Raw genomic sequence first — 58,887 nt, forward strand, 5'->3', positions numbered from 1 at the left:
TCAGCTTCAAGCGTGTAGATTTTCGTTTAACTCCAGGAAATAGTATGAATGACGATTTCTCTGCTGATAGTGATAGTCCAAGCGTTGCCAAGTGGCCTTGAATGGCATTTACTGCTCCCTGGGCTATTCGTGCGAGGCGCCGATGCTGGTAGCCGGAGACCCATATGCAGATATCATCGGCATATATAGACATCTTCACTGGTGTTCGATGGTTTAGTACTCTTGGGAGGCTAGCCATGGCGATGTTAAACAATAAGGGAGATAAAACACTTCCCTGTGGCACGCCGCGAAATATACCTATTTCATCGCTCAAAGTGTTACCAAGACGGAGTGTAGCTTGATCATTTGTTGCGCTGTGACACACGGAGTTAGTGGGAACTAAAACACATCAGTGAAGTGCAAACTCTCAGCCGAGTTTAATGAATAAGGATTTGTACTCATTGAGCTGCATCTAGCTAGCAGACCACAGGCCGCGGAAGGACACATTTAAAATATGCTCGCGCTCCTTATTGGTCGAAAAGACTTGTACCTTCGACAGTGCTGCACGGAACAGAGTATAGGACGCAGCCGAGAGCTTGCGCGGACAAGGAACGCGCGGATAAAAACACTAAAGGGTGATGGCAGAAGTCAAAGTCATGAGCATGACTCAGCAAAAATGACAATGACTCAGCAAAAAAAATTGAACTCGAGAACCACTGAAATGGGTTCAGACGTGGGTACTAAGTGAAGGAAACACTACAGGATGCTGGTAGAAGTAATAGTCATCAGCATAACTCAGCAAAAATGACAAAGACTCAGCGAAAAAATATTAACACTCAAAAACCAATGGAATGGGTTCGGATGTGGTCCTAAGTGAAGGAAAAGGCTAAATATTGATTGTTGAAGTCATAGTCATGAGCATGACTATGGCTCTCGCCTTAGGCATAGTTCTCTTAGGCATAGCTAAAGGGACTCCTGAGAACTCATAATATGAATGTCATGACATGCTTCTCATGTAGGTCATGAAACAGCCACCCAACTCTTGGTGCTCTCATGGTAGTTTCGTTAACTTGGTAGGCTTCCCGCACACTGCTTCGCATAACATCGATTCCCACAGGGCGTGGGATCTGCCGTCTTTTTTTGATCAGGTCGTATCAATCTCTTCCCTGCATTTTTTTCACTAGTACTCTAATCGTCTCTTGCTTATCTCTACGACTGATCTGTTTATGTTTCCTTCCACTTTAAACCCAAGCGCTTCTGGGAGTTGCACGTTACCTACGGTTCTCGCTGGGTGGATCCCGTCGCATTCCATTAGGGTGTGCTGAGTGGTCTCCGGATCTTTACTGCAGCATACACATGCAGTCAGGCCTCATCTAGTTCCGAATATTTTCTCCAGAATGTTTTGGTCCTTAGGCAACCGGCTCGAGCCTCAAGTAGCACGGCACTGCCCTTTGTGTTATCGTACGAATTTTCCTCTTAATTTCTTTCTTCTCATTCTTGTAAATCTCCATGGTCCTTTTTGTTTCGATTCTTTGCATCCAATTCACTGTCTCTATTTCTCTCACTTTCTTCCTGATGACTCCTGGTTGTCTATTTACAGTTTCGATTATCCTGTACTTGGTTGCCAACTCCCTTGACCTCTCCCTCCATTCTGTGTCGATGCTTTTCAGGTACAGATACTTGTGCACTTAAGCCGCCCATTTATTTCCATCCATGGTCCTGAGTCTTTCTTCAAAACTAATTTTGCTCTGTGCTTCGGTAACTTGAAAAGAGGCCCAATCCATGTCACCCTGCACTGCCTGACTTGTGGTTTTACCGTGGGCTCCCAAAGCCAACCGGCCGACTGATGTTTGGTTAACTTCCAACCCCGACAAGATATCCGACTTTAAGCTTAGAATGGCATTTGAGAAACGTTAGCGTTGGCACCATTACTCTTTTCCAGATTCCACGCACCACCTCATACTTATTGTGGCCCCACAGTGCTCTGTAATTCATTATTACTGCATTCTGCTTCCCCTTTATTTTCAGATTATCTTGGTGGTTGCTTGAGCAATTCTTTCGTTCGTTTATGTATTCGCCGAGGTACTTATAATGCTTGACGATGGGTATGACTTGCTGTTGAATTGACACCACGTAATTACTCGTCTCTTCATTAAAGATCATAATTCCCGATTTCTCTGTGCCAAACGTAAGGCCTAGATTTGTCACTGCGTTGCCGCAGATATTCGCAAGTATCTGTAAATATTTCTTATTGTCTGCTAGTAGCACTATCTTGGCCTGAAGATAGTGCTACTATCTTCAGGCCTATATATATATATATATATATATATATATATATATATATATGGTAGGCCGCTCGCAACTGGATAGTTGGTCAACCGAAGAAACTTGTACATTCGAATATCGATTATTTTCTCCCGAAGACATCATAAATTTTGTGTAGAGTTCATTCGGTAAAGTAATGAAAGTTATGTACATTTTTTGGCGCTGTGTATTCGCTCAGGTGAGGAGCCTTGTAAGTCAAGAAGTACTGCTTACAGTTATCACGTGCACCTTGACAATGCACTTAATGAAACAAGTCACCAGATGCATGCAGGTGCAGATGCCGTCACCAGATGGAGAACGAACGTTGTGTTCGTTGACGGAGATAAGTGTGATATTAGAGAATCACAGCATAATGTTTTAAATGGATGCGAGCACGCCGAGATTAGCCTAATAATAAATCGAGACAGCAAATTCGTATATAGAGGCCGCTGAAAAGCGAGGCATTACTTTCGGACGACTGGAAATTACTGAGCAGAAGTTATCTGTCCCGTGCGTTCGGCTCAGGAACGGGTGTCTCTGCGCAGCCGTTCCAAATGATTCTGCCCAAGGAAAGATTCGGATCCGATCACTCGGAACACTCGAACAGAAACGAACACGCGTCAATTTCGAATGGTAAATTCTGCGAATCGAATAGCCAGGATTGTTCGCTTCTGTCTTGGACATCTTGGGATACTTGCACGTCCGTACTTCAGTTTACATTATTTTTTAAGCCGCGAGCTTGTAGCAGCGATTTACTGACAGTTATTCTGAAAAAAAAAAAAAGATGCGACTAAAAAGAAGTAAACAGAGAAATTAAACCGCCGCCTCGAAAGTAAAGCCGAGAGTTCTCAGTCAGCTCAGCTTTTTTCGTGAGTTTGTGTATATACGCGTTAAACACACTCTGTTCGACACACATACCGACGACACGAGATGTCGTCTGCTGGCGAGCGAGCAGACGCGAGTCGCGTGTCCGTATCTGCTTTTTCGGAAGCCAGTTACTTTCCGCCCCAGCGTCCGGCCTCAATGCAACGCATTGACTCGACAACGTGTGTAATCGCGCTTTCGCTGAACGGCGCACTCTACTCGAAGCTTATACGCGGTGTCGAGAGTCCAGCAGCTGCCGCTGGCGAAGGACAGCTCGGGCGAGGATTCACCGCTGACTCTCCCATATCCTGCCGCCTTCGCAAGCAGCGGAGAGAGAACGCCGTCAGCGGTGGTTGTGACTCAAGGTGTGCCCCTCACCTTATCTCGCCGAGCGGGAACCAACGCCTACGCTACATGACAGAGAATTGTTATTATTCTTTTTTTTTTTTTTTTTCATTATCTTGCGACAGCGCTCGTTCCGAGGGTGCGCCATTCCTACCTCCTCGCAAAAACGCGCATACCAAGTCTTCTGCTAACGTCCTCTCCGTAGCAGACGGATTCTCTCTCTCTCTCACCCGTTTCGCACAGCAGACGACGGCGCGCTCGTTCGCGTGGCAGACGATAATTGCTAATTCTGTCCGCGGGCAGGCGATAGCGATTTACTACGTGTGTTCATCTCTCGTCTTCCCGACTCACTCTCATTCGCTACTGACCTCTTTCCTGGATTTTTTCCGAGTAGACACACGAGTATTACGCACGCCGTTTACTCACACGTTCACCTCCTCTCGCAGTCGATTCACCCTCGTTCGGTGGGAGCTTTTTATTTAAAGTACCCGAGCGCGCCTGTTCTTTCATCTGCCAGAGTCTTTCGGTCTGCTCGACTGAGGAGTTCGCGCACGCCTGTTCTCGAACAGAAGATAGTGTTCTTCTGCTATATACCGTGGTTTCTATATCGTCCCGTTGCTGTGGGGTGCCGAATTCGTGTGGTATCATGAAGACCCTCGTGTGTTCCCGCCTTCTCGGACTTGCGGTGCTGGCCGGCGTAGTTCTTACAACGGCGGCGGAGATCTCTGCGTACACTGACTGTAAGTTTCCTATGTTTGTTTCTGTGGTCGAATGCCAGAAAAGATATACCGTCTGTCCAAAGTCGCATCGCCATCTGCTGTGCTTTGTGCTATCGTCTGCTGTCGAAATCCTGACTGCAGAGGCATCCGTATACTCTACCATATTTGATCGCTTCGCCTCCATTTTCCTTTGAACCTCTGTCTTTGATGGCAGATTGAGATAGATTGAAACATAACATGCTGTTTTTATGGCCACGGCGTCTGGCTATGACTGCATATAACTTCCTGCGACGGTTGTCTTTTGTTTTAAATATAAACTTGCTCGAGGTGTTCCCGTGAGCGGTTCGAGGAACCCTTGACGACTGAAAAGTTTTAAAGAGAGTGGTGTGTCTGAGGTCATATGTCATACATCTGCGCATGACATTTTTTTATGGCATATATTCACGAGTTCCAACAATTCCAGCTAGCCGGAATACGAACAAGTAATAATAGTTCCTTCACGAAACACGCTGAGGAATCAAGGCAAGGTTCACCGGCAAGGTTACGGCAAGGTTATGGAGTTAATGTTCGCCCATGCCGATCGGGACCTATAATTCACTCGCGGGCGAAGTTCAACTCCGGAGCCGAACGGGAAGTTTTCTCTGTTTTTGGTCCCGCGAAACGCACCGCGCCATTCGACTTCCCGAAGCCGAACACTATGGGAAGCAAGGGACACAATTATCTAACAAGTGACGAGATGAACTAATTCTCGTGCCCTAATTATCCACGCCGTCGGGTGGCGCTAGCACTGGAACATTTGCAATATAGAGACAGGCGCTTTATCGAATGGAAAGAATATAAAGCAGACATAGGCAAAATGATAGACTGCAATAGGTATAGTGAAACCTGAGCAGCTCAGACATACGCTAGGTGGCTATTTGTCGGCGCTTCCTTTCAAAGGGGAGGCCACTGGAAGCCATCATCACTAACATAATCATCATCACGATCGCGCCATCTCTCATCACAACTACGCAAAAAAATGACGGCATCTCCCACCATCGCGTGTGTGTCATGCGGAAGTGTGTTTTAAATTGAAGCTTGGAATGCGTTGCGTACTGAAGACCGCTAACCTAACCTAATCAAACCTTGAAATCATCATCGCCGTCATCGCATCATCTCTCTTTACAACTGCGGAACTACGTCATCAAGTGTTACGCGGGCGAGGGGGGAGGGGGGGGGGGAGATGTCTGAATGGGCTGAATGGAGGCTTTGGGTGGCGTTTCGTGTACTGAAGAACGCTAACCTAGCCTAACCTAACCTTGCCTAAGCTAAGCCTAACTCCTTCGTCAACGGTCTTTCGTGCCGTGCAGACTACATGGAGGACCACTGCTCGCCGTCCAACACGCCGGACCGGTACCGGGCTCGCACCGAGACGCAGTCCATCTCGTTCCGGCTCAAGTCTCCGCTGCAGGAACGTCTGGACGAGCGCGGATGCCGGTCTGGACTCAGTTTCACCACGGTGAACGAGACGTACGGATTCCTCGTCACCCCCGTCGCCATCGACATCCCGCGTGGACCCACGAACTCCTGCGTCAACTTCATCTGGGTGAGCACAACACGTGTACTATTACGTCTTACTGTTATAGCGGGGAGTTCACTTTTAAGTTTTGCGGAATTTTTAGAAACCGCCTGTGGCAGGCAGCCTAATTCTTATCATTGAGCTGGGTTATTCGGTGAGGTTAGGTTGGGTTATTCGGTGAGGACATCAGTAGCGCGATAAATCGAAACTCTCATTCAACTGATTAACGAAAACTAACTAATTAACTTCTTAGTTAACTACTTTATGACACATTGCAATTTACCAATTGTAGCCGGTGAGTTTGCAAGACGCATCCACTTGGAATGAATTTCCAGGATGACACCAGTTTGGAGATATGCGTCATCAAACTCGCCGTAAAAATGCACTGTTATTCCACTTATTTCTTTAGCAAAATGCTGTTTATACACTGAAGCATAAAAGTAACTGAAACACTCATGTATTTCGTCCCACACTATCTCGAAACTTGTGTCATCCTGGAAATTCATTTCAAGTGCAAGCTCACCGGCTAGAATTCGTAAATTGCATTACGTGCCGTAAAGTAATTAACTAACAAGTTCATCAGTCAATTTTTGTTAATTAGTTGAATAGGTGTTTCGATTTCTCGTGCTACTAATGTCCGCCTCTTCGAATAACCCAGCTCAACGATAAGAATTATGCTCCTGCCACAGGCGATTTTTTTTTTATTCCGTAAAGCAATTACGAACACCCGGTAAAGTGGGGTGTTTGACAAATACTCGCCTCCTCAGTTTTGTAATGCGTGTGATCGCGGTCGCTGAATAAGTAAAGCTTCCTTGTTCTGGCTACCAACATTCTTGTCCACTGGGATGCAGTCAGTCAGTCAGTCAGTCAGTCAGTCAGTCAGTCAGTCAGTCAGTCAGTCAGTCGATATCAGTCGGTCACATATATGCAAAGCGCCGAACGACATATCCGTCGAGTGAATTAACATACCACGCGCTTTAACCTAGTAGCTTACACGTGCTACAACGCTTTCGCCGTCTTAACCGTGACGCAGTTTGACGGTCTGGCCGAGGTCGAGCTGAACGGCAAGCGCCTGTGCGGCGACACTTTTCCCAAGACCAGAGCGGTACCCACCAACGGAGACCGCTTCACCATCTGGTGGTCCTCCGAACCCAGCAAGGACGCTGACCGCAAGGCTTCCTTCAACGTCGTCATCGCCTCCTACGTCAACCGATGTGAGTGTTGCCCACAATACCCTCTTTTCTTTTTTTCTTATTTAATGACAAAACGATAGATAGATAGATAGATAGATAGATAGATAGATAGATAGATAGATAGATAGATAGATAGATAGATAGATAGATAGATAGATAGATAGATAGATAGATAGATAGATAGATAGATAGATAGATAGATAGATATCGACCTGAGATTGGTGCCTCTATCCTGCTACACCATGCTGTGAGAAAGCGAAAGCGAGAGTTCAGAACTTTTAGGCAGATAACGGCATGCTCATCGCTCTGTGCAAGATAAACTTGCCGACGCTATGATAATATCCTGTGTAGTTCCATGTATAGCTTCATGCATGTAGTTGGCGCTCAAGGCAGTTGGCGCAAACAAAGGATGCCGCGTGTTTCATGTCGGCGCAACTACACGACTCCCGCATAGCCGTATTTCATGCTGCGCCAAAGTCGAACTGTCCAAAGGTTAAAACGTGAGTCACCGCGTGACACTTGGCAAAACACACACAAAAAGAGCGTGTCATCGGTTACGAACGTGCGCGCGCGTCCCAACCAAGCACGCACACAAGCCCTGAGCCTTGCACCTCGAAATGCATGCGTAGGCGAAGCGAGCGTATACCCAAGGCGCTGTTCAAGGTCCCGCGTTCTGGAAGCAATAAGGCATCACGCCCAGCTTGTAAACACGACCGAAAAAGAAAAAAAACGTGATGATATAAAGAACGAAAATACGTACCACACTCGCACGCGTGCCTGGTGGTTCAACAGGGATGCCGGGCACGACCTTGCAACAACGAGAAAGCAAGCAGAGTGACGGCATGCAGAGATGGGTGACTGAGCGCTTTTTTTTTTCGTCACGTTCCGACCATGACAGCAGCGGTCGAAACTGCACGAATAGGTGTGACGTCAAGGCCGAGGAATGTGGTACATGTGCGTCAGCGGCGAGGTATAAAATGTAACTTTGTAGCGATGCCTTTCTGGGGATAATGCCTTTTCGCGCATATCGCGCGTTGTCAGTGGTCAGAGTGACGGTCCGCTCGCGTTATCAACTGGGTCAGCCGGCCGTGAGCGATGGATGATAAGACTAGTGTAGAATAAGTCATAAGGCATCGCTACAAAATACCGGCCCTGCCGCAGAAGCTCAGTCGCTCAGTTGATATATGCCGTTCTGCTGCGGAGCGCGAGGTCGCGGGTTCGTTTTCCGTCGACCGCGGCCGTATTCCGATGGGGAATGATGCAAACACGCGCGCATACTTGGATTTAGGCACACGTCAAAGAATCATGCGAGGTCAGAATTAATCGCGACTCCTCCTCATTAGCGTCTACCGAAGCCCAATATTGACTCGCGACATCAAACTCAATCAATCAATCATTCAATGTAATGTAATGTACCATCGGTGTTAAAAACGCCGCGCAATGTCTTTTTGAAGGCAATAATTACCCTAATCGTCATCTTCATCGAAGTTTGTTTCTGTGTTTGCGACAGTTAAACAAAAGAAAGGAAGAAAGAACACGGGTATAAAGTACGTTAATTCCGTACGTGTTTTCGGACGCACATTGCTTTCGCGGGTGACGTAAGCGTCGAAAACCTATGACGTCGGCGTTCAACTGCACAGTTTACTGGAAACTGCGATCATTAAGCCCCTACGTGAATGTTGTGGGAAGCGCTGCTTCCGCAAGATGCCTCGTCATGCCCACTTTGTGCGATGCCCACAGGCTCCACGTGTTGTAAACACGTCATAGTTCCTTGATTGCAGTTGTCACACGTAGATGCCAAACATAGAGGCCAGTGGCTCAGTAGCCGTATCGTTCTGTTAAGGCTGATTCGCACTACGCTGACACGGAGAACGATTTTTGGTCTGCCGACAGCTGATGACGCGAGCAGTTTACAGGACGGAAAACGCTGTGGCCAACGGTTTACAGGAAGGAAAACGCTGTCGCCAACAGTCGGCAGTCCGAAATCGGTGCCGTGTCGGCCTAGTGTGAATCAGCCTTTACTGAGCGTTAGGTAGCTGGTTCGAATCCCGCTTGCGGCGACCGTGCATGTGGATGCGGGAGGCTACAACTCTTCTGCATTCTTGGCTTCAGCTATAGGCACACGTTAAGTAACCCTAAGTTGGCCAAAACTAATCCGCAGCGTCCTACAATATGGGTTCACTCGCATATATCGAACAGTAAAAATTAGACAGAAACGGTTAACGGCGCAAAGTAAAACACCCTCTTATAACATCCCGACTTAACCGGCACGCTCATTCTACACCTTATTAGAGACTAAGGGGTGTTGAGTAAAGAAATACCCTCAGCCAAAGGTTCTTTGGGGAAAACAGAGATGTCTCTGTGAATATAAAGTGGATATTCGCCATTTCTGCATCTAAATCGGTGTAACTATGTTGTTTTCTGCGTAGACTATCGATTACCCCCTGACACCACGTAAACGATAAATCACTCGCTCAATGAGTCAGCCAAGATTGTCATGTAATCTGGCAACTGGTTATAGGCCTTAGCTACGCAGCATGCCAGCCGTAAACGAAGAAAAATGCTCTAGCTGACTACTACTATTACTACTACTAACTACTACACTACTACTACTACTAATTCAATCAAGCAAAAACACGCAAGAACAAGCCCAGCCGCACCGATCCGTATCTGCCATCAGTCATAGAATATTTAGCATCTTCAGCCACCGCCTGTATAGCAAGCATATAGTAGCAGCGACCTCCACGTTCCCTCTTAAAGAAAAAAAAAAAAAAAAAAAAAAAAAAAAAAAGTGGCTCCCGCGGCGTCGTCTGCTTCTGCAACCTCCGAACCAGACGACATCCCAAAGTACCTTCGTCGTGCCTCGTGCAGAACGCTGGCGCTAGGCCAAACGGGCACGCCTGCTTCGAAAGCAGCTTATAAGAAGTCAAGGCGCAGCTGCCAATTCTACATACACGTGTGCGCGCGTATATGATGGCCGGTAAAAATTAAGCGCTCGGCTGGTTCCCGCATCACGGCACCCACAAGCCTTGCCTCTGCATATATACGTGTTTGTGCGTAGCACGCACTTACGCGAATGTCTTTTTTTTTTTTTTTTGCGCAACGGCTACAGGAGCGGCATGCGCGCGTGTATTCTCAGAGACGCGGTACATCCCGACGTTGCGCAGCGAAATGAATCATAAGATGACGAGATTGGTCGTGGGCGTTTTCTTCGCAACTGTATAGGTACATAGTGCTTGTGTGTGAGTGAGTGTCTGTACGGCTTCGCTTGAGTAGCTATGCAGGCGGAGTAGAGGAGTATGTGTTTGCCTTACAACGTGTATAGCTCTCGACGTTCGGATTCCACCCAGTCGCTTTGCAAGCCACGACGATGACGCGAGTCTATATATAAAAGCGAACGAGATGGCACGAACACGCTTCGCGACCCGAGATGAGGTCAACCGCATTGAATCTACCGGTCAGCGGAGAGAATATCGTAAGGCTGCGCGACGTCCTTTGATAACGTGACGAGTTGGCCGCGCAATCATTAATTATAAGATTTAAGGAACCTCTACATTTTCAACCCTCGCGAAAGTGGTTATAGAAGCTCTCTTGTGTTTGTATTGACTTTTGCTACATTCAATATACTTGCTGTTGAAAATCAATTGAATGGTATACGAGATTTTCATGAGGGAAGCGACAATAAAAATCATGTATGCGTTGGTGATATAGAGACAGTTCTCCCTGTTTGACATTATCTTTGCTTTATTTCTTTTGAGTTTACTGAAACAAGCTTCCGTGGAATGTCGGACTCAATTTGCCTAATGAAGCACGTTTGGCGATGGCAGGTTTCATTTAAGGCAAGCAATTAATCGAACCTCGCAGCTCGCGAAAAACCAAATTAGCTCGCACCTGACCCGCTTGCCTATGTCTCCCTGCCGGTATAGCCCGACGCAGCGAATACAGCTGCGATGCCGCAAGCATTACGTTGCGAGAGCGTCCCTAGGCAACATTGCTCAAATAATCGGTAAACATTGAAGAAGTGTCATTTACGTAATGCGAAAAATGGGATGTCCGCTGATCCGTTACTTCCGTTTGGCAAATGGTGCGTGTTATGTACTTCCCTGCTGTAAATTAAAAAATATATATATCTTCGTTCTCAAGCCCACTATCTTCTATAACCATTAGCAAAGCAGTGGTTTTAGCATGGGCGTGCGCAAATTCCGGGAACGTATACACGGAGGTATGTGGTGACTCAACTGGGTGCGGGACCGCGGCGCACGTATGCAATCACGTCACCAGCGGCACATGACTGTCATTGCCCACAATTGCGTGACGGTTTTGCGTAAGATTATAAGAAAGTCCCCTTAAGCGTAGAACATCTACTAGTTGCTTCTTGTTTTGGTTTTTCTTGTTAGAGAAAGAGAAATGGGTGTAAAATTTTTATTACTAGTGAGTGTAGGTTAGCATATATACAGCGAGGCGCTTGGCATGCTATTCGATGTGTTCAGTGCGTATGTATGTATGTATGTATGTATGTATGTATGTATGTATGTATGTATGTATGTATGTATGTATGTATGTATGTATGTATGTATGTGTGTGTGTGTATGTATGTATGTATGTATGTATGTATGTGTGTGTGTATGTGTATGTGTGTGTATTGTATGTATGTATGTATGTATGTATGTATGTATGTAGTATGTATGTATGTATGTATGTATGTATGTATGTATGTATGTATTCGACCCATAGTGTGGTGCTCTTTTGCTGCTTAGCTTGATGTCCACGGATCGAATCCAGGATCGAACGAAAAAGGGAAAAAAAAAACTACCCGCCCTTAACGACGTTGTGAATGTGAGTGTACAGTGTGTGTATATATATATATATATATATATATATATATATATAACTCGTATTACCAACGATGTTGTCGAATTCGACGTCTTGTCAGTCCTGATTCTCCCACGGCGCGACTATATAAACACGCCCTCTCCGGGTGGCTTAAAAACGAAACCATGTCGGAATTTGAGTATTTCATGCTGGGCTAAACAGGCGCTACACAGACACGGGCCGACAAGAGAGCTAAGGAGGTGACGAACAGCACTTCCTTAGCGCTCTTGTTGTCCGTGTCTGTGGTGTGGCGCCCTGTTTACACCCCTCAATGAAGCTACACCAATTCGTCACCAGATGTCGTCAGTGTTGTTATAACTTGAGAGTGTCTGTGTGAGCAGCCCCTTGGACTGTCTGAAAGCTGTGCTCGACCAACGCGTAACCTCCTCTCCCCCTCCCTTGCGTATAACAGCGTCCGAAGCCGAGTGTCCGGAGTCGTGGCGTCGATGCGACAACGGTGCCTGCCTCGAACCCCGGGTCTGGTGCGACGGCATCGACAACTGCGGTGACGGTAGCGACGAGACGGAAGCCAACTGTGGTGAGTGCGCTTATACCGCGCGCTTACCGTATGCCGCACAATACTGAACGAAAATTAACTGTCACGAGCGACAAGTGAGAAACGTTTACACGTGAATAACCGATCAGATTACACACGAAACAGCGCTTCTCGATCGTCAGCATCTACTGGGATTGGAACGCGGACGAAAGAGTATATATAACGTGTATTATACGACTGTTACGAGGGATAAACTCGGACGGTGATGGGTTACGTTACGTTAGGTTGGGTTCGTGTTTCATGCGTGCAGGTTTTATAGGTGTCACGAACAGACACTTCAGAACTTTTGTTCGCGGGAATTCACTGTTGCTATAATAATTGCGGGCTCTCTACGTTAATTTATGAGCTCACATGTGATGATGTTCTCATTGGACATATATATCCCTTGGAATGATGTTAAGTAAGCGTGAACAGAAGACAGTCCTTACAAAAATCCCACATGTCATTCAATTACATTTCAACAGGAAGCCTACTTTGTGCAGCATAGATATTAATTAAAACGCAATAGAATTCCTATACGATTTTTTTAATAGAGGGAGGAGTCCTCAAAATTGCGATATGCTAAGAGAAAACTAGAAACACGCCCATTAGCAGAGTTTCTCGAGGAATCATGAATATCTAAGTGTTAGAGCGTGAATTTCTACCCCTCAGCTCGACAGAACTTTGTGTTTGTTGACTACATTAGTTTTTATTTTCTGAAATCACTCGTATTCCTGTTTCCGCGTTTCCTCGTGTTTCCATGACTCTTGTTTTCGTGTTCGCGAGTGTTGCACTTGGAATATGACAATCATTGAGGGGACTGCTTCAGTAACTTATTTGCGTGTGTTGTGAACCACCCGGAAACGTTTCTTTTCTGAACTTTACAACTAACGTACGTCAGTGTTGTAATTTTTTCCCCATCTCATCTTCTAAAGATTGTGTTGTTTCGTCCGCACCTATCATGATGCAGAAGAGGGACGCCACGAGGGCCGCCTATAGGCGCCTTGAACACAGCTAATAACGATAACTCACAGACTAATTGTTTTTAAGTGTCGCGAACACATAAAAGCAACGTGTCAGGTTCTCACGATGCTCCTTTCTTCGTCTTTTCAGCTCCAAGCACAGTGTTCTCCATCCCGGGAATCGTCATCATCGCTGTCATCGTGGTCCTCGTCATCATCGCCATCGGAGTCGTCGTTTACGTCTGCAAACGGCGCCGGGCCTACCGGGCCGCGTAAACGACGACACTTTCGGGAGAGTCGGCTTCAAGGGGACTCGCTCCGCAGTTGACGTCACGTCCGTGTAGCTACCTATTTGTTTTGTCAGTCAGTCGTCACTTCCGTCTGCCGCCGACCTCGTCACGCTAACGGGCACGGCAGAAGCAGACGGCGGCGAAGCGTTACAGACGACAGAACGGTTTGATCTTGACTAGATACAGAAGTATAGTCATTGCGGAGGGGGGGGGGGGTCTTTGAGGGCGAAACTATGTGTGTACATACAAGTCAGAACTGCGAATGTTCCACTCTGAATCTTCGTGAGCATTTTTTTGCTTGGGTTTTGAAGTGAACGCGAGGAAACGCCACGCTGGTCGTGGTGTGGATTGTGTTCTCCTAGAGTTGTTAATTTCGAGAAATTAAGCAACGCACGCTTTGCCCAGCGTGTCTCTAAAAAAAGAATAGTAAAAACTGGACTACTCAATACTACATCTGTTTAAACAATGCGCGACGAGCGGTTTTCAGTACAGGTCTTCGCTTTGGTCTCAAGGCACGATCTCGTATTGACTAACCCAGCTTCGGGATGTCGTCAACTGAAGCTCAGCACAGTCCCTTCGAAAACAGCGTCGTTCGAAGCGAAAACCTCGAGATTAATTTCGAGCGTACCGCGAGTAAAAGTCAACGTCATGCTTTAATTAGGCAACAGACCCAACATGTGTCAAAGCACCGACCTCCATTTTAGGCCTGCAGCCATACATGTCATATAGGCGGGGGGGGGCGAATTCCTGGCTTCAGGTGGTAGGTGACCGCCAACCCCGCAAGTGACTCACGTGAAACGGCTTCAAATCGACGTCGACTTGAAATAACTGGCCACTGAATCAGCGCGTGGTCATCCGGGTCTCCCCGGCAGCTGTCACCGGAAGTGACGAATTGTTCCCCTCTCGACTAACGTTGCTCTCGACCCCCGAGTCGCAGCATAATGACTGTGCATTCGCGCCTCTGTGTCAGCTGTGAGTGAGCACTCGCCTCAATTGAGTCATATCCGTGACACTGTGCATCATCGTTCGCACTCATGCAGGTGCTTCCGCAAAATTAAATGAGTAATCAAGTCCATACACGTGTGGTAATATCCCGGTATTTTGTACTGACATGACTCACGTAACCAAGCCTATGTATACAGTCACCTGGATTACGCAGTACAATGATCTGTAGTTCGGTTTCATTCTCCGTTCTAGGGCATTCATAATATGAACGCTCAATGAGCGACGTGGGGCAGATGTCGAACATATCTCAACGTACATTCCATACAAAACATTCTTACTCAATCTTGAATTTCTTTCTTGTGACCAAGAGGTTCCTTCCTTTTTTTTTTTTTTTTTTGAAACCCTGTCACACGGCCCGCAAAATTGGCAGCTCGAAGAATTTCGGCTTGCGAGTTCACCGATGTCACACTCTCCGGTGCTGCAAGCCGCCTTTTACAGTGTCAACGTTAATTAACGGTCTTTCAGTTAAAGGCTTTATCTCTAACTGCCCGTTTCGCGGACCATGTGGCATGGTCGTGACTTGTTCTGCTTTGTATTGTTCGTGTATTTCATTCCTTGTCTCTAGCATCACTTAACTGTACGATGTTAGAATTGCATGCAAATCCAAGCGCGCGACCTTTTACGGACGTTGAATTCATTCGAACGTTCATAGGTTACGAAACGTGTGCTTTTAGGGCGGGTAATACTTTGTACATATGTATACATTTGCGCGCAGTTGTATTTTACGTGTCTCTTTCTTTTACCCTGTACAAGTAGTCTTTAACCAGTGTTAAATACGATACAATTGTATATTATTTTAACGACAAACAATAATTTTCCGCAAGGGCATTTTTTTGTACACATCCAGCCCTGGTCACACCTGGATCAAGCTTATTCGTGAATAGCCACAGAAGGCGCAGGTTGTTTTGACAGCCGCGTAGTTCGCTTGAGCACTAGTGTGATCAACACTCGGTGGATTGTACAGTCAACGTTTACGAAGTGTCGCGAATGAATGTGCTTGTTTGACTGGCGATACGGTACATGTTGGTGAATGTTGGAATATATTTCGAGCGGTTAACTGGATCTGTAGCTCACGAAAAGTCGCTTGTCCCTCATCGTATAAACCGATCCGTAATTCTCACGTTGCCATAACCTGACCATCAACGCTGAAGAACCACGCGTGAAACTTTGCGCCGGCTTTAGCGTTTTCTTTTTTTTTTTTTTTTTTCTTCCCTTAGATACTCCCATTACTTCGAAACAACCTCCAATGTCGTGTTTTTGTTCACGTTACTTCTCTTTGTGCACCCTGTCAAAGTGCATATCCCTAACTTTCTTGCTAATTCCTGTTTTTCTTTTTTTCGCAGTTTGTGTACATGTTATGTGTTTGTTCCTGTGTTGCGTCTAGAGAGGTTTTTTATTATGTATACACGTTCAGCGCGTGTCATATTTATTGATAACTATACTGTCTTCGTGCGATGAAACCAGCTGCTTTGCCTGCCATTTCAACGCCTAATAAAAACGTGGGCTATACAGATCAAGGACCTCGTCTCTGTCGCTTACTTTCAAGACACCGTGGAACGTATACGGTTCGCGCGATGATTTTTTTTTTTTCCTGTCGTTTATTCTTTCGCTCATATAGTTACCACGAGCTTCGGAGGCACTTGTTGAAATAATTTCACTGATGATCGTCTCCACAAAAATGCTGATGTGGTGATCAATTCTAACTCTGGCGGCGTATAGAACTCTGCTTGATATGCAATTCCATACGCGTCGATCTTGAAAAACGCAGTTATGCAGTTGCATTCGACCCATGGTACTAACAATAAATGTCGAGGTCCAAGCAAAAGTGCTAGGATATCAAAGACTATTCGATTTCTTGCCCAAATTTGTAATGCTCGCACACTCTTCCACAAAAAAAATAAATAATAATAAGAAATTTCTGGCTCTGGAACACATGTTCTCCGCGCGCAGTCCGTTTGCACGAGGTAATAACTAGTTCTCTTTTTTCCGCGTCCAGTAAGAAATTTGAAACAGGTGAGCCTTTTTGTGGGCTGTAGGACATCACAAAAAAAATTTTCAGAGGCGACGATCAAGAAACAAACGCCTTTATTCCGAACTGGAAAAAAAAATAACGCTTTATCGCCCCACAAATCCACAAAGGTACGTATACCGTCGAAACGAAGCGGGGACCTCGGAGACCTGGAGAAAAACCGTCGGCTAAATGATCATACGTATTATATTGAAACGTCGCAAGGAAATGAGTGTGCTCATTCGAAATTAATAAAACAACTCGAGATCTACTCAGTTCAACGTGAACACATAAAGTGACATGAAAATGCGCAGTATATAGCGCATTAACTTTGCCAATCAATACATTTTTCTTCATATTTCTCGTGGTGGGACGCATTACGGTGAGACAGCGTTTTTCGATGCACTTTATTCTTACTTGCTTGTGAGAGACGAACGACTCAGCCAAAACAATTTTTAAAAATGAGAAAGAAGGTTAAATACTTTTTTTTTCGGATGCCCAAACAAAGTTGGGTATAGAACGTAGCTCTTTCGGAAGCGTATCCTATCAATACTAAACAGGAAATCGTCTTTGGCAGTGACTGTCTTACATCATTATGCCGGGGATCTGAAATTAGGGCATTCAAGTGGGTTGGAACTACGCTGGGAGAGGTGTGAATTCACGTGGAGACATCGGCAGCAGCCTCGGCGTGGAGCCATAATCATTGCCGTCAGTTAAGTTTCACGAACAAACGGTAATCCGCATTACACGGCATCCGCAACATTACGCATGCGCGACCATCATGCCAGCTGGGAAGCAGCATTGCATGTAGTTTTCGCGAAACGCCAATCGGCCCTGTTTCGTCATGTGTCTTCAATGGGGGTGGACGAATTATAATTTTTTTCATCGCGCCGAATTTTCGAGAGAAAGAAAATGTGGCTTGGAATACTGAGTCAAACACCGAGTATGTCTTTAAACTTTAAATGAAAAATCATTTCAGTGAGAACACAGTGACGCTCACTATTCGCGTAGCTCGCGCAGCTCGCGTAAATTTTCGAGAGAAATCTGCAGGCCATCTAGGAGTGAAGAGAGAGAGAGAGAGAGAAACATTTATTTAGACCATCGAGATCGTTGATCTTGTGGACGAGCGGGTGGTGTCCTCCCGATAAAAATAACTGCTCTACACGTTATCTTCGACACCGGTGCCTCTCAGTATTGGCTCAGTATCTACTTAAATATGCATTAACAACACACGTTTCAGGCTGTCTCGAACTTTTGTCTGGTTGCCTGTTTGTTCGTTTCGCGCCAGGCACCCATATTCTTGCCTTGCATTCTTACAACACCAAGAACGACCACTCTCATCCTGTAATATTCGGCGACAGACGAATATCCGAACAATTTCGTACATCAAAATTTCTCCGATCGAATACGACTTGAATTTCAGCAGGGGCAGTTCGATTCGCATTTGAAACTTCGAATATTTGCACGACCCAAGTCTTCCTGAACACACCCAGTAACTTAAAATGGTCCCAGTAAAAAAAAAGAAAAAGAAAATGACCGTAATTTGATAAGAGACCTGAGCGCAAGGGTCTCTGTGGGGAGAACCGGCAAGGCCAATCCTCGTACACCTGCCAAGTTCATGATCGAGGCATCGTTGAAACAAAACGCGTACCACTAAACTCAAGATTTCAAGCATATGGCGCCCGCTGATCCCATTAAGACCTGGTGTGGTTTGAAACTTGACAGTAAAGGAATACCCATCACCACACCGAGAGATCGTCCACTTCTGGTGCAATGCACCACGGACCCTGCACTGCTTTGCTTGGAGAAATGTTCGTGGATGCGACAAAAGGTCAACCATAACACACATCGCAGTCACTGAAAGACTACTTTTCTCCAGGTTGCTGCTAACACCACTGCGTGCAGAATGGGAAGAAGGCGTATACCACAGTAAACTCACTGCAACAGGTCGTCCGTTACCGGGCAGCTATAGCAAGCGACTGGCAGCTTACTAGCGATTGCATGCAATGAAGTAAGCTACCATTTCCTTCTTTACATAAGACTTCCAGGTTCCAAGCACACTTGTGAGGGCAAGATAAGACAGTCGCGATGATTTACCATCGTACTTCACCATTGGCCCATCGTTTGGTGTAGCTTAGTCTACGATAGATTATCTTCTATTACTCATGGGCATTCTCGGGGTACTAAGAACCTCACGGGGGTACACGATACTGCCAGGTTACCACAGGGGTCACAACTTTCGGTCAGTCTAGGTCTATGTCGGTGATGTGCGCGATGTGCAGAACATATACTTAAGCTCCGATAGTTACGTGTTCTGCCTATCGCCTTAAACGTCCATGCGTTGCACACACGCACACACACACCAAACCGCAAGTGCCCGCGTGCCTAACAGGCAAGATAAGCTTAGGCGACTAAAGCACTTCCTTAGCACTTGTGCTATACAGTCCTGTGTATAGCGTGGCAGTTCAGAATGCGCCATTCCTCGCACAGATGGACACCATATAAGGACGGCGACGCCAGAACGCTGCGTCGGCATCTAGCTGCGGATGTGGTGTTCATAAATAAGTGAAGTCGCGGCACTCATGAGTCACGTGGTCCCCAAGTCACGAGTCCGCGCACAAAGCGGTGTTTTCCGTGGGGATGGGAAGCTCCCGGAGGGTGGACGGTGCTGGTACAAGCAAGCGGAGTCTCACCGGCGACCTCCCGTGAAGACGTGCTTCGCACTGGGCTTCCAGCACTTGCACGAACCGTTGACGAGGAACCAGTCGTAGTACATGCGGACGATGTAGCAGCCGACGTGGTCGTAGCCGTCGCACTTGTCCTTGGACGACGTCGCCGTCGTCGAAGACGACGACGACGACCGGGACCTCGCCGCAGCCCTGGGTCCCGCAGGAGAGCCGTCGCTGCGCCTCTTGGACTGCTGCTGCTGCTGCTGCAACCTCTGTTCCTGAGGTCGCTGTTTCTGCGCCGACTGCGCCTGCTGCTGGTCGGCGCCCACGCGACGGTGCAAGTACTGCTGGAACGCGTGGAAGTCGCCGACCGAAGGCGGCGGCGGCTGCTGCTGCTGCAGCAAGGGCGCCGGGTGTGGGTGAGGATAGTACGGCGACGGCGGCTGCGCGGCAGCTGGATGCGGCGCTCGGCGGCGCTGCGGAGAACTCGTGGGAAACACGGCGTGCGGGTAGAAGATCTCGGCCACCAGCAGGCTCACCCAGCGCGGGGACTCGTGGCAGAGGCCCCCGTCGACGAAGTCGCACCTGCTCGACCTGCGGGGCACGAGGATGTGTATGGTTACACTCGCATGGTCGTTAGCATTTGTTAGGGCTAACCACTTATCTACGGGGCCCAGCAGGGAGAAGAAGTAAGGTAAAAGAGAGAGAGAGAAGAAACGAACTTGGTGGCGCCAGTTATCATCCCGTTCCAAATAATTATCGGGCTTGCATTTTCTGCCTCTTTATTGAACGCAATAGTAATCCGCAACGTTTATATATCCCGGAATACCCTCACTATATATATTTTTTTTTCATCATTCATCATTAGTACAGAAGGAGGTCCCGGAGTTACAAGAACTGTCAGGGGGACCTCCTATTAGTAATTTAACAATGCAGTAATTAATACATTATGACAACGTAACAGCAACAGACATCAGCATACACGAAGTTAGTGAAGCAAATAATCAAATACAAGAAAGAGGCTTACAATAATTGAAGTTCAAAATACAAGCAAATGAAATACATACAGTGTATGAATAAATAAATATATAGTAATTGACACGTTAAGGAAACATAGGTTAATGTAACAGATAATTAGAAACAAATATATGCTCACAATACGCAAAGTGCAAGTGTTATGATACGCAGGAACGTAAAAATTGACAGAAATTAAAAGAAAGAAGGAAGTAGCATGCCTGAAACTGTCACCGGGAGTAGTGCGACGAATGCGGGCTATTCAGATAGGACGAATGGGGGCAGAAGCACAGAAAGGCAAAATAGAAACAAAGCAAGGAAAAGGGGGAAAAAGAGAAAAAAAAGATGCCATGTCACGAATAAGAAAATTAGTTTCAAAGGGGTTGCTCATCAAATCATTTCGTCCAACCAACACTCGACTATAGATGAGAATCTCCAGCGCACATCAGAACGTTCTGGGCCTGGAGGCCTGAGCCTACCAGAAGCCCGGGCTGGGGCCTTATAGTTCCTACAGAACTGATAAACGTTATTGCTTCCTCCTCTTCTTCAGAATTAGGTCGAGCATGATACGGATATGACTCAAGTCATAGCACTTTGCTGAACATCTACGTAATGGATAGTCGATAAGTATGAGCCAGGCGACTAGGTATAATGCTTATAGGGGGGAAAAAAGAAACAAAGGAAGTAAGTCACTCACATGCACTTGGTCTGCTGCACGGTCTGGGTGAGGTACCCTTCGTGCGGTATCTGTACCACGTACTTCCAGACGCCCTGGTAGTTGCGCGCGAACGTGGGCGTAACGTACTCCTCGAGCGAGGGACACGGCGTTGGCGGCAGACCCTCGACGTCGTTCTCAAGGCTGGACTGCTGCGCCGAGTCGGACGGCTTGGACTTCTTGCGCGTGCTGCTGTACACGTTGGCCAGCAGCTTGATGGGCGAGCTGTCACTGGTCATCAGGTCCAGGACGGTCACCAGAGGACTGGACGCGGAAGATACCGTGCCAGTAGCGCCCGTGAGCGCTGAAAGTACTTGCGTCAGCGGCGACCTGCGAACGCGAACCATGTTTATCAGTCGCATACAGTGCCTGTACTATGCATCGTGCAATCTAATCGAAGGCGTGCACCGCTAGGAAATACGACCCGCTTCGTTTGCGTTCTGTGGTACGCAAAATCCCGTCAGAAACCAATACGAGCGTTTAAAGCAATTCTTGTCTGACCTGTTGACTATGGGCGGCGCAGGGGTCGTCGCCGCGGCGTCCGGACTGATGGCGTTGATGATGTCCGCCGCGTACGTGAGCATGTTGAGCAGGTTGCTCTGGGTGCCGCTTCCGCTTCCGCCGGAAGAGGACGACGATCCGGAAGTGGTGGAACCAGACGACGACGACGAAGAGCCAGGCGCGCCCGCCTGTACCTTGTCCGTGATGGTGGGCGTACGGGCGGTCAGCATCTGCAGTATCGTCTGCAACACGGCCGTCGATACCCTGGCCGTTGATAGGGCCGAATAGAGCGTGCACAGCCTGCGAATAAGATTTTCGAGTGACGCACTCATTCGAATCTAAGCCAGTACATGCATGTTCGTGAATACAGGAACAGACGAGCAGGAAGTAGCACGAAAACAAAGACGAAAAACGAGCGATATCGTCTTGCGCGTTTTCGTACTATTTCTTCGTGCTCATCTTTTCCTATTCATGAATACGTACCAACTCGCTCAGCAACTTATTTTGCCAATACATTTACGATGGCAATAGTAGGTCGAAACTGAGTTTGTTGTGTTCCGTCGTCCTCTCCGCTACGCCGACGACAACCGTCGTCATCGTCGAGTCATCGCCCATATTAGGTAGGTCGTGGTTATGAGGCCACCTCAACCACGCCATATGGCGAAGAAAAATAAGTCGCGAAGTATATATTCATTTATACGCAACACTATTTAGTTTTCGCGTCAAAGAATAAAAAAAATCACCAGCCCTTCCCCTGTCGAGAAAATGGGGGTAAGCGAAGCTTGGTCATGTCTGCATCTCAAAATTACCTTTTATTACCTCCTAACTTGCTGTCTTTAAGTAAATCATACTTTCTTTTTAAAACTTTAGTCCCTCTAAAATGCATCTATCTCTCTCTTTCTCTTTGTCTTGCTCTCTCTCTTCCCCTCTCTCTCTTTCTCTTTCTCTCTTTTTCCTATCTAACTTTCCCTCTCTCCTTATTCCTTTCTTTCTTTCTTTCTCTCTTTCTTTCTCTTTCTCTCTTTCTTCCTATCTAACTTTCCCTCTCACCTTATTCCTTTCTTTTTTTCTCTCGCTGTTCATCTCTTTCTCTCTCTCTTTCTCGCTTTCTTTTTGTCCCTAGCATGTGCCATTGAGCTTGGACCCTTTCTGCACTATCGCCAGGATCGGCCAACTTTTCAGTGTGACACCGCCACCACCGCCGGCACTTGTGAGCCTATACAGCTTGCTTTAAAAAAAACGGCAGATCCCACGCCCTGTGGGAATCGATGTTATGCGAAGCAGTGAGTGGGGAGCCTACCCAGTTAACGAAACGACAATGAGAGCGCCAACACGTAGGCGGCTCTTTCATGACCTACATGTCATGACATTCATCTCATGAACCCTCAGGAGTCCCTTTAGCTACACCTTAGAGGCCTTAAGGCGAAAGCCTTAGTCGTGCTCATGACTATGACTTCGACCATCAACCTTTAGCCTTTTCCTTCACTTAGTACTACATCCGAACTCATTGCATTGGTTTTTGAGTGTTAATTTCTTTTTGCTGAGTCATGCTCATGACTATGACTTCTACCAGCATGCTTTAGTGTTTCTTTCGCTTAGTACCCAGGTCCGAACCCATTTTAGCGGTTTTTAGTGTTAATCTTTTTTTGCTTAGTCATCGTCATTTTTGCTGAGTCATGCTCATGACTATGACTTTTGTCAGCATCCTTTATTGTTTCCTTCAATTAGTACCCACGTCAGAACCCGTTCAGTGGCTTTTGAGTGTTAATCTTCTTTCGCTGAGTCATTGTCATTTATGCTGAGTCATGCTCATGACTATGATTTCTACCAGCATCCTTTAGTGTTTCCTTCACTAAGTGCCCACGTCCGAACCAATTTCAGTGGTTTTTGAGTATTCATCTTTTTCGCTGAACCATTGTAATGACCTACATGTCACGCATGTCATGACATTTATGTCATGGCCTATCATTTATGTTCGTCATACACTCCTGTCATATATACTATGCCAATTTCGGTACATACCAAGTTAACGAAACGACCATGAGAGCACCAAGATATAGGCGGCTGTTTCATGAACTACATGACACACACGCATGTCATGACATTCATCTCATGACGTACCATTTATGTTCGTCATATACTCTTGTCATAGTATGCCAATTTTGCTATATACCAAGTTAACGAAACGACCATGAGAGCACAAAGACGTAGGCGGTTAGATAGATAGATAGATAGATAGACAGATAGATAGATAGATAGATAGATAGATAGATAGATAGATAGATAGATAGATAGATAGATAGATAGATAGATAGATAGATAGATAGATAGATAGATAGATAGATAGATAGATAGGATAGATAGATGATAGATAGATAGATAGATATTGTGAAAGTAGTAAATATTCGCCAAGAAAGAGTTCGCATTTAAAAAATTGTCACAGTTTCACCCGAAAGAGAGCTATACGGAGTAAGGATAGTAGTTTTATCAGCTGTATAAACTTGGACATGCAGCAGCACCAGCAACGCGCAGAACTGATGTCGACGCCGTCGGCGTTTTGCCCGCGTTCGCACTGAACGCGCGTGGAGTTGGTAACTTTTGCCGGTGCCTCTGGGGGCGGTTCGGAGGTTTTCGACGAGATTAGAATGGGACACTCGTCGAGCAGCGTCGGAAGTCTTTACCACCTTCTCGCCTAGCAACGTTTTTTAACACGAAAGTGTTTTATGCCGGGGTCCACCAAGACTTCACTGACGTATTTCCGTCACGGAAATACGTCACACGAACATACACGAACATAATACAAAGAAAGAAACCAGAAGAAAAAGTTCCACAAACATGCAAAATTTGGAAATCGAACCCACGACCTCTCGGTCCGCGACGATAGATCGCCGAGCGTTTAACCCATTGCGCCACAAACGCATTTGCAGAGAGCTACACAGACGCGCCTTATATATCTAACACTCCTCCGTGTACCCGCGCTCTTGCTCGGGGCGGTGCCGCCGCCTACGAGCAGAAAAGAGAAGTACTGCATTATGACACTAACGCGCACCGACAGTGAACGCTTCGGTGGTCTCAGCACTACGACGCCTCGATGCCAGCATTCGAAGGGACGCTGGCATCAAGAAGCACTACCAACGCGTTCTCGCAGAAGCACTACTAGGTGGCGTTCACCGTACTCAGCACAGCGGAGCGTGGCCTCCGCAATTAGCTCTGAAAATGTTTCTGAAGTTGATCGCGGAGGCTGCAATTACGACGCGCTGTACGCGCTGATTTGACTCGGTGACGATTCAGTTACGTGCTTTGTCTTGCGCGTTGTATTAGTGTGTCAGTTACGTGCTTCGTCTTTCGCGTTGTGCTAGCGTGTGCAGCGTAGTGCAGCTTCCATATGCACGATGGTTGCTCATGGTCATCGACGTTGGTAGTCGTGATGGAGGAGACGTGCCACCAGGCGTCAGCGTGGGTGCATCAACGCCTAAGGGCGCTTTAGCCACAAAACACCAATAGACATTATATATCAATGTGCAATAAACATTACACTACTTCTGTGAAGACACGTTTCACTTTCGTGTTCTATACCGATTCCTATATAAGAGGGATCAACCACATTTTTTATATAAATAGGCATTTTGTGCCGCAGCTAAACGACGCTTCCCCTCCCTCCCCCCCGTCCCCCCACGGCTTTTCGCGCGACGGAAGAAGTCGCGTTTGCTATATATATATATATATACGCTGATTGTAAAGGAGGAAAGAGAGGCTTAATTCTGCAGCCCTTCAGGGAGCACGGCGCAGAACGCGCGTTTGCTCTCTGCCGTGCGTTCGCTCCCCGTGAAAGCGCGCGTCCCTCGCGCCCTTTCACTCGCACATACAGCATACAGCGCGCGGCGACTAGGGAACCTACATGCAACGCCGTTTTAGGGTGGTGACAGCCTTTGTGAGGGTACTTGCCGCCGCCAGCTAAATTGTGGGTTAAATTTGGGGCACAAAATGGCGAAAGACCAGTCGACAGACCACATTTCCCGCAACCCTTGGTGACGTGAAAGTAATTAACTTCTTTTAATAAAGTTAAGCTTCAGCAGCCAGAGACAAACGGCGCGTCTGAGCGCCGTACACGGCACGTCTACGTTTTAGTTAAACAGACTAGTAAGGACAGTCATTATTACAACACACTTCGAAAAGCACCCTTTATATATTATGTACAGCTGGAAGGCAACGACAATGCTTAAGGCAGTTCACATTCTCGGCGTGAGATAATCCTACGACGAGCACTCCATCGTGCCTTATAACTTGCTGCTTTATATGTGTCGCACGAAGTGCAATAAAAAGTAAGTTTGATGTGTTAAAATAAAAGGAAAAGGCAACTATAGTATATTAAAGATGTATGCAGGTTTCTTGTGCACATTGTCGAAAAACTAAATTAAAGAAATTGAATAGATCGCGTGCCAACATGAGTACATCAGAGCGTGACAAAAAAAAGGCAGGAAGACTGGGGACCAAAATGGCTGCCCACCAAATTTGGCGGTAAAAAGCGGTCAAAATGTTGGTGTTGTCACCACCCTAAAACGGCGTTGCATGTAGGCTCCCTAGCGGCGACGAGTTCACGGCGACGCCGACGGCAGTAATCCGCTTCGGAGTGTCCATATAATTGCTATCGCAATGATAAACCAATGTCAGTTAACTTAATTTCACTTAATTGTTTTTCGATGCTCGCGGCAGCTAACGGACCGCATCAATACTAGCATGACGTGATTCCTGTTGCCAGGTTTCGCTGTTGAATTTCTTTCTCTATGTTAAAACTGAGAGACCACGTGCTGACCTGGTCAGTGGGCACGTTAGGAGGATAATCACGTACTTTCAATTGCTGTGGAGCCGATTTCCAAAGCAACACTGCTTAGAAGCCATAACAAGGAACCCCCTCACCTGCTCTAAGTATTATTCTCTATTTCGATCAACGTTTCCTTTAACGCTTGGACAATTGTTAAGGTCAAGTATAGCATTCATAACAAGCTCAATACTAAGCATGTTTCTTTTTACTTAATCATGACTGCGTTCTTTTTGGAGACAACATATGCAAAATAGTAGGATAATACTGTGAACAGTGTTTTGTTTCTGAAAAGACAATTTTTATTTTTCAATTTCCTTTCCCTACTGGTTATCCTAGGGAGCCTACATGCAAGGCTTGCATGTAGGCTCCCTAGGTTATCCCCAAAGAGTTTTTTTTTTTTAACCTCCTTGGTTATCCCTCGAAACCGGCGGCATACTCATTACACGAGAATCATCGCTCTTGCTATCTTGCATGTCACACTGTCAACAGTGTAATGGTGTTTAATTAAAGGTGATAAGCAGCAGATAAACAGCAGCCTAGCAGCAGCGAACAGCCCGAGCTCTCTTGCAATCCCAGCACGGATCGTCGTCGTCGCCTTCGAGCTGGTATCGGAAACACGAGGCGCGTCTGCTTCATTACATTGGCCCTAGGTGTGAAACGGAGCCGTCCCGGCAACTCAAGGAGCAGACAAGATGATGCGGTCGTAATAAGGCTTCAGCCGGTTAACATGCACTGTCTCGTGACCTCGACAACGAAGGTACGGCACTGGTGATACGGGTTCCACGATATAGTTCACAGGGGAGGAGTCGTCGATGATCCAGTACGGACCGCGGTACCGCCAAGGAGGTTTGCTACCGCGCAAGCAGTTTAGAAGAAAGGCCGGGGATGTGAGGCGGTATCCATAGCCAAACAAGGGGAACCGGCAGGGAAGGCGGATGTGGCCTGATGACTGTCCCGTCTTGTCTTCTGACGCCCCTGATCATCGCTGGTGAACGAACGAGTCAGCTGGTGGCAATCTTCAGCGTATCGGGCGACTTCTGAAATAGCTGTGCACTCGGAGGCTTCAGGTCGGTAGGGCAGGGTAGTATCCAGATGACAGTAGTTTCAGGCTTATTGCATATCATGCAGTTAACAGACCTCGGAACACGGAAGCCGAGGGCTCACGTTCATACAAGAGAAAAAAAATGCAGCTCCACTAACGTGAAACCTGGGGACAGACAGACAGACAGACAAAGAACTTTTATTCAGGTCCTGAGGAACTGCGTTGGGACGCCCCCTTTCAGGGGAAGTCGGTAGCAGTCGCGGGCCGCTCCCACGCAGGGACCGGAAGACCGTGGCCCTCCGCCCTCTCGCAGGCCCTCTGGACAGCCCGAAGTTGAATCGAGAGGTCGCCGCTTTTAAGGGCTTCCTCCCAATCCTCTTCGTTGATGAACTCTGGGTCGCGTAACGCAGCAGTGATGCACCGCTAATGGGCTCATACTGCCTTAAACATTGACTCATAACTTCGTAAACGCGGCCTCCCCATTACGACGAATGAAGAGAAGTGAAATTCTACGCTGGAATGATGAGCGGCAATGCAGCCAGCTGTGGAAGACGACGACGACGACGACGACGACGAAGACAATTACGACAGGAGACGCCGGCAGCCAGGGCGCATAAGATGCTTCGCACCTAAAATAAACTGTTGTCCACCGAAACTGATATTGCAACTCATGCCCCTGCGTCGGTGCACGATTGGGAATTGAACGACATTCAATTTGTCTTACGTTCAAGAAAAAGTCCTTCTTTTTAATACTCAGAAATATTTTAAACATTTTACACACCTTTCGATTTCCCAGCATCGCCATATGTTCGAGGCCGGCTTATTGACCCTTTTCGCGGCGCTCCCGTGGACGCTGCCATGTTTGCTCACGTGGTGACGCGTCCATTGCTTGCCTCAGCCGCCTCCGTTGCCTCCGCGTTTACAATGCAAGCGCGTGACGCCGGCGCGGCGCAGCAAACCACTGTTTCGACGCGTATCGTAAACGGTGACTGCGTGCACGACACGAAGCTTTGACCACAGGACATGTAAGTGCTTTCAGAGCTCATTACGCCTTGTCCAAACGGCGTGAGCAGCGTATACGGTGCTTGTACTAAAAGCGGGGCCAGAGATGTATTCCAAGCCGTCCAAACTTTCCGCTTATGAATTAAATCGGGATCAGTGTGCTCTGCGTTCTTTATTTGGCAAAAATTTTGAACCAGCGACTTGTCATATTTCTGACTTAGTAAAGTTCCTCGGTGCGGCCACTATCTAATTGTTTATTTTCAGCGTAATCACTCGCGGGTGTGCTCTGCTGCGATAAATTTGTTCTTGCCGGGCACAAAGCTTGGAATTTAAATGTTCTGTACTTTACAGTAGCTCGTAGCAAAGACATATTATCGCCAGTCCCTCGCTTACTCTGTGGACCGTCACGAAACATTCAGCTTCCAACATTCGTGTCTTGTCGGTGTGTAGTCGCCGTCACTCATGCTTCGGCACATTGATTCAAGTGTGCGCCTATTCACTCACACGTTGGCAATAGGGGCGTAAGTTTTCGTGCGAGTAAGGGTGGATGTGTGTAGATAGCGTGCGGGAAACTTACTATGCCAGTAAGTGGCACTACTTCATTTTGTAACGAGCGGTACTCACTCCCAAGTGCTTACGTTCCGGAGTTGAAGTCCTTTCTTTGGAGGTTAGCTATACAGCGCAGGCGGATGAATTATATTTTTTTATCCTTGAGGAAAGCCGTGCATCGCGAAGGGCGGCAACACAGGCAGTCCTTATGTAACAGCGGCGACACAGGTTCATTCCATTCATTAATATGTGAATCACTATTTTTGCAGCGAACTACCGCACACGTCTTCCCTTTATCGTTACACATTTTGCAGTATGTTTGGGCACAGTGCATTAGCGCACACCCAGTTGCATTTTCGCCAGCTGATCGCACAGTAGCAGGGTAGAAGCAGTAATGGTTTCGTATTCGTGCGCATTCGCTGAGGCAACGTATGGCGTGCGGCCGAAAGCGCCATCTCGTTCCTGTAGAGCAAACTGCTCCGCGAAAAGGGTCAATAGAGACTCGAGTAAATGCGGTATATACCTGTAGATTCAGCTCTGCTGGTGCTCGGCCGCTGGATAAAAAAAAAAAGGGTTGCTGGTGCGTAGCGATGTGCATGCGCTCGAACAGCAGGTAGATACAGGAGACTGGAAATAACACAGCGCCAATATTCAGGAAGTATTGGTTCTGAAAAGTGCCACACATACGGTCCTTATGAAGAGCGCAGTGCCGGGACGACAAAAGAGGACAAACGATGCGCTTCGTTCGTCCTCATTCTTAATCTCGTCCATGCGCTGTTCCTCGCGTTCAAGCGTGAACCAACCATCACAAACCTGTCACTTGTGCACACGTGATTTCGAGGCAAGAAAGACTGATATTTTACATACGATGCAAGCGCAGTGTCTTCCCCATGCGAGCGAGCTTTCAACATGGAGTGTTTCCTTAAAGGACCAAGATGGCCGGGAATACAGCGCGACCTCAGCATGCAAGCCTTTCTCCGAGATTCTTGATTTGATGGTCGCTTAGTGATGCCTTTCGCTGTCATCCTCAGAGTGCTCAGGGTGCACACATGACGTCTGAGCACATGGTATCGCAGTGCGAGCGCTTGTGTTTTTCGCACTGCTGGTTCAAAGCCGTGCGAAGTCAACAAGCACGAACCTATTACCCTCTGTAAGCAAAGGGAATGCTTGGCCACCCGTATTCTTTTGCGGGAGTAACTGTCTCTCGTACTTTACTCCATTTACGAAAGTCCTCCAATATGCCTCGCACCACCCCCGATGGAGTTGAGTTCACTCCTGATCGGCCATATACGTAGACTCGTGCGAACTATATTCATCATGTGTACCTCGAACGTCTGATTGGTTACACACACCTCCACTCAGACAACGGCGCCGATCTCTTTAGTTCGCGGCTGGTGACGTCGGTGGCGAAGGCCTGACGTCACTTTCTGGAGCCACGCTGCTGTTGGTCACAAAATATCTTACGGTACCTGACAAATTTCGTGGCAAAGCCCTTCTTTTGACGGTGTACATTAGAACGCCCGACATTTAATAATCTCGATTTAGAGTGGTTTCAAAAACCTTTTCACGGCAGTCAGGGCCAGAAATATGGTACTCACGTTCCACTTCCGTGCTGACATAGCTGCCTAAACGTTGTGTTGACGTTGCGCGCTAGGTCTTGCACGGTCGACTCGTACGACCTTTGACCCCGCGCTTCGCGTTCCGTGTCTTGAAGCCACTGATGCGGGATGTCAGTCATTTGGGTGAAGTTAGAAGCTGCCAGTGACCTTCGACCACGCCTCCTGCGTCGTTCAAGAAATGGTGCACCAATATGAATATACGATCGGCAGACCTTCAAGAGCAAACGCTCGTGCAGCGGACTGCATCAAACACAAAAATCGTATCTTGCGCCGTGTGCGTGTGTTTTCTGTTTGTTTTAACAGCTTTACTAACGTTAGTTGGGACATTCAGTTTACATGAAGACCTCTGAAGTCTTTAGTGACACCGAGAACTTGACAACTGATAGGTAAGCCTCTTATATTCGTCTGATAATTACATGATAATTTGCTTAAGAGCTTGCTTACCTGCGGTACACAAGAACATCTTGCCGGACCTGTAAATGCAGTCAATGTGTCCCTGCCAATGTGTCCTGTTAATGCGTCCTGTTAATGTGTCCTTGCGTGGTTATATGGTTACGTATTTTTGTTGTGTCGTGGAGCGGAATAAGGGCGGAAAGAAACCATCTGTCCAGAACAAACGCTCACGTTTCTTCTTTCGCGGGGGACTGTGGCGCCAACTTACCTGTGGTAGTAGTCGAACACGTGTCCAGGTGGCACGGCGAACAGGTTGCCCGCGAATCCCGGCGGTGGCCTCCCAGCGAACCTGGCCACCTTGGGCAGGTTTGGGTCCTTGCGAAGTAGCGGCAGCGTGCCCGACAGGAACGCCAGGGTCTTCTTCTTGATGACCTCACTGTCGGGGCGAGAGAAGGAAGTCAGTACACCAGCGATGTGTACACGCAACTCGTGGCCGAAGCTTCGTAAGTGGAGCTATGTACAGTGCGAGCACGTCCGGTTTGGCCGCACTACATGCGAAAGATGCTCGCGCTACTGCGACAGTTTTGCTACTGTTTTCTTTTGATTCTCGCTTTTTTAAAGCCAAGCTTCCTTATCCTACTTTTGCGGGTTTAGCGTGGCCGCCTGGCTGTTGGGTCGATCGCTATCTCGCCGTATACATTTGTGTCCATGTACATACAGGGTGTAGAAGCCCGCGAATACGCGAAAGAGTACACGAAAGCAGCGCGCGAATACACGCAAAATTGCCGCGCGACTGATCGCTCGAGGCACTTTGCGTGTATTCGCGGGCTTCTTTCACGCTCGAAAAAAACACCTCTATGTAGCACGTATTGAGCAACAGAAAGCTGTATCGGGAGTTTCTCATGTTGTTCTCCAATTTTCTCGTTGACACTTTTCATCTAATTATAATTCTCCAGAAGTTGATTAATCAATAAAGACTGTAATTATCTAATTAGGTGGAATGCAAAAAAATAATCTGAGTATCGCCAAGCGACGGCCAACAACATTACCTTGGCTCTGTCCAGCTACATGAGATTTGCATATTTTTTTTTAAATATTGGTGCGTGATAGTTGGTGCACCCGGTATAACCCTTGTATACTGGCCAAGTATGCGCGCTCTCTTCTGCGTAACAAGAAAAATAACTTCCTACATAAAAACTGTACATTTAACATCGGTTCGCAGGCATATCTCTAAAGTACACCGATTTGTTATTGGAGTGGTGAATTATATTTCACGGATTCTTTGATTTACTTAACTTTTCTCTCTTTTTTTTCATTTTGTCTTTCGGGTTTTGCCATTGGGAATGTGCCCGTTCTTGGACAGTCCTCCCGAATGGGGGATTGTCCCACTGTGACGCAAGAGGTGCACAGTCCCCGAATGTTGCTTGCCGCCTGCCGTGCTTTTCTGTGCACGTGCCTATCATTGTTCCCTCAACATGCATCCTACATCGCCCTCGTCCTTGTCACATCGCTGCGTGTACTACGTCACAAACTATCTGTCTGCCTGGATTGTACTTTGCGCTTCTGCATATAGCTTATGTGCATCAGGGGCATCAACATTCAGCGCATCAACATAAAAAAATTGCATGACAATATTGTTGTGACCTTTGCGGTGGTTAAACATAGACATTCCGTAAGAGTACACGTTGGATAGGGTTAAAGTAAACATATAATTGTACGCATCGCCGATAGCTGTAAAGAATTTATTTACCGCTTAACGCAGCCTTTCATTCACATATACAGGGTGTTTCATTTTAGCTGCACCAAATTTTTAAAAATTGCCTGTGGCAGATAGCACAATTATAATCCTTGATCTAAACTACTCGATGAGGTGGCCATTACTTCCACGAGAAATCAAAACGCCTAATTGAGTAATTAGCATAATTACGCTAGTTAACTTTTTAATTAATGATTTTACGGCACATCTTTCAATCTACGAATTATAGCCGCTGAGTTCGCAAGGCGTATCCGCTTGGAACGAATTCTCAGGACTGAACCAGTTTCGAGATATTAATTTTTAACGTGTCCTACGAAATGTATGGGCGTTCCAGTTAACTTTTTGAGGAAAACGCTGTTTTATGCATTGAAGCACAAAGTTAACAGGAACGTCCATGCATTTCGCCGGACACTTTGAAAATTAATATCTCGAAACTGGTTCAGTCCTGAGAATTCGTTCCAAGTGGATACGCCTTGCGAACTCAGCGGCTATAATTCATAGATTGAAAGATGTGCCGTAAAATAATTATTTAAAAATTTAAGTAGCGTATTTGTGTTAATTATTCAATTAGGCGCTTTGATTTCTCGAGGAAGTAATGACCGCCTCATCGAGTAGTTTAGGTCAAGGATTGTTTGTGCTATCTGCCACAGGCAATTTTTTAAAATTTGGTGCAGCTAAAATGAAACACCCTGTAGATTACGACATGCGCTTTGGATCTGCAGATATTTTTTCTTTCAATTTCAATTTTCCATGCAAGATCAATCAAAGAAACCCGAAGCGAAACTATCGCAGTGGGGCGATAATCCCCTCGAACGGCGGCCAAACCGGATGTGCGCACACATGTCACTATTAATGACTGGATGAGAGTTTTAGAATAGGGGCCCCAAAGAAATAGCGTTGACGCCACTGCGCATGCGCGAGACGCGAACTGCGTTTGGGTTTTGCGTTGGGAACGCTACTTCACTGATTTAGCGGGAGCTCCAAAAGCTGCCCCAAAAGCTCTGCGTCAACAAACATGGCGGCACCCATCGAAGCGACGGCTCTAACCGAGCACCAAACTGGGCTCGATTCGTGGTAACGCGTGAAGTTCGTAAGCTAGGAGAAGTGACTGCGGTTATCGCTTTCTCTCAACTAACGTGTGTAATGAAGATTGATTCATTAGACGTTTCAAGTTTCAGTGGCAGCACTATTGAACATACTAAGTGTATAAGTCTACTCACAATGGGTACGGTTCTCCCTGTGGTCTCTGGCCCATGGGGTTGAGCGGGATGAACCCTTTGTTTAGATCTCCGCAGAGGGTGTCTCGCGGCGAGAAGCGACCGTACACCACACGCTCGGGACAGTGAACGTTCGCCCGGTGGTAGGGCGGCTTGCGCACCCGCGGAGGGCGGTCCTGGGGCCGCCGGGCCTTCTGGAAGGCGTAGTAGCCCCGAGGGTGTCCCGTCGTCACCTCCCGGCCCTCGCCGTCCGGAGAAGACCTGACCGAAGACGTCGAGGTGGACGAGGCACCGCCGGCAGTACCGCCAGGTTGAGCGCAGAGCGCCACGATTCCGGAGGCGAGGGCGGCGACGAGCGGTAGCCAGCGACGACTGCGTGCCAGCATCTGCGAACGAGAGAGATGGGAGAAAAATTGACAGTCACTTTAGCATACGCCAAAGAGGGTGAAGGCGAAAGCCTGCGCCGCTCAAGAGACATTCATTAGCTTACTTGACATTCTCATTCGAATTCGTTGTTACTTCTTATTACTTGTCTTTTTCCGACCAAAGGTCGTGGGTTCGAGTGCCCTAGTTGACGCTACCTTAATTAACTGCGCCCTTATTCGCCTTAGCACCAAAGCTCGTGGGTTCAACTCACACCAAAGGTAGAGGGTGCGACTCGCACAAAACGTGGTGGGTTCGACTGCCTTAATTAACTCTATATTAATTAACTCTGTCTTACTTATCACCGCCTTAACACCAAAGGTCGTGGGTGCCTGAATTACTTTTTTTTGGCAGGATGAACGGCATCGGAGCCAGCTGTGAAAGAAGACAACGACGAACGCGCGAGCTGTGGAACGAGCGCGTCCCTGCGCGAGGCGAGCTCACGTGACTTTCTGTACCGCGCACGCCGCGTTTTCAAGGCCACCGTCTGATGAGGCATTTATGGCTTTCGCCTTAAAATTGTTGCAGAAATCCTCGACTATAACTGTCAGTGTAAGCGAATTTAGCCGAACGTTTCAAGGAAGTTATTCACTTTATCAAAGGAATAATGCGCTTTGACGGCGTCTAGTGTAGGCGGAAACCACGTGCGTCTCAAAGAGCTACGACAGTTGGCTTTCGACAAAGAACACGGCACGCTTTTAAAACTCTGTTGCGCGCGAGCGGACGCGCCTTTTGCGTCGACGCCTTTCTAATCGGCGGTGAAAGTCCGACCACTGACCACGAAAACGGAAGACGAGAGAGCCGAAGAAGTCAATTCGCTTTAACAAAGTTATTGCGTCACAGGCGATTGCGTCCAGTAACATTGCGATATGCACTCTGTGCTATGTACAGTGGAATCTCGCTTATACGATTCTGCATAATACGTTTTTTTATTGCGGTAGCAATTATATGGACACTCAAAGCGGATTTCTGCCGTCGGCGTCGCCATTGCCATCGCCGTCGCCGTGAGGTTCCGTATGACGTCAACGGCGATGAAATCGTCGCCACGCGCTGCTGTATGTGCGAGTGAAAGAGCGCGAGGGACACGCGCTTTCACGGGGAGCGAACGCACGGCGGAGAGCAAACGCGCGTTCTGCGCCGTGCTCCCTGAAGGGCTGCAGAATTAAGCGTCTCTTTCCTCCTTTACAATCACCATATGTAGAGAGCAAACGCGACTTCTTCCGTCGCGCAAAAGGCCGTGGGGGGACGGGAGGGAGGGAGGGGAGGCCACGTTTAGCTGCGGCACCAAATGCGCATTTACATAAAAACGTTGGGAGGCGAGAAGGTGGGTAAGATTTCCGACGCTGCTCGACGAGTGTCCCATTCTGATCTCGTCGAAAACCTCCGAGTTGCCCCCAGAGGCACCGGCAACAGTCACCAACGCCGCGCGCGTTCGGTGCGAACGCGGGCAAAACGCCGACGGCCTCGACAACAGTTCTGCGCGTTGCTGGTGCTGCTGCATGTCCAAGTTTATACAGCTGATAAAACGACTATCCTTACTCCGTATAGCTCCCTACTAATTTGCTATATCGCAATTGATGATTCGCCTTTCGGGTGAAACTTCGACATTTCTTGGGATAATACGTTCTTTTTTTTTGTTCTTTTCCCGGCTAATGTCTTATAGGAGCAATGCATATCGGATAATACGATTTTCGGGTGATACGCTTTATTTTCCGGTTCCCGTGAAGACCGTATCAACGAGATTCCACACGGTCAGCCATATGCGCGTCCCGTCCACTGTATATTTCCACAACAATGGCGAAACAGTATACAATAAAAAAAAATACATGAGCGACCGCCGTGCGATCCACTAGCTGTATATTCAAAACAACGGCCCCGAACCAACTGCATCATAGAAGGGAGATATTATTACGATATCATCAAGAGATGCTCAAGAGACGAGCCGTCACGAGAACGACGATGAAGTGTGTCTGTGCTCTTGGCGCGAGCGAGCGTGTCGGCCTGTCCGTCTGGCTGCAGTGTAAATAGCCTGTAAATAGCCTCTTTCGTTCTGTGTCTTTCCACACGTAACATTCTGGTGGAGGTTAGCGATCCCCGTCCTGGCCACGGAACTCCGAAGTGGTCGCTATATCGAGCTTATCACCATGCCTCCCGGTGACGAGACCGCCTCTATATATATAACGGCTTCGGCTCGTCCGACTGCTCCAATCGTCACAAGTGCCCAACATCGCGACCCTGGTGTGTTCTCTGGCCTGGAGGGACAGGACGTTGACGAATGGATCAAACTTTATGAACACGCCAGTGCTAGTAACAGGTGGGACCCGACGATTATGCTCGCCAATGTCATCTTTTTATCTCGGCGGCACTCCACGCGTGTGGCACCAAACGCATGACGACGAGATAACCAGTTGGGACAGTTTCAAAGAAAAGCTGCGGTAACTGTTCGGCGACCCCATTGGGCGCAAGGTTGCCTCGATAAAGGCTCTTGCGTCTCGTGTTCAGACATCTACACTGCCGTACGTTTCATACATCCTCGACGTCTTGGCTTTATGCCGCAAAGCTGACGATACTATGTCTGAAGCAGATAAAGTGGCACATGTGCTAAAAGGCATCGCCAACGACGCTTTCAACTTGATCGTTTACGTGCTCCTAAGCTGACCGATGTGCAATTATGAACTGCATATTAGATGCATTTAAATATGCCAGTAAATAAGCCACCTAAATATTCTTAAGAAGATTTCCTTTTTAACACGACAGGCGTTGAGGACCCCGTGTCGCAGAAAATCCGGTGTTGTGTCAGCGTCGGCGGTGTTGTCCATGAGTGACAATTTCCGTATGTATTATGGCATATATATGTATAAGCCACGCCTTGCTATATGCCATGCGATATATGCGGGTTATATTGCCACACCATTCTATAACTATAACTAATTTCAAGTTGTTCATGCCTAGTCCTACATTCTTGACAAAATCAATCCTCGGTATTTAGAGAATGACAGCCCACAAACAAATGTCATGAAACAAACCACCGACAGCGCATGCCTTTTATGTTAAATCTTCTCAGACTTAAATGTTAAGAGTGCGAAACAATAACACAAACCTGAAAATTATGCAATTTCTTTGGTGAGGCTGTGCACGACCTCCGGGATCGGCCCACGCAAGAAGCCACGTTTCTACTAGAAAGCTTGCCTTCGTGCATAGCGTTCACCGCCAGCGTTTCCCAGTAAACATTACGGTTACATAAGCTGCAGTTGCCGGGAAGCGTGATAAACAGTCAGGGACCTTTGTATGCTATCGCGTTCCACTCTTAAATCCGAAGCTTTTTTTTTATGACCACTTTACTTAAATTTTATATTTCTAGGGCATTTAGAAATAGAACATTCGATATTTCATTAGATATTCGGATGTCGTTTTTTCTGGCGTATTTGTATTCGATTCTATTCCGAAATTTCACACTTTGATTAACGCAGCAATTAAAAAGAAAGTGGAACGAACATTAAGTTTGCAACTCTAACTCATATGGAGACATCAAAGCGGAAGAAATTATTGATAGGTCATCGAACGCTCTGAAACATGCCACTAAATTTGATAGCAGGAAACTCTCGCGGACACTGTACCAGTCCCACGTGTTCTGCAAACATATATCATTGAGCAATTTAGATGCCGTTACAGATGTTGTGTACAGAACTGTGATATCTGTTTTCGCTGCAGTGGCACGTATTCGCATACATTGTACTTAATTTTATTTCGATATTGTCTTTCTTCATTTCAATGATATCACATTTTGGCACTTTTTGTACAACGAAGTCATATGCAGCTTTAAATAAAAGCACCTCTCCCTGCTGTCCATACAATTCAGTTTTCTCAGCTTATCACTACCACAAATTTCATTCAAATATACGATTTAGTGCATCGGCTGAGCGGCTGATCCTCATTGTTGACCGACATAGAGCCAAATAGGCTCTGGCATCAAATCGTGCTTGCTGCCTCATTGAACCTTCAAAGCTTCTCAACATAATTTGCATGAATTTTTGAAATACTTGTAATCAAATTTGTAAAAATAACTATTCCGATAAATTTTCTTAAAGAACTTTATTCCCGGCTTATTCATTTTATCCAAACCGTGCTCATTAGCTTAAAAAAATAAGCAAGTGTTACATGTTTGTAAAGCGTTAAGGCGAAAGCCTGATTGCACTATTGGCACACGTTTTGTGACGATTACGATACGTTTATGAAGAAATGTGGCACTGTGTGCCAAGTGTGCAATCAAGCTTTCGCCTTCACGTTTTGCAAACGTGTAACACTTGCTTAACTTTAAGGCGAAAGCCTTTGATGGCTCATACTGGCGGCGGCCGACCGTCCGTCCGTCCGTGCCCTGGAACGGTGCCAGCTGTTGCTTCTCCCCCTCACACTCTCTCAGCAATCACGTGATGGCACAGCGGCGCATAGCAACAGTTGCGCCGCCACAGCTGTGGCCTCTCCTCCTTACGCTCTCTCTACGAATCACGTGATGGCACAGCGGCGCGCGCGGCAACGCTCCTTCGTCAGACGTCTCGATGCAGCAGTCGAGTTAGTCGGATGGCTCCCAAGCGGCCCGGTGATGATTCCGCGGCAAGCGATTCGGAGAAGCGCCCCAAGAATGTGAATTCCCCGATACCAAACGCCAGAAGAAGAATGAGCGAATGCGCATGCGGCGTTAGTCAGTCGAACGGACACAGGCTTTCGCCGAACACACTTTGGAATTTACGAAGCGTCCTCCATTTTTTTTTAAGGGAAAGCTGCACTGGCCGCATTCTCACTGTTTCGCTGTGGCCGGTGGCAGCACCGCGAGCTGAGCCGTTGCCTAGCAACCGCCGCAGCTGACAGCGTTTCTTTCTCTATGGTCTGACCACACCGCGGCGTCTTACCGGCATCTTGCACGCGTCTTTTGCCCGCTGAAGTGCTTCACTGGAGAGGGTCCGGAATGCCAAGCGCGCGAAGCTAGCGTCGGACACTGAGGAAGAGCTAGCCGTTCGACTCGCAAAACGCTTGAACTTGTCGGCTTATATTTCATACCTGGCTTATATCGATGAGTGTATACCTAAGTATAATAATTACAGATAAATCAAAGGCTAACCAAGTGAAACCAAGACTTAACCAGGCTAAACCAAGCTATCGCTTTGCATATCCAGGGTTGGCTGAGCTAAGCCGCAGCCAATTTTTACAGCGGAGCTCTATATGTCTACCCTACCATAGATTTTAGAGCGAAAGCTCTACTACGCCATGTCTCGCAAGGTCATTCATCGCGTCGCAATGACTTTGAGCAGCCGGAGCGCGAGCCACCTCCGCAAGTGTGGCAGGTGTGACGTCACGTCACGTGATCCGCTGCGGAGAGGCGTCGCAGCATCTAGCTCGGAGCCTCGCCGCTGCTGTACCAGTTACTAAGCGAGAGTTTAACGGTTGCTTCGCCGGCGCTTGGTCGCTCAATCTCGCCATGGATGGCGCACCGGCTGGGATGTCTGTGCATGTTCTTCAGCGCAAGCGACAGGCTGAATCCAATCATCTAGTAGATATAGCTAGACGGCAGGCTGCGAAATCTTAAGCAAAGGCAAAATTGGCTGCTGAAACACCGGAGCAAAGGGAGGCCAGATATGTACGTTATAGAGAACCTTACCAAGCGCAGAAGCGTGCATTAATGAAACACTGTATGCATAGTCTTTGCGAAACCAAGTCAAACAGACCTTTCGCTCGTGAGAGAGAGAGAGAAAATAAACTTTATGCAAAAGAGCACGCGAGCGTAGGTAGCTCCTCCGCTTTGCAGTGGGTGGTCGCCTTAGTCCAGGAGTCCAGTGGCCTTTAGCTGCCCTTCTCGCTCGGTTGACCAGGTTGAGCTGGTCCGTCGAATCGGAACTGGACAGCGCTGCCTCTCATTGCCGTGTGGTCGGGTGTGTTATGGGTGTGAGCTGTGGTGTGGCTGCGCAAGACCATACTATGTGGTAAGGCGTTGGACTAGATCGCAGTGTGGGCATTTATAGGAATACAGCGCAGGGTGTATGGCGTGGTAGAGACTCAAATGTGGATACATGTTTGTTTGGAGTTTTCGCCATATTACGGCTTCCTCTCGCGTCAGAGCATTGTGAGGCGGCGGTAGTGTTCTTCGTGAAAGGCGATAGTGTTGTAGGATGTGCGTGTAGGTTAATGGTACGGGCTCGGGGCGAAACTGCTCGGCGCGGCCCTCTCGCGGCTCCCGGTGTGCATGCACTCGGGCTCGGGCAATCAGCAGGCCTGTGCCTGCTGATTGCCGCGTAAGGACTCATGCTCCGGAGTCCACACGATTTGTATGTATGGTGTTAGCTGGTGCGCTCCACTTAGAATGCGATGTGCGGCCCTGGATATTTTGTCCCTGGAAAAGTTTCTGCATGCTGTCTGCGAGTCCGTCAGAACTATGATGCACTCCCAGTGCGGTCTCGTCGTGATGGCTAATTAACGCTATCGCTAGTTCCTCTGCCTCCGCAGCGCTCTCTCTGGAAACCGACGACGCATTTATTTCGGTCCCGTGATTGTCGACTACGCTGGTGACGAATGCGGTGCTTCTTGCGGTGCTGGCCGCGCCTACGTACAAGACATTGGGGTGGTTTTCGTACTTTCTCGCGAGCGCCTGCGCTCGGGCTTGTCGCCGTCCGATGTGCAAGTTTGGGTGCATGTTCCTGGGAATCGGTGACACGTGCATAGTTTCTTGAATTCGTGTTGGGATTTCTGTCAGTGCGCTTGTCTTCCGTGCGGATTATCCGAGACGTTCCAAGACGCAGCGCCCCGCCATTGTGCGTAATAGCAATTCCTTCTGGCTTACCAGGTGGGCCTCTATGATTTCCCGTGCGTTGTTGCACACCCCTGTCTACTCGAGGCGAAAAGTAGCCGTTCCGGGTGGTTGTCAGAGCGCTGGCTTATGCACCTTGCGTATCAGCCGGTCGAGTACCTCCACTTCCACGATACTGAAATTTAAATATGGTGCCGAGTACGCAGTGCGGCTCACAATCAGAGCCTGCACTAGTCGGATCAGGTCCTCTTCATTGAGTCCCCTCTTGCTGCTGGTAATTCGTTGCATCATGCGCAAGATCTGCGTGGTCGAACGTTGTAGCTTCTGTATGGCGTATCCTCCGCCCCCGTCTTTTTGTAAGTGTAAGCCAAGGATACGAAGTCTGTCCACCTTGGTGATTTCCCTATAGGAGCTATCCGCAGGTGGATGGTTGGTTCCGGGGCTGTTGATCGTCCTTGTGAGCGCTTCTCGATTATGAGGAGCTCCGACTTCTCCGGCGCGGATTGCAGTCTGCATGTCTCCGCGTATCTTGCTATGACGTCTACTGCCTCCTGTAATGTCTCTTGTTGTTCTCCTATGGAGCATCCTACCGTCCATATCGTGATGTCACCTGCATACAAGGCATGTCTGATCCCCGGTATTTTCTCGAGTTGGGCTGGGAGTTTCATCATGGCCACGTTGAAAAGTGTCGGTGACAGCACTGCTTCTTGTGGCGTTCTTCTGTTAGGTGTGTCTACTCGCTGTGACCTCACATTTCTCAGCCCTATTGTGGCTGTACGATCTGTGAGAAAAGCCCTCACGTAGCTGTACGTTCGTCGGCCGCAATTCGTGTCACTGAGATTGGCTAGTACGGCTTCGTGCCCCACGTTGTCAAAGGTCCCCTTTAGGACTATTGCGAGAATTGCTTTTAGGCAGCACGGCGTTGCTGTATCCAGTACTTTCTCTTTGAGCTGCAGAAGCACGTCTTGCGTTGACAAGTTGGGCCGAAAACCAAACATCGTGTTCGGCATCAGTTGACGTTCTTCGAGATGCGTCTGTAGCCTGTCTAAGATAACATGTTCCATCAATTTACCGAGGCAAGACGTAAGCGAAATGGGTCTTAGGTTCTCCAGGCAGGGCGTTTTTCCCGGCTTTGGTATCAGCTTAATCTCCGCATGCTTTAATTCTGGGGTTAAGGTCCCTCTGCTCCAGTGTGCATTGAAGAGTTCCAGTATTGCCTGCATGGTTGCATCGTCCAGGTTACGTAGCAAATTGTTGGTGATTCCATCCTTGCCCGGGGTGGTGTTTCGAGTGAGTCTTGCGATCGCTCGTCTTCAGCTCGGAGCGTGTTATGTCCCGGTCGTGCTCGCTGTTTTCCAGTCCGGCGTAGCCAGCCGCTAGCTGTGCACCAAGTATCGGCTGGCCAATGTATATACTTTGAAGGGCACACAATTAATAGCTGATTGTCTGTGCCTCCGAAGTTGTGTAGTACTCGGCTCATCGTGTGCTTGCTTTCTCTCTTGCTCTGGGTTGGATCTAGTGGATGTCTGAGTATGGCCCACGTCTTCGCAGTTGCTCTGCGTAGCGCTCTGCCTCGTCCATTAGCTTCGCGATGCGAATTTTTAGCTCACGATAACTAGGTTTACAAGAGTTCAACCTCAGCCAATTTTTTTCAATTTCCGCGCCTCAAAACTCCCGCGCCCTCTGTGAGGAGGCAAAGTAAACCAGTAAGGCATTTGCTGACACCTGGCGTAGAAAGAGGAAAGCTAAGAGACCACTCAATACATAGAGTTTCATACAATAATTACCAGAGGAACTCTGCCGCTAGTGCCTACGAGAGCTGCAATCGGGGCGATTCAGCCAGCATGGGAATTTTGGGAAGCACATGGATTTGCCTAAATTCGTCCTTCTGGCTTTAAACGTCTCTTCGACTTTGTAAATGCGTAATTTTCACCAAAATACTGTGTGTCTGTGTGTGAAAACTTGTAACAGCGAAGGCTGTTTAAGCTATCCGTAAAACCGTGCTCGTCGATCGAAAAAACATCGCTGAGCGATGAGTCACCTGGGTTGCCTAGCAACCACCTCGCGGAGCGGCGTGTGCTTCGCCTCCTCTCCGTGCCGTCCACATGTTGCCTTGACATGGGACGTTAAGGAGAGGTAAGGAGAACAAGTGCGCGGCGCGCGCTATGCTCGAGGGAGAGAAAGAGAAAATGAGAGAAAGAGAGAGAGAAGGAATTTGTAGCAGCACCAACGTGGCAACGCGCAGAGCTGCTGCCGACGCCGTCCGTGTTTCCCCGTTTCCCTGCGTTCGAGCCGAACGCGCGTGGTGTCCGTGACTGCAGCAGGCGCCTCTGGCGGCGACTCGGCAGGTTTCGACCAGCCATTTTTTTTAGTAATCTCGTTATCGGTTAATAAATTATCTCTAAATTTCCCGGCCTGGTGGTCGACGGCTCGGTTGTAACAGTAACAGGCTAGCAAGTCCTCGTGCCAATTCATGAATAACCTCATTGAGGTTAACCCGGGTCTCGTCCACTTCTCCCATATGCGCAGGAAACCACTGGATTCCAGTTCTCATAGTCATAATGTTATCTATAAGTTTAGCTGCAACCCCGGCCTTTATCAAAACCCTTTATAGCAGCTTTAGAATCGCTGTAAATAAAAGTCCATTTATTGTTCCTAATGGCTAGAGCAATTGCCACTTGCTCCGCCACCATGGAATGCTTAGTAAAGACAGCGATGGCATATTGCACCTTCCCTGGAATGTTTTGCTACTCCGGCAGTATACGCTTCTTTCCCTTTCACCCAGGCAGCATCTACGATAGCCGCCTGTTGATTCCGCTGTTCTATCTCCCGCAAGAGTGCTTTAGCTCTTGCCTTGCTCCTTTTGATATTGTGCTCTGGATGCATGTTTCTAGGGAGGGGGTGGTTCTAATCATATCCCTAATCTCAGCTCGTAACTCCACTTCATCCTCCATTGGGCTCCTTGACCTATTCAGCTCTGCTCCTATTGCCTGTAGTATATTCCTGCCGGCTCGTGTTTTTGTCAATCTTTCCTGGTGCGCTAGCTGCTGAGCCTCCGCAATTTCCTCCATTTTGTTGTGCACCCCTAGACTCATCAATATCTCGGTTGCAGTGTTAATCGGTATCCCTAGGGTAGCTTTAATCACCGTCTTCAGTTTGTTAAGTTCTACCTGCGTCCATTTGAATAATCCAGCCACATAAGTGAAATGAAAGAGAGCAAAAGCATGAACTAGCCTTAAAGCACTGTCTTCCCCCAGGGCTCTGCGTCTATTGGTAATTCTCCTTAGTAGCCTAATGACTTCATCGGTTTTACTTGAGATATGCTGTATTGTTCTACAGTTCGTATTATTCGCTTCTATGTGGAATCCAAGAACTTTGATTCCTTCGACTTTCTTGATTGTAGTTCCTTCGTGAGTGTGTAAGTTCCCTCTGGGCTCATCTGTCGGGATGTAACCTCTTGGTTTTCGACCTCTTCTACGATGTTTCAAAACCAAAAGTTCCGATTTGACTGCCGAGCATTTCAGCCCCATATCATTCAGTGTATTCTCTACAATATATATACTTTCCTGTAGTCTGGTCTCCGTCTGCCCTACGTTACCTTTGGCACTTCATATGGTTATGTCGTCAGCATATATCAAGTAGTGCATACCCTCAACTTTCTCCAAAGTTCTTGCAACCCTAGACATTGCAAAATTGAATAGCATGGGCGAGAGTACTGCCCCTTGTGGGGTGCCCTTATGACCCGAGTGCTTTGCCTCTGACATAAGCTCCCCCAGCATGAGGTGTGCAGACCTATTTCCGAGAAAGTCCTTAACCATGTTTAAAAATATCTTGCCTAGCCCCATCTCAGAGAGAACGTCAAGTATGGCATTATGACATATGCGGTCAAAGGCTTTCTCCACGTCCAAACCCAAGAGCGCTCTCGTGTTCGCTGAGCTGGCCTTTACGAGCTGGTGCTTGATCAGGAGCATAGCGTCCCGAGTCGACAGCCTAGGGCGAAAGCCGATTAAGTTGTACGGTAGGATGTCGTTTTGTTCAGCGTGTTTCGTGAGTCGATTGAGAATAACGTGTTCCATAGCCTTACCTAGGCACGATGTTATATAGAGAAATAGGACGGAGGTTGTCTAGAGTGAGCTGTTTATACCTGGTTTTGGTATGAGGATAGTGCTGGCCACCCTCCATTCCTCCGGATATACCCTTTTTTTTTTTCGAGAGTTCATTGAAGTGGTCAGTTAGATATGTAATTGATTGATCATCCAAATTCGTTAGGGTCTTGTTAGTTATTCCGTCGGATCCAGCCGCCGATCTATCGTGAAGACTGTGGAGAGCCGTCCTGATTTCGCTCTCCGTAAAGTCGCGGTCCATTTCCTACATATCCCACCGGAGTATTCAAAGCACTCGTCTCCATTGTTCGGTCGCTTAAGCGGGAGATATTTGGCAGCCAGTCGATCCATGATTTCCTCCGGCGTTCCATCCCGACTTTCCTGATGAACCAACTTAGCTATTGCTGTCCTTTTGTTCAACCTTGTTTCAATTTCGTTAAACAAGTGTTTGAGGAGATTCCAGTTACCCCCGTGTTTAAATCTACTATCAGCTGAGTCGCAGATCTCGTCCCATTGATGCTTCGCGAGTGTCTTCGAGTGCTCCTCAATTTCTTTATTTAGTTGTGCTATCTTCTTCCTGAGCCTTCTGTTGAGTCTTTGCGTTCTCCATCTTTGTGATACTATAGATTGTTTGGCCTCAATCAAGCGCGCCAGCCTGCTATCCATAATCTCAACGCTTTCCTCTGTCTTAATTTCTTTAGTGGCTTCTTTGACGTCACCTCTGAGATGGTTGACCCATATATGAAAGGGCTAAGTTCAAACTTCACAGCAAGGTTCTTACGCAAGAGCCGTCGTAAGGGCAGGTACTAGCCAATCGCGTTGCTGGACATATTAATAACAAAGGTGGCCAGCCAATGGCAAACAGCACTTGCGGTCAAAAAGAAAACCCCATGTTCATATATTCGTAAAGTGTACGTTAAGACGCCGTGTTTACTGTACTTGTTCAGTTGCTTGTGCCACGTCCATCGCGCCATTACGCAGGTTTGATCTGTGTACTTTATATAAAGCTCCTTTATTAACAGCTGAACACGCCGAAGACACCGTGCACTAGTTTAGTCTGTCCGGTGTACTACAGGACACTCCTGCACGTAGCTAACTGCGCAGAGGAGAACGGCACGTACTACGATATACTACATATGTGCGCGTTGTGTGAGCGGGTGCGCGAGCACACGCGAGAACAATGACGACGCCCCGCACCCCCATGCGCACTAGCACTGTAGCAGTAGACGTAGCTCGCTCGTCTGCGCACGCAACAATGAGCCCGCCCCGCGAGGCCCAGCAGCCTGGCCCACCGACCGCAGCGATTATTCCTTTGTCTCGACTCATGTAAGGCCCACATAAGCTATACGCATCGGGCCGCGACCCCGGATTCTTTCTTTTTCCGTTAGCATGCCAGCCGCGGCGCGTCGCTACAGTCGCTGGCGGTGAGGGTGTACCCCCGAACAGCGGGGAGGAAACGGTAGACGCGAGGGAGGGGGAGGTGCCATTGTCCGGGTGACCAGCTTGCGCCTTGGCTCGTGACAGCAGAGATCCTGGTGGCATACCTTGCCGAGCACACGACACGCCGCCTTGCCTGCAGACGACGTCATTGCTCCGTAAAGGGCTCTCTTGCTTCGCTATATGCACTCGGGAGCCGAGTGCGTGCGTACACGTCTTGAGCGGTGTACACCGGTCTTCGGCAGCGCAGTGCGAAGGCGTATGCCAACCGATGGGCTCCTGTGCGTCACGGGTTAATGACTCCTCTCCCCCTGTTCTCTATATCATTTCTTTGTGCTCGTGTACGGGCTGTGCACACGTCACGTGAGGCTTGTCGAGGATGTGTGTGTGTGCGCCTTCTGCAGCAAAGACGAACGTTTTCGTTTCTACCTTCTTATTTTCTAGAAGGGCCTCATGCGATCGCGTCTTATATGTCTGAATGCGTGAGTCCCAGAATACCGCTGGGACGCACAATAAACTACATCGCGTGCCGTTCGTGAGCGGTTTCGGGCGTCCGGGTTGGAAAGCAGGTGACGGTACGCTTGCAACGTTCCATTTACGAAGTACCGACTAGCTCTGTGCCTGAACAGACAGCGAGATTGAAGAAACCAGAAGGTTTGCAAAGCGTTTTCCTGCTCTATGTTTTACCTGCGTCTTGAGCAAAATGCCGGAAGAGTGACAGTGCAGTTTTATTTGTTAGAGAGTTTTAGCGTGTCCGGTATTCCGGTAAATCCAAGCGGATTGGGCGTTTTAGCGGAATACCGGACACGCTAAAGCTCTTCATTGAGTTCAATAGTGCATGTTGTTGGGCGAGTCGGTCGTACATCGTTAAGCAAGGTGTTACGCTATTCAAACATGAACAGAAAAACACAAGGACGGGCGCTTTGTCCCCGTTATTCTCGTCTATGTTTGTATTACGTATACCACCTTGTTTTCTCTATTGAGTCTCGGCTCAAGCAGACATAGATGATGACGTTGTCTACAGATCGACGTATGGTTCGCCATGTTTTGCAAATATGTGAGGTCATGACGGTGGATGCCCTTGAGAGAAACGTTTACCTCAGGAGTTCCGATATGAATACGTGGTAATTGAGAAATCGTTTTTCTCGGCAGCCACAGCCCAAAATTTGATGAAGTTTGTTGTGAAAGTTAAAATCTGCCGACTGTAGGAAGTATTTTTTTTTATTTCGGCCGTCAATTTTTTGCAGAAAAAATGAAAAGTCAAACAATGAAAGAAAACTGAAGAATCAAAGTTCGCTACTCTAAATTCAAAATTTTAAATTTAGGACTAAGCACAAAGCAATTAAAAAAACAATAGCACAATTTTGTAAATTGCGCCTACTGGAACGTCTAGAAGCCGACAAAGGTGACGCATTACGCACCGCTCTAAGATTATACACTGCATGTCTATGAGTAGGACTTCTGCAAAATCCTCGTAAGCATTGTAACAACTTCGCGTAAGCTGTAAACATAATCTAGCATCACATTTGTCTGCTTTAGACGATCCAGTAGATGCAGTTTACAGAACTGCGATATCTGTTCTTGGCTCAGAGTTACAGATTTGGAAACTTCGCGCTTAATTTTTTTTAGCTTACTAATCTAACACAATTTTTGCCAAAAGCAAAAAATGTACACCCTGAATCAAAATTTTGCTTGGTTCCGCGGTTTTGTTTTCGAGTGAGAGCATTTATGCATTTCTTATGTAGGAGAATAGATAAATGCGCTGACAGCCACAGTCCTTGCGGTGCGTGGCAAGGATTGTGGCTATGGGCCCATTTTTCATGACTGCACAGAAATTGTAAGAAGCTGAAATCATTTAACGCGGTATAGATTAATAGTCAAGGAACATACCAAGCTTGGAAGAGAGGTGCGTCAGGATGGCAGCGATTTCCTTGTCGGCGAAACAGTAACATTCTCTAAGTGCAGTAGAAACTTTTAAGTAACTACTTTTTAACCGACAAGGAAATCGGTACCATGCTGACGCACCCAACATCCAAGCTTGGTATGTTTCTTGGATCTTAATAGAACCTCGTTTTAGAAGAGTAGAACGTCGTTATAGTGAACCCGCATATAGTGAACTAACGGTTATAGGGAAGAGAAACGTACGCCGGTCCCCAATCCGTAGGCGTCCATGTATTTTTTTCACGACGTTAGTAAACACGGGTAATGTGAAGAAATGGGATATAAAAGGTAAAAAAAAAGTATATATTTCTTTGCTATATCCGGAACGACATGAACAGTCGTGGCATTGAAGAAAACGTAAATGATAAATGGGAAAAAAAAAGGCACCAGAAACCATGAATTCCTGGTGATGACGAAGTAAATAATGATCGCACTCACCGAGGTTTCAATACAAGGTTGCCTTGAGCACTTATAGGGGGGTCACCATGTTTTCCTATCAAGGCGCGCTTGGTTGCAGCATCTACACGTGTAATAATAGCAGCCCTCCTTTAATCGATTTTGCATCTTATGCGATAACAACAGTGTCGTGCAGCTTTGGGCAACACTAACCGCCTCTGTGAGGCCCTCTCCAGTGGTTACGTAAGTGTCAACGTTGAATTGTGCCGGAAAGCTGTCCATGACGTCAAAGCTGAAGGTTCCGCGGCTTTTCTCGACAAGCATGAAGGTGCTTTACGATCTACAAGCTCGGAATGATAAAAAGCAAGACCACAGCTAAGGATGCCTCGACCTGTCTTCCACTACAGAGCACATTTGCGCGCTTTTGAACGGGAATCAACCAACTGTGCTTAGAAATTTCTTTGCGGTTACAGAATGGCAAAACGGTGAACTACGGCTATAACGTATACGTACCGACATAGTGAAGGTTTTCCTGCGGTCCCGGCGATTCGACTATAACCAGGTTCTATTTTAGTGACCCACGCGTGAGATAAGGCTGGATATAGTCTGATTTGTTGATCTGTTAATGCGGCTGAAAGATTGTTAAAGATGTTTCTTTTGCTGTTTGGCATGCACAGTGAACCCTCTGCCCGGTGGAAGAACGGTCACGAGCGCCTAAAATAAACTGTCATCAGTTAGCGCCAAATGTGACCCTGTCACTACTCCTCACCTCCGAGTCCGTAACGCACCTACGGCTACTGCCTGCAATGGGTCGACAACAAGAGCAAATGTCCACCTTATGGCGAAGCACATTTCATTGTGTCTACGTTGAACGTCGCTGACACATTCTATATAACTTTTGCCCCTATGAATTGCGCCGCCGTGTAAGGGGTCGGAATGGTTTGAAACCCGTACACTCCGATCTGCCGTATATAGCAAGTGAGTCGGAGTGGCGAAGTGGAAATGCCTCGTGCATCCTGTTGCTTTCATGTCTTAACTCTCATGTCTGAAACTGCTTCTAAATACGGTATTCGTGAAATAGAAACCTTGGAGTACTTTCGCCGATGAGAAAGAAGGAAAGACAGGGAGGTTAATAAATTGCAGAAGGGTTGAAAATTGAGCTAGTTAGTACATTTTGAAACTTTTTTGAGGCGAGCGCTAAACTGCGCCCTTGTGTTGGTTTTTCTTTGCCCGTCGAAGAACCACGCACGCCTATCTCAGAGGCCACGCAGAACGCTATCATTGCGATGTCGGTCTATGCTTTACCTAGCTGCTGGGGTAGATGCCATAATTGTAAATGTGTAGATGCTGTGTTGGCACAGCCCTGTAAGTAAGAGCAGCGCGAATATCCAGTGATATCTTGCACGTAATGTTATCATGTGAGTTGTGGGAAGAGTCTGTACACACTGGAACAATAAAGCAAGAGAGCTGTCCCGAGGTGAAGTTAATCGCTTGAGTCCTATATCTTTTGGCCAGTGAGAAATCTAAAAGTCCAACCGCAAAAGACGGACTCACTCGGCTGCAAAACCTCCTAGGAGGAGGTAACTACATTGACAAACTACCACACTGTTAAGTCAGCTTTCTTGCAAGATGGTACGGTAGCACAGTGAAGCCTATTTCTTAGTCGGCGGGCAGGTCTACGTGCACAGGCTACGTGACTGATCCGGTCTAAGCTGTCGACGTGGTTGCTTGGATGACAACGCACTTGTAACGATAGAAAGCTATAGCTAAAAACGAGCGGCTGGAATTTCGTCTCCGAGCGATCAGCCGTGTCGCTGTAGCGTGTAGGCAAGAATAACGAGTTAGAAAAAGGATCCAGTGTTAGAAGGAAACAGGTTCTCACGGGCACACTACAGACTACAACGTCCATGAGACCTGAGATAAGTCACTGGGTGCGGTGGTCATCATCACACCAGCCAATCATACGCAGTTCTCGACAACGGTTCCCTTCCCTTGGGACTCGTTCCTGTCGCTCTAACCGACCAAAGGTTACCTACTCTACGCATCACGTGACTCTCAATCGCAACCACAATAAAACCGTGCTGCACCCGCTTGCTCCCTGATGAATGATCTATCATTTCATCTCCCGGCAAATTGAGCCGCATTATCCTCGAGAGATACAGATGCGTCGTATTAGCGGGTAGCGACATGGTGGTGCTCGCTACAGGTGGTGCTCGCTTACCATTTCCAGGCGTTGTTCTATATCCTCGAGACGACGACAGCACTTCGAGACGGATCAACGACGCCCCGAACTAGAACAGCATCGCACGCAGGAGAACCGGCTCTTAGCGCTTCAGTCCATCGATCTCTTCGGGCACCGTCGAATGGGCCTCGTCGAAAGTGAATCCCACAATCCCTCCTGCAGGCGTCGTGAGTTTGATCGAAAGCGAGGTAACACCGCTTTCACTGCTACGGCGGAGAAGATCACCAGCCGCCGCACCGCTCCAACGCCAGCGATCCACGACGATCCAATTCCCGTTCGAAAGGTGCCTCGCAGAGAAATCACCCAGTGTCTTCTTTTCACGGCACGAACACATCCATAAGGGGTGATTCCAGATCTTTCAATAGGCACAGTTCGCTACCGGGGAACGCTCGAATCACGATCTTCTCACAACTCGATCAGGCGCGGCGTCTGCGGCGTGAGAGCTTCTTCGAGCACGGAACAACGCACTATCCATGGTTCGGGTGAAGGTCTCAATAATAACAGCCCCCTTCGCCAGGGCGTGCAGCTGGCTACCGCTGGTGCCGGCGCGGCTTTCTTTAGGAAACGCAGCAGTGCGGAAACGCCGCCGGCAACCTCCCGGTGCATCCGATCGGGAAAACGGCGTCGTCTGCTGCGAGAATCCGAGGCATCCGGAAGAAGAAGCAGACGACGGCGACGACGTCGTCGCTAGGGCGGGGATGGCGGTGCTGGTGGCACCACGGCACTTCTCTCCTGCCTTGCCGTTCTTCTCGCCTCCTCCGGGACCGACCGAACCGCTAAATCTACCGTCACTGTGCGCGTGTGTGTGAGAGAGCACGCTGTTGGCAGTGTGCGGCCGCTTCGCGAGAAGCAGCGGCGGCGGCGGCAAGGTCACGGTCAAGATTCTCCCCCTCGCCTCGCGGACGCGCCCGCACGCCCGACCCCGTAGTACGCTGGAGGCAATGCGCGTGCGCGTGCCGCCTACTGTCACTCCGCCTTGTGTCGGTCGCCGGCAGTTATGGGTCGCGGGGGTTTGCCCGGTCGGATGAGAAAAACAAAGCGTTAGAGGTGTTTGTGCGAGAGTGCGTCCGTTGGAGGTGTGTTTAGGAGGAACGGGAACTTGGGTTTTCGGGTTCAGTTTTTTTTTTTTTTTTTCGCTGGTCGGATGAGAAACAAAACCATTGTCCTCGGGAGGGAGACCTTGCAGGAGAGAGAGAAAGGTGGGAGGCGTAGTGCGTACACGTTAGTTTGCAACGAGAAGTGCAAGGTGAAAAAGAAACAAATAGGAGGTCGGTAAGCTCGCGAAGGGCATGACCGCAGTCTGTGAACTGGGGGGTCAAACTTGCCACGCATCTCGTCCGTAATGAGTGCTTGGCGCTAGCATACCGCCTTTGCTAATGTTGCGCTAGCTTTCGCGATTAGTTGGCTCTTGCTACTCCTGACGGCGCTAACGTACTAGCCAATAGCCGTAAACGGCTGCTGCTGTGGCTTGCTGGCAAACGCTTCGTCAGTTTCCTGCGTTTACGTTCTTGTGTTTATACCTGAACTAACTGGCTTCAATAGAACATAAAAAAAGTTCACATTTGAGGAGGTTTTGACTATCGTAAGGCGAACGTCGCTGCTCCCCTGAGAGAGCCAATTAAGTAAGGACTTCGGCGAGGTTTCTGGGCAAAATCCCGGATAGTCTCGCAAGATCTGAGATGTTTGGCAGGCAAACGTTCGTTTTAGCGAATTCGCTTTAACCGAGTACACTGTAACCGGATATTCGCTGCACACGTTTCGGGCGTATCTCATTCGAGCACGACCGGCAATACGCGATCGAGCAAGCACGTACCGAAGAGCCGGGGAACCCCAAAAGCGTGGAAAGATATCGGCGCGCGTTTCATCGTCCGCCACGCATTCCAGGGCAAGCCTGCGAGCACGCCCGTAACTTGCCGGACACACATCATCTCAGTCCGGGTCAACTTGAAAGCCGCTCACGCCGTCATCCGCTTGCGCGCAACGGAACCCTCGGAGTCCCCGCTATAATACCTACATGTATACCTGTATGTTTACTTACATTCCGTCTCACGTTCGCCTCTTTCCTTAACGAAATAAATAACTGCAAAAAAAAAAAGGCGCTTTTCTTGACGCAGAGAGATAACAGAGGGGGACTCGGAAACAAACCGAAGTCCAAAGACGCAGTAAGAAAAGAGCGAAGACGAGTCAACGCACGGCGCCTGCACGGCTAGGACGACCGATCGGGGCGGGCGGCGCTCAGAGTGCGTACAAAGTGGCGTCGCTGCTGCTCGGCTCGTTCGGTCGGTCGGTGGGTCGCCGCCGCCGCCGAGAGAAGGTTGGAGCGGACACGCGGCCTGTTTCGACTGACCCGCATTGACGACGAGCGACGACGTCGACGAACCACCGCCGCCGCGTCCAAACAGTCAACGTCCCCCCATCGTTCCTTCTCTCCGCAAATTTTTCTTCCGGTTGCGAGGAGGGAAGGCCTGCCGCGGCGGGGCTGCAGTCTTGCAATGTTGGCGGCGGGGCTTGCGTGCTGCGGCAGCAAGTAGATCAGGCATCGAAGTCACGGAAGTATAGTTGTGTGTGCGTAGCTGTGTACAGCTAAAGCAGAACATTAAGCAAATTGATATTTGTTTGTGAGGGAAACGGGGGCGAATAGGGAGGCAGGTGGAGCTGATGACGATGACCTCAGAGACAGAGGCGCTTCGGCTAGGTTTCTATAAATTTGAGGGAATCACTTTATAGCCAGCGCCACCACTCACAAAGCTTGGTGACGGATGTGGAACATCCTTTCTGCCGCAGGCGTCACGAGTACGTGATCTTTTGGGGTGAAGGCAAATGGTATATTACCCTGTTTATATTTCAGTGTATACATCTTACTTGTCCTATGCTAAGTTTTCTTCTCATTGATTTCATGCTGCGTCCATTAATTCCATTAATTGCATTAGCAAGTACAAGTAATTTCCCCTATGTTGTCCCTGGTGTCTATGTTTGTTGGTTTCTTATGATATGATAATAAAAATCGGGCCCCTCGTTTCCCTTTCTTCTCATTCATTACATAGCGAGTGTCTCGAATCCGGCGACATTGATGCCTTCAGGTAGCATATGTGGGTTTACTGACCAGTTGCCTTCACGCAAAAAGCTCACGTACTCGTGACGCCTGCGGCCGAAAGGATGTTCCACATCCGCCGCCAAGGTGTGTGAGTGGTGGCGCTGGCTAACACTCCCAGGGTTAAATCTAGTTGTAAAAAAACATAAATACCCCGGAAATTGGAAGGGAAAACGGCACCGCGGTAGCTCAATGGTAAGAGCATCGCACGCGTAATGCGAAGACGTGGGATCGTTCCCCACCTGCAGCCAGTTGTTTGTTCATCCATTCTCATTTTAAATTAATTTATCATTTTTTAAATTAAATTAGTAAGTACAAGTAAAGGTATGTTCAGACTGCGGTCGTAGCGTTAGCAAAGCGCGCATCTGTCATAAAGACCGTATCGAGCGTTACAAGCGTTAAGATCGTTAACAATGCTCGTCGTTCACATTCTCAGTTGCATACGTTACGCATCTTAAGACCGGCCAATCAAAACATCAGCTGGCCAGTTGCATCTCAGTGGATTTCAACATGCCTCCTGTAAACAGACTACGCACACAACTACGCACACTACTCGAACTACGCACACACGCAGCCATGTCCGTTGGGTCGTTGCTCTAACTGGGGAGGCCGGTAGTCGCGTCACCGGAAATTTAAAACCAAAACTGCGGCGCTTATTGCCACGCCGTAAACTGTCGTATCTGTATGAAACGTAAAAGTAGCGGGCCTTCCAACAATTACGCTCGCGTGTGTGACGACTGTTGCGCTCTTAACGCTTCATACGATTGTAGTCTGAACAATATAGTTGCGCTTTTTTGGGTTTGCGCTTCCGTTTCTTGCGAAATATCTGCACATTACGTACGTAGTCTGAACGTACCTTAAGTTGTCCTTGGTGTCATTGCTTGTTGGCTTCTTATGATATTATTAATAAAAATCGGGCCCCTCGGTTCCCTTTCTTCTAGTTCATTACGGTTCATTACATAACGAGGGCTCGAATCCGGCAACATTGATGCCTTCAGGTAGCATATGTGGGTTTATTGACCTGTTGTCTTCACCCAGAAAGATCACGTACTCGTGACGCCTGCGGCAGAAAGGATGTTCCACATCCGCCACCAAGGTGTGTGAGTGGTGGTGCTCACGCAAGTTTGTGCTTCAATGCATAAAACTGCGTTTTCCTCAAAAAGTTAACTGGAACGCCCACGCATTTCGTCGGACACTTTGAAAATTAATATCTCGAAACTGGTTCAGTCCTGAGAATTCGTTCTAAGTGGATACGCCTCGCGAACTCAGCGGCTATAATTCGTAGATTAAAAGATTTCCGTACAATAATTATTTAGAAAGTTAACTAGCGTAATTATGTTAATTGTTCAATTAGGCGTTTTGATTTCTCGTGTAAGTAATGGCCGCCTCATCGTGTAGTTTAGATCAAGGATTATAATTGTGCTATCTGCCACAGGCAATTTTTTTAATGGTGCAGCTAAAATGAAACACCCTGTATAGGGGATTGGATTGTTTGTGACTAAATGTCATTAATCGGTATTTATCAGTGTTAAGGGACATTTGCTATGATGAGCACCAGGTAGTAATGCAATCTAGATCTTCCTGGAGAGCTATATGGTCGTTAACAGAGCGAATTTCGCGATAAATAATGCAATCGTCGGCCAACAATCTCATTGTCGAGGAGATATTTAATCTTGAGGTATTAATATAGATTAGAAACAATAATGGGCCGATTACACTGCCTTGGGATACGCCAGAGAATACATCGTTACGGGAAGATTAATAATTATCAACGGAAGTCAACTGTCTACGAAAGGATAAGAAGTTTCTTATCCAATGAATTGTTAAGGAATTGAGGGGCAAAGAAGATATTTTTGCTATTAGACGACAATGTGGAACGCGATCAAAGACTTAAGCAAAGTCAAGTAATAAACAGTCGGTTTGAAGATTTGCGTCTTTTCCCAGAAGTAGTTCATTAGTAAACTCAAGTAGTTGTGTCTCACATGATAGCGTCTTCCCAAACCCATGCTATCTTGAGAAAAGAAACCGTTGCTTTCTAAATGTAGATCCATGTTACGAGCTTGCAAAAGGTATGTATGTCAGTGATATTGGGCGATCGTTCGCAACGTTAGTTCGGCCACCAGGTTTGAAAATTGGAATGACCTTTTTTCAATTTTCCACTCGTATGGTATCTGACCTGTAGAAAGAGATTGTCGAAAAATATGACTGAGTATGACCAGGGTCCTTCAATACTTAAAGTATTGAAAGACCCTGGTATGACGCTGGAATGAACCACAGTATGTTTTTAAAGCGAAGCTTTCTATGTCTCACTGATTCGTCCGTGAGCGCCGAAAACGCACTGCAGGAAAGCCAACTTACACAATGCAACTATCTGCGCATCTGCGCACACAATAGAATAACGGCTGCGGATCTGCGCACACAATAGAACTACGGCGCACGACGTACGTATCGTAGAACACAGTGGCGCACCGACGGGGGGGGATTCGGGGGTTGTAACCCCCCCCCTGAGGCCGACTTAACACCCCCTTTTGTTTAACCCCTTTTCTTTCCTTACGCATTTGAGTACTGCAACTAAGATGTAAGACGCGCAATCGTCTGCACACTCGCAAAAAGCGCATTTTTTTACAATTTCCCGTGAAGAAATCGAAATTAGTGCTGTTTAGATGGTATTGGCAAACTGTCAACCCCCCCCTGGCAGAGATCCTGGGTGCGCTACTGGTAGAACAGTACAGTTTACATTTGCAGTTGTACCGATAAGAACAACGGGAACTGCAATGCCACACTACCCAGGAGAACTGTATATATCTGCATTGCATTACGCGCGTGACGCAATGCATTACCGGCCGTCACCATGGGTAGGCCGTGGGTGCAGCGCACGGCAGACGAAGAGGCCCTTAAGGGCCGATCACGTGTATCGGCAACGGCATGCGGTCCGTGAAAGTGTGAGTGTGTGCGTGTAATCAACGGCTACATGATCTAAAATAAAGGCTTGCAACTTAACGAAATGTGTCTTCATTCAACTTCAACGTTAAAAAAATACAATCCTAAACAATCGATTAAATCACATATGCATCGTATCGGGTCGCTCAGCATTAAATTTTTTTTCTTGTTTCTTTTTTTTTTTTTTTTTTGCGTGGTCGTTGGCGTTGAACTTTGACTTTGATTCAGTTTGCATGGGAGAAAGCTTCGCGTTCAACCAGCATGGCGTACGTTGGTATCGCGCAGTATATTGCTGACGTTTCGGCTCGTGGACAAGCTTTTGTCAAAGTAATTTGTAGATGTACTTCTTACTTTGACAAAGGCTGAGCTACCACCCGAAACGTCAGCAAGATACTGCAATATTGTTACACTTGCGACGAGGTTTATTGTCGTCGATAACGTTGTAAGAACGCTAGGTACTGGTAGGCACTACAAGGGCTGTTTGTAGCACGGGGTTCTCTCGCGATCACGGCACGGTCCTTCGTCTTCCTCTTCAGTCGGCACATACCCAGGGGCGGCTCTGCTTCATTACAATGCCCCGGGAGAGAAGCATAGCCACCCTGGCGACTCAGGGCGCAGAGAAGATGAGTGGGTCGTAATACGGTTTCAGGCGGTTGACATGTACTGTCTCTCGCCCACGACGACGCAGGTCTGGTGCGCACTGTGAGCGGCTCAACGATGTAGTTGACCGGTGAAGTGGCATTGATGATACGGTACGGACCGTGATAACGCGCCAGGAGTTTGGAAGAGAGGCCAGGAATGTGGGCTGTTATCCAAAGCCAAACAAGCGAACCGGGAGCAAAGCTGGGTGGTGGTTGATGAGTATGGTCATGTCGTGTCTTTTGACGTTCTTGAGTCTCGCTATAGTGAGGGAACGTGCCAGCTGACGGCAATCTTCAGCATACTTGGCGACTTCGGAAAGTGGAGTGTACTCTGCGGCATCAGGTTGGTACGGCAGTATGGTGTCCAAAGGGCAGGAAGGCTCTCGGCCATACACAAGGAAAAACGGGGAAAAGCCGGTAGCCGCTTGCGTCGCGGTGTTGTATGCGAACATGACGGTGTTCCAGTTGGAGTGGTCGGATGAAATATACATCCGCAACATGTCGCCAAGTGTGCGATTGAACCGTTCGGTCAGGCCGTTGGTTTGGGGATGGTATATGCGGTCGATTTTCGGTGAATGATCCTGCACTCCGTGAGGAGGGCTTCGACACCCTCCGACAAGAAGACACGGCCCCTATCACTCAGTAGTTCTCGGGGAGCACCGTGGCGAAGAACAAAATTGCGAAGGATGAAAAACCCAACTTCACGGGCGGGTCGCTGCCGGCAGAGCTGCAGTCTCAGCGTAGCGAGTAAGATGATCTACGCCGACAATAATCCACCGATTTCCACACCCGCTGCATGGAGGCGGGCCGTAGAGGTCGATGCCGACGCGGTCGAACGGACGAGCCGGGCATGGTAGCGGCTGCAACGGTCCTGTGAAACGGTGTGTAGGTGTCTTGCCCTGTTGGCAAGTAGTACAAGCCTGAATGTACTTTTGCACAAAGTT

General features: G+C 47.9%; 2 protein-coding genes across 2 annotated transcripts; one reads left to right on the forward strand and one right to left on the reverse strand.

Moving 5' to 3' along the window:
• Positions 1-3,762: 3,762 nt before the first annotated feature.
• On the forward strand, positions 3,763-16,123 carry LOC119446382 (uncharacterized). Its single transcript, XM_037710803.2, has 5 exons — positions 3,763-4,232; positions 5,561-5,796; positions 6,803-6,983; positions 12,247-12,372; positions 13,483-16,123. The coding sequence occupies exons 1-5, from the start codon at positions 4,139-4,141 to the stop codon at positions 13,605-13,607; spliced, it is 762 nt and encodes a 253-aa protein (XP_037566731.1). The 5' UTR covers positions 3,763-4,138; the 3' UTR covers positions 13,608-16,123.
• A 1,599-nt stretch (positions 16,124-17,722) lies between these two features.
• LOC119445109 (uncharacterized) lies at positions 17,723-41,440 on the reverse strand. The gene is made up of 7 exons (XM_037709432.2): positions 41,369-41,440; positions 33,937-34,319; positions 31,229-31,396; positions 30,547-30,729; positions 21,534-21,833; positions 21,015-21,362; positions 17,723-19,897 (listed from the first exon to the last, which is right to left on the reverse strand). Exons 1-7 carry the CDS (start codon positions 41,438-41,440, stop codon positions 19,324-19,326), a joined length of 2,028 nt encoding a protein of 675 aa, XP_037565360.1. The 3' UTR covers positions 17,723-19,323.
• Between the last annotated feature and the right edge of the window lie 17,447 nt (positions 41,441-58,887).

The sequence above is a fragment of the Dermacentor silvarum genome, chromosome 3 (genome assembly GCF_013339745.2).
Source record: "Dermacentor silvarum isolate Dsil-2018 chromosome 3, BIME_Dsil_1.4, whole genome shotgun sequence".
In the NCBI taxonomy this organism is placed as follows: Eukaryota; Metazoa; Arthropoda; class Arachnida; order Ixodida; family Ixodidae; genus Dermacentor; species Dermacentor silvarum.

Coding starts and splice junctions, on each gene's coding strand:
- LOC119446382 (XM_037710803.2), top strand. CDS start 4,139: ATGAAGACCCTCGTGTGTTCCCGCCTTCTCGGACTTGCGGTGCTGGCC. Junction 5,797..6,802: donor CCTGCGTCAACTTCATCTGG/GTGAGCACAACA, acceptor ACCGTGACGCAG/TTTGACGGTCTGGCCGAGGT. Junction 6,984..12,246: donor CGCCTCCTACGTCAACCGAT/GTGAGTGTTGCC, acceptor TGCGTATAACAG/CGTCCGAAGCCGAGTGTCCG.
- LOC119445109 (XM_037709432.2), bottom strand. CDS start 41,440: ATGCAACGAATTACCAGCAGCAAGAGGGGACTCAATGAAGAGGACCTG. Junction 21,834..30,546: donor TGTCAGCACGGAAGTGGAAC/GTGAGTACCATA, acceptor TCTTATTCGCAG/GCTGTGCACGCTCTATTCGG. Junction 19,898..21,014: donor GTGCAGCAGACCAAGTGCAT/GTGAGTGACTTA, acceptor CGTGCCCCGCAG/GTCGAGCAGGTGCGACTTCG.